Source organism: Micropterus dolomieu, linkage group LG06 (assembly GCF_021292245.1).
Source record: "Micropterus dolomieu isolate WLL.071019.BEF.003 ecotype Adirondacks linkage group LG06, ASM2129224v1, whole genome shotgun sequence".
NCBI lineage: Eukaryota > Metazoa > Chordata > Actinopteri > Centrarchiformes > Centrarchidae > Micropterus > Micropterus dolomieu.
This window is the reverse complement of record NC_060155.1, coordinates 6806790-6877083: the sequence shown is the minus strand read 5'-3', so window position 1 is coordinate 6877083 and position 70294 is coordinate 6806790. Positions and strand designations below refer to the sequence as shown.

At 40.0% G+C, this 70294-nt stretch overlaps 5 protein-coding genes and 1 long non-coding RNA gene across 8 annotated transcripts in view; 4 read left to right on the top strand and 2 right to left on the bottom strand.

Annotated features, from left to right (window-relative positions):
- Positions 1–13250, top strand: part of nfatc4 (nuclear factor of activated T cells 4) — a 14243-nt gene extending 993 nt beyond the window's left edge. Inside the window, exons 2-13 of one of the 2 annotated variants that reach the window (XM_046052434.1) lie at positions 3613–3773; positions 4729–5241; positions 5371–5546; positions 6751–6913; positions 7058–7158; positions 7738–7839; positions 8138–8325; positions 8526–8666; positions 9596–9651; positions 9750–9876; positions 10370–11074; positions 12967–13250. In XM_046052434.1, the coding sequence (XP_045908390.1) occupies positions 3613–3773; positions 4729–5241; positions 5371–5546; positions 6751–6913; positions 7058–7158; positions 7738–7839; positions 8138–8325; positions 8526–8666; positions 9596–9651; positions 9750–9876; positions 10370–11074; positions 12967–13028 (2495 nt within the window). In that variant the 3' untranslated portion in view covers positions 13029–13250. Of the gene's footprint in view, positions 1–3606; positions 3774–4728; positions 5242–5370; positions 5547–6750; positions 6914–7057; positions 7159–7737; positions 7840–8137; positions 8326–8525; positions 8667–9595; positions 9652–9749; positions 9877–10369; positions 11075–12966 lie in introns of both variants that reach the window. The other variant, XM_046052433.1, reaches the window with a different exon arrangement.
- On the bottom strand, positions 7499–8537 carry LOC123972776. The gene is made up of 2 exons (XR_006825469.1): positions 8127–8537; positions 7499–7817 (listed from the first exon to the last, which is right to left on the bottom strand). It is a non-coding gene; the product is annotated as an uncharacterized LOC123972776 (long non-coding RNA).
- An 8216-nt stretch (positions 13251–21466) lies between the features above and the next one.
- myadmb (myeloid associated differentiation marker b) lies at positions 21467–29132 on the bottom strand. Of its 2 annotated transcripts, none has more exons than XM_046051587.1 (2): positions 28999–29132; positions 21467–24148 (listed from the first exon to the last, which is right to left on the bottom strand). In XM_046051587.1, exon 2 carries the CDS (start codon positions 24027–24029, stop codon positions 23142–23144), a length of 888 nt encoding a protein of 295 aa, XP_045907543.1. In that variant the 5' UTR covers positions 24030–24148; positions 28999–29132; the 3' UTR covers positions 21467–23141. The 2 variants fall into 2 exon arrangements, with proteins under 2 accessions (XP_045907543.1, XP_045907544.1); XM_046051588.1 differs by lacking the exon at positions 28999–29132 and adding an exon at positions 28380–28467.
- Positions 29133–32562: 3430 nt separating this feature from the next.
- On the top strand, positions 32563–40478 carry pex19 (peroxisomal biogenesis factor 19). The gene is made up of 8 exons (XM_046051589.1): positions 32563–32715; positions 33960–34048; positions 35303–35465; positions 35563–35648; positions 35987–36160; positions 36248–36418; positions 36656–36700; positions 38911–40478. Exons 1-8 carry the CDS (start codon positions 32652–32654, stop codon positions 38995–38997), a joined length of 879 nt encoding a protein of 292 aa, XP_045907545.1. The 5' UTR covers positions 32563–32651; the 3' UTR covers positions 38998–40478.
- A 2854-nt stretch (positions 40479–43332) lies between these two features.
- Positions 43333–55159, top strand: copa (COPI coat complex subunit alpha). Its single transcript, XM_046052142.1, has 30 exons — positions 43333–43516; positions 43874–43987; positions 44088–44161; positions 44429–44509; positions 44652–44728; positions 44886–44995; positions 46637–46746; positions 47348–47447; positions 47724–47942; positions 48105–48255; positions 48371–48437; positions 48532–48607; positions 48792–48874; positions 48978–49203; positions 49758–49896; positions 50570–50732; positions 50927–51073; positions 51307–51496; positions 51606–51701; positions 51795–51883; positions 52089–52212; positions 52338–52427; positions 52557–52660; positions 52803–52949; positions 53098–53238; positions 53328–53510; positions 53684–53794; positions 53926–54087; positions 54316–54510; positions 54746–55159. The coding sequence occupies exons 1-30, from the start codon at positions 43477–43479 to the stop codon at positions 54803–54805; spliced, it is 3669 nt and encodes a 1222-aa protein (XP_045908098.1). The 5' UTR covers positions 43333–43476; the 3' UTR covers positions 54806–55159.
- A 338-nt stretch (positions 55160–55497) lies between these two features.
- ncstn (nicastrin) lies at positions 55498–70026 on the top strand. Its single transcript, XM_046052592.1, has 17 exons — positions 55498–55652; positions 56709–56810; positions 57191–57314; positions 58637–58758; positions 59800–59945; positions 60884–61028; positions 61129–61241; positions 61849–61998; positions 62118–62222; positions 63731–63808; positions 64439–64608; positions 64721–64823; positions 65363–65461; positions 66312–66399; positions 66738–66901; positions 67361–67573; positions 68746–70026. Exons 1-17 carry the CDS (start codon positions 55595–55597, stop codon positions 68866–68868), a joined length of 2103 nt encoding a protein of 700 aa, XP_045908548.1. The 5' UTR covers positions 55498–55594; the 3' UTR covers positions 68869–70026.
- The last annotated feature ends 268 nt before the right edge of the window (positions 70027–70294 follow it).

The following is a 70294-nucleotide window of genomic DNA, read 5'->3' as shown; positions in this document are numbered from 1 at the left end:
GTGTGAGTAGAGTTAACAGCTGCCATCTGGGAAGGAACCTCAACCTCTGTGTACTGAACACACACCACATGCACACCTCCCTCCCTCTTTCACTCAACCTCCATCTACCCCATTTTTCACTCCACACACACACATACACACCTCCTATCCTCAGATCCACTCTCTCATTTGTTTCCCGCCCACACTGGCATACAGTTGTATTACCACACCCAAGGCATGAAAGTGAACTGCAGGAGCAAACAAGAGAACAATTCTTTACTCTGGGTCATAAGTCTTTACTTTTCAGAGCATAGACCTTGCCAGAAGTGTTTCGTTAGCTCTTCTGACACTTTAGATTACTCCTGGTATTCACGTTTGTGTCCTCAGCTCTCCATGTCTATTGATAGATCATAAAACGCAGTGGGACACAACTTTTTTTATCTTGTGTCTGAGCATAAACATTTTGATTGTTAAATAATGAAGAAGTATTGTTATTCATTTACAAGAAACTCTTTTTTGCTTTCCTATCTAGTTAGTCAACTAACGGTGCCTCAGATTTATCTTGCGACCCATTCAAATTTCTTTCTAATAATGATGTGAAACATTTCACCAAAAAAAACACAAAGTAGGCCAACTAAAATTACAAAACATTATGTTAATACTACAGACTGAATGATCAAATACTGACGGTTAGGTTAGCCTAACTGGAAATTTCTCACTCACTCTTTAACACACAGATTTCTCCATGAATGCATGGGCAGTTAATTTAATATATCATCTGGCCTCCTACAAAATGAAGATTATATCACAGCGAACTGTGTAACACAATAACTTCCTGTTTACATAGTTGGTTGCTTTTGATTTGACAGCGCTACAGATGTTTCCTAGAAAACAATGTAAACATTACTAAAAACTTTTCTGTCCAGGACATTTCTTAAGTGTTACTGGTGCAACTGGATTTATACAATGACTAGTTTAAACCTAGCTAGTATCCTAAGAACTTAGGAAGGATTTTATACACAAACTAAGTGAAGCATTTATGAATAACTGGTGCAGCCCAGAACCGGGCTGTACATAAATATTATTTATAGATCTGTTAGATTTTAGATGAGGTTTCTCAAAAGAAAGTGATAAAGTGATCATGTACAATAACTGTCAGATAACTATATAGTAATAAACTCTTCAGCTGGACTATATGGACATAAATGATTGTTTCCTAAATAATTATAAGTGGCCTGAAGAGATGGAAAGAAAAAAGTAACAGTCTGAAAATAACAGTAAATATGTGTGTTCAGAGTGTTCTTTGCTGTCCTATTTAATCATCTTGGGACAGCATGTGGGGCTCCTGACCCACAGGTTGTGAACCACTTGTCGAAATATCACTTTTTGTGAGAGGTTCAACTCAGGACACAGAATAAAATATTACAGCGTATTAAACCTGTTAGAGTTGAGTTTAGCTTTATTGTGTTTGGTACGTTTCTGTGGCTCATAAACTCTGCTGGTCTGAACACAAACATCTAAATCATTGTTTCATGTGAAAAAATCCACCAGCAAAAGAGTTGCCTCAGCACTGCAGCTTTAATCACTTGGAAATATTCCTGTTGCCAGGAAACATTTGAGGAGATTTTTCAGCCTGAGTCTTAATTTGTTGGCAGTTGCTGTTTTGTGTCCGCGTTGCCCAAAAATTGCCTGTATGGCCCACCGCCACTGCGGCGCAACAATGATCAGTTGGAACCTCACTCATTACAGAGTAACTACCGTTTGGCTCCATGTGGAGGCCGACCACACCACGCTGGGGAAATGTTGCGGTGAGGACTCTGGCCTCGAGGGGTCGTGTCCTCATTTGGATGACAGGAGTTTTGAAAATGTTTTCTGAAATTTTTCATAGGGGGATGTAGAAAAGCACTAACTCATCTTCACAACTGTCATTAGCAGCATAGTTGGGTTTGTGATTCTTAGCGGTGTAAGATTTGGCCATCATCAGTGAGCCAAAAGTAAACTTCATGATTTGGTTACAATTCCCACTTCACACTTTACTGTACTGTTTGTGACTATAATACATGGAAAAATGTATTGAAATACTTCTTCACACTCAAAGTAGAGTTTAAAAAGCTGTTTAGTAAATTGTATCAATATGGGATATAAAACCAAATCCTACTATGTCACGTAGTTTTTTGTTTTTTTGTTTATGTCCAGTCTATAGTCACTTTTAATATTTCTGAGCAGATTTTAGAAATGTTATTCACCAAAGTGTCCTGTGCTACCCTGCCATGGAATAAAAATGTATCCATTCATTTGAAGGGAAATAAATAACAATATAAAAACAAAGTATTCATATCATTCAGTATAAATTTAGGAATAGTTCAACATTTTAGAAAATATATTTTTCACTTTTTGCTGTGAGTTAGATGTTCAGATCAATACCACTCTCATGTCTGTATGCTGAATATGAAGCTAACTTAGCTTAGCGTAAAGACTAGAAGAAGGGAGAAACAGCTAGCCTGGCACATAACCACGCCTAAAACCACAATGTGTCATTTTTACATCTTGGTTTTTGTACATTCAGACAGAGCCAAGCTAGCTGCTTCATATTTACCATAAATATATGAGAATAGTATCAATCTGAACCTTTCTTTCTCAGAAAGAAAGTGAACAATTGTATTTCCCAAAATGCCAAAATACTCCTTTATATTTAAAGTGACAGAAATGTTGCACTTGTCTCAAAGATATTAGCTGTGTATTGCCTGAGGAGACGTTCCAATTGCAAGCAGTTTATATGGCAACAATTACAGATCAGTAAACCAAGGAAAATTGATGTGTAATGAATGATGAAGGCATGTTGATGATAAAAAATGAATCTTTGCTTACCACAAATTGTGTTTACAGTAGTTTGATAGACATCTAATGAGTCTTTCGAATGCCAGATGTGAAAGAACAGTAAGTTTTGAGATCTAGCTGTCATTGTGCGGTTATGAAATAAAATTAATGGGAGGTCACATGACCCCAAAACCCACAACATGTGTGATAAAAGGAAAGTGTGTTTGGATCAAATAGTACATTTGTACATACACAAAAATGTACTTTTTTTTTCACTAGAAAGCAAGCAAAACACAATTTGGTACCACGTAGAAGTAAAGGTGTATATTTGGAAAATGAAAACACAGTAAACTCTTAATTAGCAGGATTTGACTATCAGTATATTTAAGCAAGCAAGACTAGCTTTTGTCAATGAGAGCTTAGTGTTATGTGCTTTTACTTGCCCACAGAGATTAAGCTTACTTTCTAGTTTGTCAAGACATGCTATTGTTGTGATGTTAGTACCCAGAGAGTTGTGAGTATTGCTGGTGTGCTGGCTCTGGGAAGCCATCTTGTCCTCTCTGCATGTTAGCTTCGCAGCAGCAACTGTAGCGTTTGTGGGTTTGCTAACCCACAACCTAGCTAACGTTAGTTAGATTGCTTGCTGTGTCGTTGTTCGCTTTATATCATGGCATTTATCATGGAATTGGATTCCTCCAGATTTGCTTAACCCACTTTTTAGTGTATTCACTCTGTGCTCTGAGCTTATGATGTTTGCTACGTCATTTTCTAAATCATGTTTACACACATTCTGTCTGACAATTCTGTCAGTTACAGATAACCACATGGCTGCCACTCATCCTGGACACTCAATCAGCATCCCCAGCCCGCCACCCTCGGTCAGTCAGCGGGCTGGGATGCATTCCCCGCCTCCACGGAGGGCCCACGTTAGAGAGTTCAGCGGGACCTATGAGAGCTTGCCGGCGCGCTCTGTACAGGTGAGGTGACCTGTTTACAAGGGCTGTTTGTTTATAATCAGAGGGTTTGAACCTAAAGTGTATGCTTCACTTAGCAGCACATTTCTATGAAGGTAAACAAAGTCTTTAAACATTTTGTGAAAGTTTCTCCTGAAACTGCGGGAACTGTCACTCTTAACACAGTTTCACTCCAAACAGCTATGCCTTGCTCTCCATAGGTTTGGTTTACTAGTACAGACCTTTTTGAAGATCATTTTGAAAGGTTCTAGGTGGATTTCTTACCTTCCTGACAGCCGGTGGTTTAATATAAACCAAACATGCTATTGCTACTGGAACATACTGTCAACACTGAATGCAATTACAAGCATTTAGCTCCCTGTGTGATGTAAAATAAAAACCTGGAAGACAACCTATAAGCAAAATTGAATCTTGATTGAGTGAATTTGTTGTTTTTTTGCATTTAAAATGTTTCAGTTCAGTGACTCACTCATGCAGAAGGGATTCATACAAGCAAAAACAGTTCCTGTTCATAACTGCATTACTTTGTGATAATACTGTAATGTTGACAAGATATAAAGGCGGCTAAATGATCACTGTATTAAGGTTTGTATATTAAGAAAGTTTCAAGTTAAATAAATGGCTGCCTTGAAGGTAGACAATCTATCCAAAAATCCAGAATGTCCGTTTTTGTTTAGATCGCTATTGATTGAATGGTAATAGGTCTGCAACTAATTATGTTTTTCAGTTGTCAATGAATGATTTTTTCCTCGAGTTTCCCAGATGCCTTGCTTGTTTTGTCAGAACAGTCCCAAATCTAAAACATATTTCAATTTCTAATGATCTAAACCAGAGAAAGGCAGCAAATACTTACAGTTGAGAAGCTGAAACTTGGAAATATTTGGCATATTTGGCAAAACTGGGAAACTGAGACAATGAAAGTTACTGTATAGTTTTCTCACTCTTATCTTCCCTCCAGGTTTCAGAGTCTCGTGTGGTCGAGTGTCCTAGCATCCAGATAACCACCATCTCCCCTGAAGACGACCCAGCACCCACCATTTCCAGTTATTGGGACATGGGCGGAGGTGGTGGGTGGGACCGAGAGCGTCTCTACCTCCCCCTGCTGGACCCATTTTCTTACCGCGACCGGTGCCCTGGCTCGCTTAGCCCCAGCCCGGCTTCCAGCCCCTCCTCCCGCGGCTGGCTCAGCCCTGCCTCCAGCTGTGACTCCCTGCTGGTGGAGGAGGAGGAGCTGAACGAGGCTACTATCAATTTCGGGCTCTCGTCATCCTCGAGGCCCACTTCCCCGGGGGGTAAAAAGCGGAGAAACTCCCCCCTGGCCTCCCCGTGTGCTTCACGGAGGGGCAGTTACTCAGAGGAACTGCAGGGATGCAACCTTGAGGGTGGAGACTCCATCACTCTATCACAAGCTCCGCCCAGCAGCTGTGAGGTTAGCATCCCACAGAAAACCAGGAAGACGTCGTTGGAACAGGTGAAGGCTTTAACTTGGTTTAATGGTGTCTCTCAAATTTAGTTGTCTCCATATAAAAGATTAAAATATTAAGAAGTAAATAAAGTTTGCAATCCATTTAAGTGGTGAACCATATTTTTTGTTTTGCAGTTGTCTCCCAGGGAGGTGGACCAGGAGCAGGCTCCAGGCCACAGCTCCCCCTGCATGCTGCCAGAGACCCAGCAGACCAGGAGAGAGCCCTCCTCGCTGGGCATGGACTACCTCTCTGTGCCCCCTGCTCTAGCCTGGGGCCGGACCCGAGCCAGCGCTCACAGCCCTCTGTTCAGGCAGGGATACACACCAACACATTTATGATATTATCGATCAAAAATCACAGTTTGAAGCTAAATATTGATGATGATACCCAAATTAGAAAATAAAGAAAGATAGACTTTACATGTTTAAAATAGATGTGTCTTTCCAGAAACACTGCCTGCATCACACAAAAAGTGATGTTTATACTGAATTTTTAAATGTAATTTTTCACCACAAACAAAATTCCGTTTACCTCAATCGTATTGGGTTGGTGGAGGAAATCACAGAAAAGGGTATGTTACTATTTTTCTGAAAGTGATACAGTTTTGAGCTGAGCTGTCACTTTTTTGTAAAGCAATAGGCCTGAAACCAAGAGCTTGGTCACACCAGCATTTATAAGTTTCACACCCAAATTAATTAATTTCATTGGAACTCCAGAGATCAGTGCGCAGCACACGGAGGCGAACTACATTTGTGCAGTGCTCGTGCGCAGTTTCATGAACTTTGACAAAACCACCCTGACAATGGCCTTTGAGGGAACAGAAAGAACATGAGATTCTTATAATGAGTTAAAATATGTCATATTTGCTGTTTCGCACCATTCAACTTTATACAACCCCGCTTGGCTCAATGAGAAGTAACAACAATAGAGATTTTCCTCTTGATATCCTTTTTGCTAAGAAATTGGTCACCACCGCTGGTTGTGCCTAATTTCTTACATCTACAAGCTTCTCTCACCATCTACTACTAAGATGTGGAAATAAATGTTGCTGTGGTATTTTTTGGTCTGAGCCCACATTAACTGGATTCTGGTTCACTTCCCAGTAAACCTCCTACTCTTATAGTATACTGTCCACCAATTTGGCTGTAAGGATGTTATTTAAATTTTAACAACCTGAGCTAAGTACTGTGTAACAATACAACAGGCACTATGCTATTTCATTAATGAAGTGAGTGTTTTTTGTTGAATTAAAATAAGAATAAAAAAATAAAAGATGTGCCTTTAAATAAAAATGTAACTGTATTAACGAACATTTATTCATCCAGATGACCAAATGTCCTACTCTTCAATAACTGTGTGCTACATGTTTACTTCTCATGGCTGCATGTGTAAATTATATGTAAATCTTATTATTTGGCCTGCAAAATATTTATTCACTGGCATCTTGGTGTGCTCCCTCCATGCCCACTGCAACTAAAACTGTCTAGTCTTTTACTGATACAATATACTTTTAGGTCTAATGCCCTGCCGCCACTCGACTGGCCGCTGCCGTCCCAGTTTGACCAGTACGAGCTGCGTATTGAGGTGCAGCCTCGTCCACACCACAGAGCCCACTATGAGACAGAGGGGAGCAGAGGAGCTGTCAAGGCCGCACCAACAGGACATCCTGTCGTCAAGGTGAAACCCAAACCTGCAGTTGCTTTTAGTTTTGTTTTAGTTTTCTTAATACTGGAACAAAGTCCTAGGACACGTGTTGTGGCTCACTGCTGTTGGGCTCGTCACAGTTTGATTTCGTCCCTCACACTGTGTCTCTCTGTGCAGCTGTGTGGATACACAGAGAGGAAGCCGCTCTCCCTTCAGGTTTACGTTGGAACAGCTGACGACCGTTCAATCAGGCCACATCCTTTCTATCAGATACACAGGTACTGAACTGGATTTCTATCTAAAATCAAGCTCATTACCAAGGATCCTTCTGTCATACATTGATATTCAAGGGACACAACATACTGTATCATTCATCTTCTGACCACTGTGGCTTTAACCATTGCGCAACATACCACCAGCTGCTTCTAGTGTTGGTCCAGGAAATTTCTTGCACCAGTTGTTCTCAATGTAGCTTGCTGTGGATGAGAACATGAGCTTAATGTAGAAAATGTAAAATCTTTGAATAGGATTGTGCAATAAAGCATCAGAAGTCCATTCATGTCAATGCTACAGTGCATCTGTGGGATATTTTGATACATTGACAGCATATGATTAGTCTGTGTTTTAGAAATCAGGACATTTTACTTCCATTCAAATTCACAATCACATAAAACAGTAAAAAAAAGTACTTAAATGATTAATCAATTATCAGAATTGATTGTTGTTAATCTGTACCAGTTGGTCCTGTTCAGGATTGTGGGGTGCTGCAAGTACGTGAAAGGAGGCACGGGTACACCTTGGACCGAGCACCAGTCTTTGATTCAGCACAAAAACTTTAAATGTTTCTCCCGTCTTAGGGTGACAGGGAAAATGGTGGGTACGACGAGTCATGAGAGCGTCCAGGCGGGGACCAAACTGCTGGACATCCCCCTGAACCCTGAGAACAACATGACTGCACTGTGAGTTGGAAAAAGTGAGAGGAAACTGTGTGCATGTTATTCAGCCTTGAATTCCAGTTTCAAGGCTAAGTTGAAGTCTGAAGCAGGCGAATCTTTAAGGTTTCTTTTACTGGACCAATGTTTAAGAATGTGACTAAACAACACTAAACAACTACTGCTGTGCCAGTGAGAAAGGCACTGAACCCCTACCAGGCTGAAGCCTGAGCTTTTTGCTCACAGGGATTACTTTTACATACGTTTACCTCATTATTTGGCCAGTATTATAGGACCCTTTTAAAAAATCTTACTTGTGTCGTAGCATCGACTGTGCTGGGATCCTGAAGCTGAGGAACTCGGACATTGAGCTGAGGAAAGGAGAAACAGACGTTGGACGGAAGAACACACGTGTACGTTTGGTGTTTCGTATTCACCTCCCTCTAGCGCCCCCTGTGGCCCCGCCTGGCCGAGTCCTGGCTCTGCAGGTTGCCTCCGTGCCCATCGAATGCTGTGAGTAGCTGGTCAAATGCAGTTTTAGAGAGAGAATCCTCCTTTACATGATTCTTACCAAAGCAGATTGTTAAAGATTTGCGGCATGCATTACCACTTGGGTTCGCCAAAGTCGGAATGTTTCTCCACACATGCTGCCTTTAAATTAGGAGCGAATGCAGTATAAAGAAGTATAATTTGCCTGACTCTCCCTGCCTCAGCCCAGCGTTCGGCTCAGGAGCTGCCCGTCATCGAGTCTGTCAGTCTCACTTCCTGCTCTGTGGAGGGAGGGGAGGAGCTTCTGCTCAGTGGCTCTAACTTCCTGCCAATCTCCAGAGTCCTTTTCATGGAGAGAGGGACAGGTAAATGTCCACAGACAAGACAAAATCCTTTCTAACGTTGTTTCTGATCTTTTGCGTCTAATATCTTGCTGAGTCCCTGACTAAACTGTGGCCAGTAAAAATGAGCTGTAATTACCAGAAAATAGTAGTGGTAGTGCGAATTATGATTTCTAATGCTGTCAGAGAAAACCTTTTCTGCTGCAGTAATACACAGACACACAAACAGTCATACAATTCAGATATAATGAAATAAACTTAATTTCAGTAATAGGGTATTTTGAATAGTGCACCACAAATTTAATTCCAGTTCCATTCTTATTTTATTTAGTTGCTCAGCGTAAATCACTACAGATCTTTCCATAAAGGCTTTTAAACAGCAGCCAGTCGTTCAGATATTGTACCATTGTACTGCACTTGAAAACTTGAAGTGAATCTGTGAGCTTCCCAGTTAACAGTTGGTCTATCTATATTTAATCTGAACATGAGTGGGTTTTTGTAAATAAGTAAGTAATGTAGGCTAATAATACCAGCAGTGTCAGTGTCATGATGGACCATCAAGTCCATCATGAGGGTTATACTGTCCCTGGCAGGATGCTGAATCAACAACAGAATGATTTCAGATCCAATTGTAGAATATTTGTTGACATGAAACTCAATCATGTTTGCAGGAACAGGGAGGTGGAGCAGGTTTTACAAATGGAACATTATTTATTCTGGGAAATAGCAGTCAAGTTGTCAATAATCAACTCTTATGTCCTTATCTTTATGGTTAAAAATGAACAGCGGCTCAGTTGAAGTTAAGATTTTAATCAGTGATCAGTGGAGGCTGCTTTTCGAGCAACAAAAGGTTTAATGCCAGGCATTATCTGTGATGCAGTGAGAGCCATACTGTGTCAGTTAATTGAATATAATTTAGTTACTTAATTGTACCTTTTGATCTTATCTATTAGATGGTAAATTACAGTGGGAGGAGGAGGCTCATGTCGACCGAGACAACAGCAATGAGGTAATGAACAGCATGAACTTTTCTTCACTGATCAAGTTGCAATGCATCTAAATGCAACTAAAACATCTTGGACTCCTCCTTTTTTTTGTTCATTGCAGTGTTTGTTGTGTGTGAGGGTCCCCGCCTACAGCGACCTGTCTGTCAATCGGCCTTTGTCGGTTAGCCTTTACGTCTCCAACGGGAAGAGGAAAAGAAGCAGCACTCATTGCTTCAAGTATCTCCCCAGTGAGTGTCTTATTCCCCTCTGTCTTTCTCCTCTCTGTTGTTTTTTCAGGTTTTATAATTGGAGATGTGCTTCACCAAATTCCCAAATACGTTAAAAAGAAATAACTACAAACAAAAATTATATGACAGACCTTACTGATATATTAGTATAGACATTAATACACACATAAATGTGCATCCATAATTTACAAGTACAAACCAATAACATAAAAAAACAGGAACAATATGATAGGTGAAGAAGAAATTCATCTTACTTTTGAAAGAAAGGGAAGAAACTAATGTAAATCATTTCTGTACATTATTTTATTCAACTTTTTAAAAATAAATATAAATGATTATAAATGAAAAGAAATATAGATTATTTCTGAGATTATTAACAGATTAAACAACTGAAAAATAAAAAATATTGCGCCATTCGAAGTCTTCATTGGGAGGAAATTGAATACAATAAATATCATCTCCACATATCAGTGAAACTGTTTTCTCCTCACAGTTATGTTCAAAGAGGACGACCTGCTGCTGTCCCGGCCCTCAGTGCTGCCTCTGGATGGGGGGACTGCGGTTCAGACCAGGATGGACAGGGGTTTTCACGTGAGAGGCGACCCCATGGCTGACGATCGAGGCCTGGGCTTCCACCTGCCCCCCTACCCCTCCACCTACTCCCCTCCCTGTCCCACTATGGGTTACCATGAAGAGTACTGCTCTAAACCTGACGCTGCAGGGGAGGAGCCTGGCGGGTCCAGGACGGCCCTGTCCGACGGTCACCCCAGCTTTGAGAACCTGGAGCTGGGCTTCACTGAGCTCCTTCCCCCCCTGTATCCTCGCGGTCCGCAGCCTCCCTCCCCCTCCCCTTCCCCGTGGCTGGACTCTCCCTACCTGTCCTCCTCGCCCTCTCCATCCCACTCCTCCTCTCTCAGCCCGTTTCCTGCCGGCAGTCCCATCTCAACCTCCCCTCTGCCTCCCATTCCCACCTCCCCCTACCCTCAGTACTCTGCTTATCCTCAGGAGGTGTGTCCTTCCCCTCCCTCCAACCCTAGCCCATATCAGGACATCTGCCCGACACCTTACTATGATGGCTGGGACACCCAGGGAAGGGTGCTGGGGACGGGACATGGGGGAGAGAGGGATGCCAAGATCCAGGAGTGCCCCCTGGAGTTCACCAACTCTGCCTCTATGCACCACATTACCTTTGAAGAAGGTGAGTTGCATGTATTTGTATTTATCTTAATTAAATTTGTAGTAATCTGTTGAAAAGATGAACTAATTGGCCACATTACAGACTTGTAAAGAGCATACAGATTTTTGAGAATTATAGAAATCTCAAATTAGTCATTTAACAATTAGTTGTTATTATTTATGTATGTATCTATAGATGAGTGGTAGGATGAATGTGTTGGATCATAAACAGATAGATGGATGAAAGATAAATAGTAAATAAATAGTTATGTGCTTAGCTGTGGATTAGTTGAATCGGGCAAAGCCAGGTTTCATTGTCACCATAGATTTAAAAATTAAACTTTGTTTTTTGTTGATATTGAATTATTATTCCATTTATTGGTGTTTTATGCCATGGTTGGTAACTCTGCTGTTGAGAAATGTTAATATGTTTGGACAAGTCATACCTGTCCTGGTGGTCAATATCATTGCCATTGATTTTTGTGTTCACATTACCTGCTTGGTTAATCACACTATTAAAAAACAACTTTACAAATTAAACGCTAGAATCCTGGGATTTGGGTTTTACTTCTCCACCAGAAACTACACATTGATGGCGAGCTGGTGAAGTCAGGGTGGAGTTGAAATGTTAGAAGCATGTGCCAGCCACCATACCTGAGAATTAAGCTTGAGACATCAAGTAGTTAATCAAAGCAGATATTTCCCCATTTTCTTAACTGATGTGGCCAATGCACAGTAACAACTAGTAAAGACATTTAATAATCTTAACTTTGTTTGAGTGATTCTTTAAGTGAGGATAACTATAATTTGTTCTTCCCTAAAGTGTAAAATGGAATACATGTAATAAGTGTCAAATCAGAATACTGTGTAGTGGTGTACAGTCTAGCCTGACTGACTGATATTGGAGTTTAAAATATTCAGATTATTAACAATATTATATTATTACAATATATCATCTGTATTAATATTAACATTAACACATAAAATAAATTTTAAAAAAATTATACAGATCCCTTAAACTTGTATTTAACAAAACCAAGATATGTACTGAGCGGGACATTTAACAGCAATGGAGACCCTCAAAACTACTTCAAACATGTCTTTTCTGTTAACATTTCTGCGCTATTTCTGTACAGTACTCAATATATGTGCTTACATATGTACATAAATACATATTTATACACACTAAAAAGGCTATGTTGGTGATAAGCTAATATCAGCCAATACTGTATACTGGCTGACACTATCTTAAATTTCCCACCTGATGGCATGTTTAGATGTTCCCATTCTGCTGAGCTTAACTTTAGAACTGCTCATCGATGCAGAACTGTGAAATGAGCCAAACGACAATGCAAAATATTTCAGCTGCAAAGTATTTTAAAAAATGTGTTTTATGGCCAAAGTAGCATCATTGTACTTTTTCCTTGTGATAGATTATCTTTCTTTGTCCTTTAATATCTGCACTTACTGATCTTTATCAGCTAAGAGCTTTATTTACAGAGAGTGGACCAAAGGTTAGAGAGATGTGCTTGTGATTGGGAGGTCGCTGGTTCAGTCCCCTGACCAGCAAGATAAAATCCAGGTGTGGATAGTTTTACCACCACTGAGGTGCCCATAACCCCAACAGCTCTAGCTGCTCAGCAGACCAGGCTGCGATTGTACTGGGCAGCTTCCAGGTGTGAATGTGATCAAATGAGAGGTTGCTCTCAGTGAAGCTTCCTGAATAAATAAGAGATGTGGAGGCAAGTTATTTAGATGCGATTCCTTTCCAAATAAATGAGTTACAGACTAATACATACAGGCTGATTACTGTTGATTCTTGCAATGCATAAGCTGTACAAACAATGAGTATATGAGGTGGATGAAGGGATGAAGTGATGAACAGAATTGTGATTTTCTCTTCTCCCTCCACAGTGACGGAGTTCATCGGGGAGGACATCCAGTCCTACCAATCAGGCTCACAGATGGACAACTAGCCAAACTGAGCAAGAGAAGCTCACCACCCCTTTTGATATTCAGCATAATTTTAAATCCACTTGAATGCACTTGGTATTAAGATGCATCACTCAGTAAAATGCTATATTGACAGGGGAATTTGATTACCAGGACACTGTTGTAATTATGACCACAGGGAACGGTTTTACAAAGGGAAACTAATGTTTTTAAACTGTTTTCAGTATAAATTATACAAGAACGTACTTGGGTTGTTGTTTTTTCTTAATCCATCCTGCAGTAAGAACACATTTCTCTGGTCAGTTCCTGGGTGTGATGGACATTTTCTGAGTAATAACGATAGGATTTAGGATCCTGTGTTGCCAAATGGCAGCAATTGTTTCTGAATTTTTCTGCAATGGCAAAATTTATACATAGTAGTTTAATGAAATAACTTAGGACCAGAGAAAATGACTGAAAGTGGCTGTTCTTAATGAAGACTTTACTCATCAGTAAGTTGACAAATGAACCTAAGACAATGTTTAAGATTCATCTAATCTCAGTAGATGTTGAGTCTGTGGCTAGTGTTGAGACAAAAGGTAGTTTGATTTCATGAAAGGATGATGTGACTCAGCTGTTACCGTTAAAAGCTGTTTGAAAGGTTTGAATGAGAAACAGTTTGTTAGATCCACTCTGAGCAGAACAAGTTTGTCTTGAAGAACAGCGCCACCTGCAGGGACTCAGGACCAGGATGCCTAGAAAGCCCTAAATCAGCAACTGTTTGAGATATTACTCAGTCTGCTGTAAAACTTCACTGGTCTTACTTTCTGCTATGTGTACTTTCGACACTAAAAGGAGTGTGGCTACAGAAAAGATAGACAAATGTGTTTAATTATTGCAAAAGAGCAAAGGCAATAAAAATGCACCAATCTAGCAAAAACACGCTAAAGTAGCATTATATATTTTCTTGACAGCTTTATGGGTCCCTGTTTGGCGTAACCATAAATGGGCATGTTAGGAGCTTGAGACCAAATAGGCCTTAATGGTAAGCATAGATATAGATGGTGTGGAGCTTTAAACGTCTTTTAAGAAGAGCTTTCTGTTGGAAACTGAAGCTATAATTTCTTCATGACTTTGACTGTTCCAGCTCCTACTTTTCTCTCTGGCTGCAGCTCAGGAAAGGCAGTTACACATGGAAAGTTTATGAGCGGTGAATGTGGAAAAAATAATGGAAGGGAAGACTCCAAGCAAGAACCACTGACCAACATTATTAATATATTTCCCTTTGCTGCAAATAATTCTTTTGTTTATTGGTAATAGTTGGGAATCAAATGTCAGTATTGTCTTTCTCCTCATTTAGGTTTTGGTGTATTTTAACACTGTTGCAAACTTTTCCTTTATTTAGATACAGTCATCTGACGTACCAATTCAGACATTAAAAAAAAAAAGGGAAAAAAGAAAACAATCCATTCTCTTAACTAAGAGGAACTTCCTTTCTCTTGCTTAGAAATATTTGTAAAGATTTGTTAAATTTTTGTTATGACCATATGTTGGTTAAAGATTTAATCAGGGTAATTGTAATTTTGAGAAACGCACAACTTTATTTGTCATCCCAGCCTATATATAGATAGGCAAGGTCACCCTGACTTAAAGTGGCTAAATGACCAAAATATATAATTTTAGTAGTCATTTTGCACCAGGGAATACAGCTTCAAATTGTTTTTCATACTTTGATTCAAGAATCAGATACAGGAAATAAAAATGTAGGCATTATTCCTGAAGGTCCGTCCACATCTTGTCACATTAAATCCCTCTGAGTGTCACCAGGGGGAGGTATAATCTCAAACATCAGACAGTGAGCTCTGAGTCAGCCTGACTGACACATACAGGTTCAAGTGGACCCTAATGGAAAGGCCTCCATTAGATCACAAGCCTCTGTGATAACAGAATGATCATTATGTCTAAACCTAGCCTCTGTAACTGGAAGGTCCCAAAAGACACGCTAACTATAGGATCACTGGGGTATGTGGGGATAGTACAGAGCAGCCAGGGTTCTGCTGCCTGCTGTTAATGTGACTTAAAGCACTAGTGTACTAGTGTCTTCCCCTTCCAGAACACGCTGGACTGAGTGGCAAAACATCTGTTACCATGGCTGCGTTTAGCACACTGGGAGTTTGTGTTTTAGCTGATTCAAGCTAACACTGCTGCTTGTCTTTCTGCCACTCAGTGAGCATAACTGCAATCTGTGACATCATATGCATACCTTCTATACTGCCCCTATAATACTGGTACTGACTCTGATGGTTACACTAATACGCTTACTACTATATTAATAGTCATGATGATGATAACACATAATACCACTAATTCTATCACTGGCAGTACTATCAGTGGTATAAACACAAATAATAATAAGTGTACCAGTTTAATGTCAGTTACTAAAAGGTCAGTTCATACAAATTACAAGTTTGCCTGTTTGCAGTACACAGGCACAGTGGTGTTTTGTGCTAAATGTGGTCAGAGATGGGCAGTATTTCATCCATCGTCAACCGCTTATCCTGCGTACAGGGTCGCGAGCAGTATTTCAATTTAATGTATTTAAAACATGTATTTAACATAGAACTCCAATACCATACAACTGGTATTGGAGTTTTTTGTCATTTGTATTTTGTGGAAAAAGATATAGTTTGTAACAACAAAATTTAAAAGCTTGTATTTATGTATTTGAAATTCTTAAAATTCTCAAATAATACACATTTTTATCCCCAGGTTTAAAATGTGGGGAGAGGAGGGAGTAAGTACAACAATTAGCCTAATCACACTAAATGCAAAGGCTCTCATTGTGAACTACCTTATTTCACTTGGGTTCCTCGTGACCAGTAGCTTGAGGAAAGAAGTTGCTTTGGTGTTTGGTGCAAATTTCCCCTAACATAAAGGTATGTGATTAAAATATGATCAGATACCGCATGCTAAGGGACTTTTACTAAGTGACACTAAAAATACAGCAATATACTTACTAGCTAGAAACCACACTGTATGCACCTGTGAGCCTCCCACCTCCAAGATATCCTGATTGGCCACTTCTCTATCTATGATGGGGGAAATTTGCAGGTACAATGTGTAAAAACTGAGACTACTCTCCACCTGTTGACATCATACTCCAAAATAATAGGGGGCAACATATCACATATTAGGTATAAAACATAGTATAACCGCTGATAATACCATTAGCTAGCTCAGTTAGCCGTGTAGCAAACTTAGCGGTCCTATTAGCTGACTGAGCCTGGAAAGGGCACCAGAACCGAGGTCCAGCAACCAGACAACGGAAGCAGGCTCAGCAGCCTCCCAGTGAACACAGCCAAACCGGGACCGAACAGTACCAAAGTGATTTACAGCAGCTCCATTAAGGGATGACGGAGGCACGGCCGGTTCAGGAGACATGACAGGAGAGGCATCAAGTGGGAGAGGAGCAGCAGAACCAGGATATTTTCACATCTAACTGTTGATTGTTGAAACAAGAGTAACCAAGACGGTTTTAATGAGTTCAGTACAATATAAAAAGGCAAGGCGAGGCAAGTGTGTCAAATCTGGCGGAGGAATAAAAGCCAATAGGGGTTTAGGGGCAATAAAATGGATGTCTCTGCTCTGATGTCTCCCATGATTAAAGGCCTCTTCTTGTGGGGACTAAAGTGGTTCTCCTTCAAGGTTTCTACCATGCTGTTGTGTCTTTGTATTGTTTTGTTTTCTCTTATCTCTTGTCCTTAGCAAAGGGAACAGATAAGTGACACAGGAAGTAAAATAGGTGAGAGTGGAACCATTTTACTCCTGACTTGTTAAGGCAAAGTTGATCTGCCTTAAAAAGCCCAGAAAAAGTTTAAATTGTCAATTAAAGTGCACTGAATGGACGGTACATGCAGTTGAGAACCATGTGCTCAGTGCCAACAATCTGCTATTATATATATATATATATATATATATACACACACACCAAGGAAATTATTCTGCAGTGCAATTTCTTTAAATTTGCGTCTGTGATAATGTAAACTGTAGCAACAAGAAAGTGATGCTAGCAATCTAAATATTTGGCTGTTGGAGGGTTATGAGAATGTATTAGTTTTTTAGGCATTTGATCATAAACCACAGTATCACCAAAGTTGGATTCATCCTCTGGGCCCAGTTGTTTAATTTTAAGTTTAATTTGGATCAGAATGATGATGTTTTTCTATCCCAGATCACGTAACCCCACTTACTTTTGTGCCAGTTTTTCAAAGCAACATTGGATTGGATCACCTTGATCCAGATACAAAAGTTTCATGATTACCAAATCTGGATTTTCAGTTCTCTATGGACTACATATTACAAAGCTGTTAATTATATACAGACCAACAGGCAGAACAGCCAGCGTGGGGTCACTTTAATTTGAAGAGACAGAAAATGCACAATAAAACAGAAACATTTCCTTCACTTTTCAATTTCTTTATGCAGTCAGAACCTGCAGAATCTGATCCACCACAAATCCAAGAAAAAACAAACAAGTGTACATTATTCACAGATACACAGTGGATATTCTGAGCATGTGTTATCCAATAGTTTAATAGTTAAGTTCATTCAGAGTTCAGAGAGCAGCTTTTAGCTTTTAGGAGGCAATCTTAGAATGAGGGACTGACTGGAAGTGTACTAAGGGACGCAATTGTTACAAACTATTGAATGGTTCATCTCTGACGAATGTGCCAGTTGAAATTAAATTCATTATTTTCCGTTTGATATTGACAGCTGTTTGGGGGATTATTTAATCTTTTTTTACTGTACTGAATGACTTAATAGGTAATGTCTGCTTTATTTACTTTATCACTGTAATGTTTAAACAAATCAAGTGCAAAATATAAATAAATGTTTATATAGGCTACTACATGATAAAAATGTTGTATTATTTGGAAAATGTCAAAAGTTTTGTGACATTTTGTTCCTGAATCCACCCTTCTGTTGGGATCAGGATAATCTGGATTTCTTCGATCAGATTACTTTTGAACAACTGGGCCCTGGGGACCATTGATGTCAGGTACAAGATGTATGGCAATCCATCCAATAGAGATATTTCAGTTTGAAAGTTGTGGACTGGCCGACAATATTGCTATCCAGCCAATCTGTAGTTGCATCACAACTACTGAAATACAAAACATTTAACAGAATATAATGCTATTTCTAATTTTATTCATAACATTATACTGGCTGACTAACGCTAATGCTAATGCTAATGTTAGAGTATATTACCTAATTCCAGTGTAATTGTAATACTTTGGCTAATGCTTGGTTGGTATTTGTGTTTGTATTCCCACAATGCTGTTTTAAATTTCAACATTGTACACATTTGTGACTAGTGTTGCTGTCCACAATTAGGCTGAGAAATATCAGCCGGTTAAAACATTTTCATTTTCTTATCTTTCTTTTTTTTTCGTATGGTGGCAATATACCTGTGTGCCACAACAGATTCAGAAACTTTCCTAACTACTGATAACTGTAAATGACCTGCGTAAACATGATGAAGGTCTTCTGTGCCTAATTGAATGTCATGAAATTTATGAATTGTGCATAATTGAATTTTTTTTGCAGTTGGAGAGATTTTACCGTTTTCACAGTCCTCAGGTGAAACACTGACTGAGGCATGGTTCCGGAACACATAATAAATTAAAAAAGAGTGTTCTGCTTGGAGAAAGGTTTAACAAATATTTTAATGGGAATGCTTCAGGAATGAGCCACCGGTGTGCGGGTATGCCCCTCTCATTATGCAAATAGTGCAAATAGATCTATGGTAATTGAATGTAATGCTGCAGATAACTTGCTTAAATGTTTAACTTCTTAACTAAACAGATGTGGTGTTAAACCACGTCTTCTTTGGAATAATGTATGAAAATGGCTCCACATAGATGAGGCCAAAAGTGACTAGCTTAGCTGTACTTCTGATTGATTTGTTCTTCAACTTCACCTGCCTGACTGCCTTTAACATTATGTCAGGGGGTGTGCTGCCATTCTCTGTCTTCTGTTGATAATTTTCTTCCTTCCTTCAAAAACACATTCCGCCTCGCAATTACAAATTAATTACAAGCTTATTTGTACTACTACCCTTGTTGCCTAACTAAATTAATAACTAGTGTGTGCGTGTTTATATCTACTAACAGACTACATGCCTACGGTATAAGACCGTATATACTCTGTGAATTCAGTCTTGTCCAGGCATATGGCTGCTGCTGTAAACTACAGTCTACAATATTGTTAGGAATGTGGTTTTGTGTTCATGTTTCCTGTTTAAGTCCGTTTTTGGTTCTGTGTTCCTCTGTGTAGTCTTGTTTAGTTAGTTCTTAGTACTGTACATTAGTTCATGTCTTAGTGTTTACTTCTGGTCTGTGTTCTTATATGTTATTGTGCCCATGTCTAATCTGAGTTCTGTTTTGTCCTTGCTTCGCCCTGCTCGTTAGTCCCTGTGTAAATGTATGCGTGCTTGTGTCTCCAGTGTTTGTCACGTCCTTGTGTGTTTAATGTTGAGTGTTCCTGTGACAAACAGTGTTCTGTTTGTATGATAAATTTGAAGCTACAGCCAGTTAGCTTAGCTTAGCATAAAGACTGAAAACAGAAGGAAATGACTGGCCTGGCTCTGTCTAAAGGTAACCTAATCCGCCTACCAGCACTTGTAGAGCTCACTAATTAACACGCTTCATCTCGGGTGATTAATCATAACCACTTGGCCAGGAGCAGTAATTTCCTTCCAACATCACAGTTAAGTTGCTAGGCAACCAGCAGAGAGGAAGTCACTGCATCCGGCAAGAAGTAGCCCCTCACATGACCCCTCTGTAAAACCTTAAGTTGTTGTTTCACAGACTTGAGTAGCACTCCCCTTGACTAATAATTTGACCTTTATGTGTACATGGTCAGGTTCCGCTTTAAAACACATGGATGACAAGATATCATGTAGTGGCAGCAGCAAATTACAACACAGTCAAGGATCAACGTAGAGTCAGAGGAAACAAATGTGTTGAAATAAAATGAGCTTTTTGAGGAACAACCCAACAAAATGACATCACTTGTTACTCATGCACTTGCACAGCTGTCTGCCATTCCAGGTTTGGAAAGGGAAGAGGTTCAAATTCAGATTCAAGCCGAGCAGGAAGCTACAAGTTGCATCTGTGAGAAGATGAGGACACAGGAGTCTATTTTAATTAGTCAACATGTCCGCCTCAAGAGTGGAAAACTTGATGCTGTGTTTGAGACAGAGTTCTTTCTACGGCCTCCTCATTCGAGATTGTATCAAGCTATTGTGGCGCTGATGTTCTTTTTATGGGTCAGAGTGGGTAGGCCAAGAATTAATTTAGTTACTTAAGGAGAGTAGGAAGGCTATTCCCCACATGACTTTTCACTGTATCAAACAACAGCAAAGCTAACTGGGAAATGGTGTAAAACAGGCAAAAGCGCAGACCAACCTTATGCCAGCAGAGATTGAATCTTGCTAAAATAAACTTCTAAGAGGCCAAAGAATGTGAGGTCAATCAATATTTTTCAAAGACTGGGACGGTTAAGAGTAAAGCTGAAATTCAGTACCGAGTTTATAGCATTGTCACTCCAGGGGTCCTGCTCATTTTACCATTTCCTTAGCGGCATGTGAATACATTTATAATCAAAGTAGAATATAAATGGTAGTGGATAACATATTTTTAGGTGACAGTCTTAATATGTTATGTAACCCAAAATGTAAACAAATTAACCACAATAGACGTTAGAAAGTAGGAAATCAGTAGGATTGTACTCAGACACAATGCCATTCTCTTTTTTTTTTTTCAGAACTATTCTGCTTGAAAAACTAAGACATAAGCTCAAACTCAAGGTACAATAGCTCATTATTGCCGTCTCCTTTCTTGGTAACTGATTTATACATTGTGTTCTACTCTGTCCCTTAGCAGCAGTAGTCACCAGTAGTCAATCCTCCTGGATTCCTGAGAATCACTCAAGCCCCTGTAGGTTGCACTAGGGTCAGCAGAGAGCTGAAGGAGAATCTGGCAGTGAAGGGAGGCGGTGGGAAAAGCAGAAAGTCTGGTGAGTGATAAAATAAACAGGGAGTATAAATACTGTGCATAGAGCAGATACTGGTTTATTCTTGGTTTACTTTAAGGTCAAACAATAAACAATCAGCATTGCTCCTTTTTCTTAAAGTGAATTAATTTATCTCACTTGTGACAGCGGTTATATGTATATAGAACAACTGAAGGCAGTTTTCAAATCACTTTTGACAGGCTCAGTAGTAGCCACAGAGGAAGTGTACGGTTGGCTTGAGTGTGCTGGGAGCCCATGAAGAACAAATAGCCGTGGATGCGGGGAGGAGCCCATAGAGACTGCTTATGTACAGGGTCCTTCCCAATTAGCATGTATAGCTAAAAACTAAAATCATGAGAATGAGTAATATAACCAAACCAAAAGATAAATAATAGTACATACACTCTGTTTACCATGTGGTTTTATTGAAACACTGGATTATGTTTTCTTACAACACTGATGTGGTATGCAAACTTGAAATACAAACAGTGGGATATAAAAAACATTTGAGGAATATAATACTAACAACATATATATATATATATATATATAGAGAGAGAGAGAGAGAGAGAGAGAGAAGCATCTATTTTAGTCTTTTTCTCTGTGTGTTAATTACAGCAGTTCAAATGGACCCAATCATAAAACAGTAAATGTGGAGTGAGTTTGGTGTTAACAGATGTTTTGATATTTGGAGACACCATTCATTTAAACACATGTAAAAATACTAATATTTAAGTGCACTTTAAACATATTTGTCTTCTTTTTTAAATCCACAATCTTGTATATGTTCTTTCCACATATATATTCTTGCCATTGATTGTAGCTTGCAGATACAAATACACATATATCATAACAGGAACAAAAAGCTAGCCTAGCACTCATGTAAGCTATTTTGCACTACTTCAAGTCTTAAAACATCAGACATCAGCTGCTCTGCATTCTATTGGGAAAACAATAGTCAATTCATTTAATGAAATCATCTTAATCTTAATCATGGCTTCTTACAGGTAATATTCATTATTTTATTACATTTCATCCTTTAGCTGTTAAAAACAGAAATACTGCTCGGCGGTCTTTTTATAACTGACATCAAATTGAAAACAAACTCAAGGCAGAGCACTGACATATACATCATGCAAAACAAATTTAACAAAAACACAATAATAAGCCACCATTTTCCTTGTTTTTTCTTCCTTTGTCATTACAGACTATGTTTACATGCACATAGTGTTTTAGGTGTTAGCTTGTATCCTTGTTGAGATTCTGTAAATAGCTTGGTCATATCCAGATCGCAGACATCTCTGTGTATACATGAACTAATATTGTATTTTGAGTTTTACAATGGGCAGTGATCTGCAATTAAAATGTATAAAAAGCTTGGTCGGGTAATATCAGCATGTTCCAGCAATCACATCAGGCCTCTCATAATCAATATAAGAGTCATCCAGGTCACGGAAGCAAGGTTTGACACTTACATGCTCCAACACATGAACAGAAAGCCTCAGTTATTTATTTCGTTGTACGTGTAAACATAGCCATTGACCTTAGCCTCTCCCTCTTTTCTCTCTATTGTCCTCAGACTGGCAGTATACTTTACACAAAATCAAATTTGGCAGGTTTGCAGAGGCAAAACTGCTTGGGGCCAAAAAAACCCCAAGATTTTGGTTTGATTACCCAGGTCGGCCAGCTGAACTTGTCAATCTCTTTTAAAAACCATGTTCGCTGCCCCCATAATATTTTCTCCAGTACATCCTGGGTCAACCATTACACAAGTACTTTGGGCCACTATTTTGTTCTGGTAGAACTATAGTGAAATCAAATCCTTTAGTTATCAGGGCAAATTTCAAACAACAAATGGAGTCACACTAGATTACAATACTACAATAAACTATACCAGTTGTGGTATAACTCGGTCAGCTCCCATCATGACCCACAACTTCCTCCAGCAAGTATGGAGTGAGTACACTCACATTTGCTCGCAGCATTGTATCTGACAGCAGTTCGACGGCCTTTGAGAACATGCCAAATTCAATTTTATTTGGAGCATACTGCTAACACCTAACACACTTTCTCTTCCCTCAAGCGCTGACAAACACCAGGCGGGTAGAGTAGATCAAGTCGGACAAGTAGAGGATGAAGTTGACAGCAGTGAGCACAGCTACCACCATGGCCTTATCCCACATACACAGTCCCAGCGTACTGCTGCAATTGTAGGGCCTTTCTTTTGTTCCACCATGCTTGGGGTCAAAGTTGAAGATGGGCCAGATAATGGTTGCTGACAGATAGAGGACCACGGCCAGCAGGGCGTATAGAGACAGGAAGCGGGCAAACGGGAAGGGGAGGAAGCCGGTGCACTCGCCTATGCACAGCAGGATGATGGCCGCCGACAGGATGAAGCAGATGCAGTAAACAGACATGCAGTACTTCAGTGCATCGTGACGGTCGTACGCCACAGGGTCGCTGATGAAGACAAAGATGATGCAGGCCACAAAGGTCTCGCAGACTTTCAGCAGGCCAGGGGCTGTGGCCATGTAGCCGGCCACCTCCCCTGGACGTGCCTTGCTGATGCTCACCTCGCTCATGTAGGTGATGGTGGCCAGGCAGGAGAAGACGGTTGTCACAATGCGGTAGTCGCGGATTTCATTTGGGCCAGAAGCTGAGGAGCCCCTGAGGTAGTAGAGGGGGAAGATGATGGAGGCAGACAAGCAGAGCAGGGCGGCGTAGCAGGCAAAGGTGATAGGGAAGTTCTTCCAGGAAACCGGGGCTCTGGCCTGAAGGCCGAACAGCTCCACCAGGATGACGAGAAGAGACCCGGCGAAACTGAAGGCCCAGCAGAAGATGCACCAATTTCCGGTGCCATGGTTGACTCTGGCCCCATGTATGGCCACGGAGAAGGCCACACAGGCGAAGACCATGGCTGCCAACCGTGTCCATAGGAGAGGGCTGGAGTGGATGACTATACCCATTCTGGAAGATGTAGTAGGTGATGAGAGAAGCTGAAAAGGTTCCTGTGAGATACGAGTCGTATTTTGGGAGTCACTTCCTCAGATTTTTACCATTAGCCACTCAGAGAAGGCAGAGAAAACTGTAAAAAAAAAAAAAAAAAAAAAAGAGATTGAAAAGAATTAGTAAGCAAGCATTTTAGAGTTACTTTCTTTGACCTCTAGATAAAGTACAAGATACGACCACATGAGGGCAACTGCTTGCAACTCTGCTCAAACAGGCTCGATACTCCTACATACCATTTTCTGAAACACAATGGCGTTATTGTATTTTTATGAATGGTTGACACAACAACTTGAACCATGAAAACACAATTTCAAAACACAAATAATGACTGCACTGTTGTCACACTAGTTACAGAACATTTACATCTGGTCAAATAATTTGTTGAACACTCTCTCTCTTTTCCTCCAGTAGTTTCTGCCTCCTATCAAACTGCAGACTGCTTTCTCAACAGCATTCCTGTGCTGAGTGCTGTTTCACTCGGACATTCCTCCACGCTCATGACCTCGGTGGTAGGTGTGGCGCCACAACCTACAGTGCCCCTACAGTGTTTCTGTCATCGTGATCTAAACATGGCCCTGTCCACTTGTTCCACTCCCACTCCCAGGGTCCTCATCTACACTGTAAACAAATCTGAAATCTTAACAAGGCTTTGCATCTAGTGCTGCTGCTTAAAGGTTCAGTGTGTAAGTTTTAGCGGTATCTAGTGGTGAGGGTTGAAAATGGCAACCAGCGGCTCACTATGCATTCACATGCTCCTCAATGATGTGGAAGAATGTGTTATTTTGCTTTTGAAAAGTAAAAGAAAAGAAGTACTTTATAATAAATGTATTAATGCTAATGGAAAAAATTCCATATTCATTAATGTAAATTCAGCAGTAAAAAACCTAACCAGTTGCCCTTGATTTTAACCTTCTTTGGCAACTATGTACTTTTTCTCAATTGTATATCAATTTAATTTCTAAATCCAATAAAAAAAAGGTTTGAAAACTGTCAACATACGGTCCTATTTTAATATCTTTATATAATATAGACTATCCCTTCAAAGTTTTTATTATTTGTCTTCTTTTATATTTGTATACTGTTCTGTACACTTCTTGATGTCCCATGTACACTTTATTTCTCTTTTTGCAGTAAAGATTTAACTAGGGGAAAATAAATTCCGATTATTCCGACTCCACATGAATGCACCATCAGTCATCGCTCACCCCTCCCTTTGAAGCGCAGAGGAGACCTTATAGTTACGCTCTGTCGGCTCTTGTTCTAAATAATACATGTGGTCAACTATTTGCCCAAATTTCATGTCTCTTCTTACTTCTAATAAACCAGACGACAACTACTACTACTACTACTACTACTACTTCTTCTTCTTCTCCTGTTCTTTGTGTTCATTCACCGTAGTGACAAAACACGCTCTGTGGCGCAGTTTGGACCGTTTGGTCCGTTTGGACTACTGTAGAAACATGGCGGTGCAACATGGCGACCTCCATGTGAGATAGAAATGGGATGAGATAGAAATAATAAAAACACAACAGTTCATTATGTAAGGTCTTTATACACCACTGAATACATAGTTATGTATATTATATTGCATTTCTGTCAATAGATCGTCCTAAATATTACACACTGAACCTTTAAATTCTTAACATTATTAAAGGAAACTGCACCTTAAACGCCCTGAAAACCTATTTTCCTAATCAGGTTATTACTATGAGAGATAGGGTTCTATAGTAGTAGCTGAATTGTTTGAGTATTAAACTCTTAATAAACAATACCTAGAGATGTTTCATTCCAAACCTTAAGTTTGATTATTCCGTATTTAGTTAGGAATATTTCTATATTTTTATATATATATATATTTCCTTTATATTACTATGGCTAGATTTGTCCGCCGACTATTTTATGATAATTTTATTGATTTTGTCTTTAAAATTTCAGAAAATAGTAAAAAAAAAAAAAATGCCATCAGAATTTTCAACAGTCAAAAGGAAAATCTTTGACTTGGTTTTGTCTAAAAACAAATAAAATGATATAAAAAGATGATATAAAACAGAGAGAAATAGTAAATCCTCACATTTGCAAAGCTGAAACCAAGCAATTTTTGCTTGATAAATTACTTTTTTACTATTTAAAAATTGCTTTTGATCAGATAATATTTGACTAATCTTTTCAGCTCTAGTTTTGGCACACGTCAATCAGGATACAACACTCACAACACTTGCTTTTTGCTAGTTTTACACCACTATCACCACCAAATTAGAATTTTATGACTCAAAAATGGCACAAAAAGGCTTTGTGACAAGCCCTACAGATATGAATCAGGTGTGAAATTATTGCATTCAGCTGTCTCCACTTCAAGGCAGTGATAGTTTTTTATTTTCAGTTGATGTAAATGACTCAAACCGCAACTGGTGTGCAGCTGCGTTGCGCTGTGATCTAATGAGGCTACTTTAATTTGTACAGCGTCCCAGATGTCCTCTTTCTATTGAACGCTGGTGCATATGGAGTCTATATGAAGAAGCTCTTGCTCTTTAATTCTGACAGGCTGGTACTGATGACAGATGATAAATATAAAATATATCTGGATGTGACAAGAACTCAACACAAATGCTGATCTGCATCGGGGGCTTGGAGACCAACAAGATTTTAAGCCACAACAAGACATTTAACAAGACAAGGTGGAAAATTTCATAGTTCAACAACCCTCTGACCACACTGTCCTCCCTCCCATCCCTCCTGACACTCATCACCCACTTGGCTCCACAAGCGCTGTCCTCCCTGTTCCCAGTTTACACAAAGAGACAGTTATAAACAAGGAGAAAAGGCCTGTTTACATTAGTCCCATTAAACACCTATAAAAAAGACGAGGCTGGGGAGGAGAAGAGCTGAACTGGCAGTGAGGTATGAATAGAAAGGAGAGGACAAAAAAAGGCAGAAATGGAAAAAGAGACCCCTAAAACTCCAGCAGGATGACTCACTTGAAGCGAAAACGAAGGGGAGGGGAGGGGAAGGGAGTAAAAAGAGGGAGGAACACGGGGGAAGCCCTGTGCCTCTCCACAGAAGGACACATAGTTTAAACACAGTGATAGAGTGGAATAACAGAGAGGTGAGTCACCACCAGGCCCCTCTCTTTCACTGCCCCCCTCTCCCTTATTTCTTGTAAGATTTTCCAACTTACTGATGTGTTCCAGATGTGCTGTAGTCTGGCTGTTGCTGAACAACTGGTAACTTTGTCAATTTTGCCAAGTTCTTTCCTTTGCTCTCTTTTCCTTTCCTTTCCTTCCCTCCTCATAGTCTCGTTTGGCGGCTACTCCCTCTCTTTCTCCCTTCCCGGCTCAATACTCCCACTACAGCTTTAAAGTCAGGGTACCAATTATGCTTCATGTAAACCGCTCAAAATAAACGTATACGGAGGGTCGTAATGGAAAAATCAATGCCGCCACTCCCGATGCCATTACTTTTGCTGCTCATAGAATCAAGTCAGGAAAGAAATGGGAGAGGTTAATGGCAGAGGGATGTAAAAAAAGAAAAGAAACGAGACTCCAGTGTGGAAAAAGTGTCTTTTCAAAGCTCAGCATGGAAAGCACAAATCACACAATGACACAAACACTTCCCCAAATGGAAGAGGTGCTGAAAATAGGTGCACACATCAGCTTGCAACAGGACAGCAAATAGGATGTGACAGTATCATGCACCCCTGTACGGTCACTTTTCATGCAAACAGTGTGCACCAAGATTTTCAGGAAACAAGTGTTCATCACAGGCAGAGAGGTCATGTGTGGTTCTTGTTTGGTTGTCATCACAAAACATCACTAACTCGATTCCACCCGTAGGCCTAATCCACTTACAGGGGATCCATGGGTCGAAGCACAAGATGAGCTCTGTCTGTGTGTGTGTGTGTGTGTGTGTGTGTGTGTGTGTGTGTGTGTGTGTGATAGCTTGATGTTAGTATGTTAGTGTTGTGTTTTCGAAGGCTGGGCAAAAATGTACCCTCACATTTGACTTTTTTTCAAGCCAAAGAAAATCCAAAGTATTCAGCATTTTTCCACAGACTGACCTTTGTTGTCTGACTGGAGGACTCTGAAACCGCATGTCAACCATCACAAGATACTAAATCTCTCAAATGAAAGGCACGCTAATTTATTGTTCAGAATTTGCACCTTTTTTTTTTTCAAGGCAGACTGACCCACCACACCTACGCAGCGAGGAGTGATTAAATGAAGAACAATGAGAATCTAAATCACTGTCTTCAGCACAAATCAGGCATGTTTACTACATGCCAAAATCCAGAAAGAGAGAGTAAAAGTCACCATAAAGCAGCGTCTGTGGTGTGACAGCTGTGTGTTAGGCTCCTGCCTCCATTCATTGACAGTGAAGGTGGGTGTGCCGCCTGCCGCACCCTGCTCTCACCACACTACAGCTTTCTAAACACAATCTGACACAAAAACACAGAAATATATGTCCAAAAAACTGCATTTTTCTTATTGGAACAGCCTATACGTTTTTTTTTAAAGAATTGTGGAATTGCTAAATATATGAAAGTCACTCACAAAAAATATACTGTAGCAGAAAATGCTAAAATATTGAAAAGTTGCTGTATACAAACTCACAAAGGAGCAACTTAGATCTATATAAATGTAGTTCTTTATAAGTGTTCCTCCTACTCTCAACATTTTAAGGCTATATACATCCACATTTCCAAACTCATGTCAAGTATGGACAAAAACATGCAATGCAAACAATAAAAGTTTTCATTGTAACTGTGAAATCTTCCTCTAACATGTAAAACATAAAACAGCTGCGGATAGAATCACATTCTTCCCATGGGGCAAGCAGGTAACAAGATGCAACAAGTAGCACAAGCTCACATGATCTCCACATGAAATCACAATCACCACATGAAGTCAGCTTTGTGTAAAAGTAGGTTACCTATTCGGGATACTTGACTGCGGAGAGTCTCGGGTCTACAGGACATCCAGCGGGAGAGAATCGTGGAGTGCAACTTCTCAGCTCCCTGAGTCAACTAGCAGCTCAGAGGAACAGCCCCCCGCCCTGCAAACCAAATTAGGCATCAAATGTCTACGCCGTTACTCACATCTGTCTGAACTCTGTTCCTCCTCCTCCTCCTGCTCGAGCCTGTTTAACACACCCAATGTAGCCAGTGGAGCAAAAATTTACATTTCTTTAATAATTTCCTACATTTTGATATGCTGGCAGCAGGGGAATAAAAGTAGGGTAACATGGGGTAAGACGGTCGGTTAAAGTTGTAAAATGCTAAATTCCCCCGCTATGTTTGGGGAAAGACCCCTCGCCCCCCCCGGTCACGGTTGATCGTGTGTAAGTTCTGGATAGCCCCTTTAGCCAACTACCAACTTCACTATGAGAAAGTCTGAGGTGAAATTCTGAGGTTATAAACTCACATTTGCTCACATATCTAGCTAGCTAGCTGGCAGGCGCAGATTTTACCTCAGCCATTCTACTAATGAAGTTCCAGCAACCTCACTTTTTAAAAGTCTGAGAAATAAATTATAAGGAAGCTAATAACATTGGGCAACGCAAGTTTACTTCTACAACATAGGTCTATAATTCCCTTTCTTTTAACCAGCTATATTATCTATAATTTGCACCTGTTAAAGTGATTTCACACCATAGAGGGGGCATCTTACCCCATGTGGAAAATGCCTTTTACCTAAAAAATACATTTGATTAAATAGAAATTAATTTGTCAACTGTAGCTATTTATTCTACTTTATAATATGTTACCCTGAGCATAGCCTTCTTAAAGATACATGTTCTTTAATGTGTCAGAAAATAGACATTGAGCTTCTGCTACATAGCAGACAATATACTTTCAGAATACAGAATCAATTATAGAAATGGTAAACAGAAATAAACTATCATCACTGGAGCGGTGCTGAGGATGAATTAGAGTTTAAGAGTCTGATAGCTTGCAGTCTGGTGGTGTGGCAGCAGGAACTTCTATATCTCTTCCCAGAAGGTATCCTTTGGGCTCTGCGTAGGCACCTCACCTCACCGATATAACTGATGCTCGGGAGATGGGTACTAATGATCCTCAATCCGCAATTTTAATCACCCGCTGCAGAGCCCTCTGGTTCTGGAGGTGCACATCCCATGCCAGTTAATGATGTTTCCAGTCAGGACAGGATGCTTTCTATAGCTCCTCTGTAAAAGTTGACAAGAGCTTGGCTTGGGAATTTGGCCTTCTTAAGATTCCTCAAGAAATCCAGTTGTTTCTGAGCTTTCTTCACCAGCGTGGAGATGTGAGACGACCATGTCAGATTCTCTGTGATGCTGATTCCCAGGAAGCTGAAACTGTTCGCCTGCTCCACCTCAGCACCACTGCTGTAGATGGGAGTGTGTGTCTTTATCTCCTTCTTCCTAAAATCACTGATCAGCTCCTTGGTTTTGCTGATGATGAGCAGTTGGTTGTTCTCTGAGCACCACTCTACATCTTACCCCAGTAGCTGGGAAAAATGCCTAGGCAATTCAAAAAGTAGCCTAGTTTTTCCACATCACTCTTATTTTAATTCAGGGATTTATGAATTCATTGTGACTGAATAAATCTGGTAAATTGAGTTTAAACAGTTTAAATCTATTTTAATAGATTTAAAATGAATCTGTTTCCAGAACTGATTCAGTTCCCAGAACTGATGCAGTTCTGGGAACCCCCTGATCAAGTATTACTGACGAAGCTGTCATGTAATTCTTCTTTTCTGCGTTACTATCGACACAGCTCGGATAACACTAAATATTTGTTAGAGTGTGAATCACAACATTTGAGATTATTTGTATGCTGTCCTTAGCAACCGAGCTGTAACCCCTGACAACCTGACAATTTAGGCCTATCGAGACACTATCGAAGCGTTTCGAAGAGTTTCCTGTCTGAAAGAAAAGGTCTGAGAGACATAAAGGGGGAAATCCGCTATCACATGCACATTCTTACATGATTGCTCTAATTTGCTTGAGTTGCTCACATTTTATTGCACAATTTAAATCTATAGGAAGACTATAATGTCACGGACTGGCACACTGTGTTTGTGTGTGTGTAGAAAAATAATAAAACTATTAAGCAGCATAGGCTACATAAAGGACCACAAGTAAAATACTTATGCAGAATGCCTCATTTCAGAATAATTATTATTAGTCACTTGAATTATTGAAAGTGATACATTATGTGTCCTAAGCATCACTTTAATGTCAATGCTGGCAAAGGTGGGCTGATTTCAGTTGATTAACCTTCTGGGTATCTTACAGAATCTATTATAATACATCATCATTTATTAGTTGATTATATTTTGTATTAATAATACGACTCTGCAAAGTAGGCCTAACTAAAGTTACCTCAGAATTGTACTTAAGTGAGGTAGTCTACTTTGCTGGTTGTCTGGTGTTTAGATATGATAACACCTGTAACAAAGAAAAATATTTCATTAATATAAGTTAATGAAGCTTTATGGTTCTTCCATTTACATGAATAAATATAATATTTATTTAATTATTTTTATTTAATTTCGATTTATGTATATTTTATATAGATTATTGTAAACCACTTTGTAAAGGCCTATTCTCATTTTTAGCTCTTGTTTTATTTCGACTTGCTGTTATACATTGATTGTAAAGTGCTTTGTTACCTGTATTGAAAAGTGCCATACAAAAAAAGCTATTGTTAATATTTACACATGATGATTACAACAAATACAGCAATACAATTTACCATGTCAGATTTTTACTCTGAGTTTAAACTAGACTTTAGAATAGACCTAAATAAAAAGATGTGTTATCAGTGGTTTTGATATTTAGCCATGATTGGAAAAACGAAAGGAAAAAGATGGCTAGTAAAAGTGTATGACAGAACAGATGTCAACCTCAAACCAAAGTCTAAGCTGTCGAAAGGTTAAGATGTCAGCAGCTTGATACATGTTCCTGCATGCTCTGTGATTTGAACCTACATGTGTTTATGGGATGTCAACAGCAGAAAAGGCAAAGAGATCAACTATACTCTGCGCTATCAGGAGTTGGAATACAGACAGTGACATTGAGAGACATTTTGAATCCTCATGAGAACCAATCGAGGATAGTGGAAGCAGTCATGGACTTTACATCTGCAACAGGATTACGTCTCTGAGAATGGTGATGCCATAAAACGATACGTAAGGCATCTAGTCTGCCGGTGTAACACCAAAATCTGTGATCTATCAGATTCTGTGACCAAAACCCAAACGACGATGTTTTCCTAACCATAAACAAGTACTTTTAGTACCTAAACCCAACCAAGTACTTTTAGTGCCTAAACCTAACCAAACTTCACATCGTCAACAAAGCCTCTGGTGCTTAAATTCATTAAATTCCGATTGGGGTCACAGGATCTGATAGGTCACACATTTTGGTGTCACACCGGAAAGCCAGAAGAAGAAGATTTGACCTACCTCCACCAGGTGGCGCCAGATTTCACATCCAGGCTGTGGGCGTGACGTAGTAGTGTCCGCGACGTTTACCACAGCAGAAACGTCAATTTTCGGAGACCTGCTCGGTGGGTGTTTGGAGAAGGTAACGTTAACGTCATGGCGTCGGGAACAGGAGAGCCGTCCACCGGTCACGATCCAGAATTGGACGAATTATTGGACAGTAAGGGTTGACATTGCCTTTTCACAGCGACTGTCTCTTCACGCCTGGTGTTAAATTGAAAGCGGCTGCAAAAACAGCACTGGCACCCCCCTCTCTCTCTGTGTGTGTCGGGGTTAGCTTATGTGCTCGGTGAACACCTCCCGTTTGGGTCCCAAATATCGACAAAGTAGCTCAAGTTATCGCGGACAGTCGGACCACCCGGTCATAACACTCGCCAAAACGGTCAATTATTCAGCGTTGTCAGTGCAAGTTATGATGTGATAACGCACTTTATGTTTGCTAATGTGTTAGCAGGCTCCGCTGTGCTCCGCATCAGTCAGGTTAATAATAACATGAACGAGATGTCTTTGCCCTTGAATTTTTATATCGAAAGACAGTTAGATAACGTTACAGTGGAAACTCGGCGACTGGACTGTCGGTGATAGTCTGCCGTCAACCTTTCTTCACCCGCCATTGTGTACCAGTGTTGAATCTCTCTTTAGTTCAGTTAATGCTGTTTTGTAACTGAACGGCATACGGCTGTACCAGACACACGTTCATTTGCCAGTTTATTAGGTACACCCAGCTGAAGCTATTGCAGTGTAACACAGCAGCCCTGCAATAAATCCGACATGTATAAAGGTTGTAATGTTTAGTATTTGATGCAACTGTTGCATATTTATTTTATTTTAAAGGCTGTAACGTTAGTTTGTGGTGCTCCCGACTTGTATTGCGTTATAATGAGAGGTCCAACCCATTTGCATCAACGGAGGATAAAGTAAATATTAGTACACTACAAACTACAGCTTTCAAAATTACTCTAAAGTTGAATCAAGACCTCTTCGTAACACAGTATAACCTTTACAAGGGTCGGAGTTATGGCAGGGCTATGGTAATTAGACTGCATCCGTTTTGGGTTTACATTTCATGAAATCCATTTGCTTTATGAAAATGTCAAATGTCATCAGTATGAACCAATCTTTCAATCGGTTAAAGTATTAAGTCAAACTCAAAATACATTATATTAAATGCGAATCCATTGCATTGCTCCAAAGAACACACATTACGCAGCATTACAGTGAGGAAATTACAAGATGTAAAGGAGTTTAGTTGAGTTTTTGCACACAGTAGAATCATTTTAATGTACATTTTATGCCTTTCCTGCAGCTGGGGGTTAAACTGATACAGGAACAAGTAGTTAATTGCTGAATTCTAACATTTGTGGTGTTGAATTATTCCTTTAAAACTCTATCCCTTTTGTACAGGTGCGCTGGATGACTTTGACAAGACACCGGCCCCTCCAGCCCCTGAGCCTGCTGCTGCCTCCTCCTCAGCCAACAGTGGTGCAGAGAAGGTCTGTTTGTGTAGTGGTGGTGCTGTTTCAGGTCATTTTCAACCTAAAGATCTATGAATTAGATAAACTAACAATTATAGGGAACTATAAAGCTTGCTTTTCCCTGTTGACTTTCCTATTACAAACTATAAAGGCGAAAAAATGGCTGTTGTGGTCTCAAGGTTTTCAGGTGACTATGAGTACTGATATAAAGACCCTAGTAGGGCTGTACATAATGATTATTTTTCAAGTCAAGTAATCTAACAACTAATTTTGTGTATTCTAAAGAAAAAAAAGTTGCCTGTTACTCGATTAACATACCAATTTATCCAAAATAAATATCAAAAACATGTCTAATCAATAAATCAACATTTGCTTCAGTCATCCTGATGAAGCACATTAGAATAATGACAATAGTAGCATTTCTTAAAATTAATCCAATTTCCACATCACTGATGTGTTGTGATAATAATGACAATAACAGACCGTAATTAGGCTACTTCAAACTTTAAATGTTTCTGACATGGATTTATTTCAACATTGAGTAATGCAGTATGATAATCAAATGTATTTCTGCATCAGTCTAACGCACGTAAGCGAGTCGACGTATTTACGTAACGGATTATGTCGACGAATCACCCCAGCCCTTCACCCTAGAACTAAATTTAGACCCTGGTCCCTTCAGTGGAAACACAGTGAGTTCCTCCACGTTCCGGGGTATAGTTCCTTTGGTCGAAACGTTTCAAGGTTAATGCCAGGTTTGGTTAAAGATGAAAAATGTATCTTAATATATTCTTTCATAATGCTTCTAATCACTGTCTCCATCTCTGGAAAAAGTGTTTTTTAGTCTGTAATTAGTCCTGCACTTCCTCTTTCTGCCGTTTTCTGAGTTTCATAACTGTTTCATTTTTATTGCTGTCTTGTTTTTGAGTCCACTGGTTGGTTGTTTGTTGTGTACATTAACATTTAATCATTTGGCAGATGCTTTTATCCGAAGCGACTTACATTTGAGTGTGTGATAGCACATCAAGACTAAGAAATTAAAGTATTACCTCACTGCTGCAAACTCTTCTGTGTTTCTCTGCTTATCTGTGTAACCTGCAAAGCTTGCAAAGTTCAGACCTCAAGTCCAGTACCCACCAAAAAGCCCTTTCATTATTACATTTGTTATTCATTTCTTTACAGTCAGTACATTTTGAAGTTGTCTGTAATGGAAAAGAGGTTATTTAGTGGTGCCTAGAAGGTGCCTCACATGTTTTCTATTTCCCTGTGTAGCCACCCCTGCTAGAAGACTGCAAACTCTTCGAGACTCTCTTCGAGGGGGACATGGCTACCCAAGCCAAGGAGGAATGGGAGAAGGCCATGACCGAGCTGGCCCAGGAGGAGCCAGAGTTACTGCAGCACTTCCATAAACTGTCAGAGGCTGCAGGCAAAGTTGGTAAGGTCTACAATGTGCATTATTTGTAGTTTTGATATGTTTCTCTGCTTACTGTTTTGTTCCTGTAGCCTAAATGTTATCTGTGTATGCTGTATAGGCACAGACACCGCCTCCCAACAAGAATTCACTTCCTGTCTTAAAGAAACCCTCCGTGGCCTGGCCAAAAATGCAGACAACCTGCAGGTAGGTAAAATCATGATTGATCGAGTGTTGGGGAACTGTTCAGAGTAGGGATGCAATGATCCGATACTGATATCAGCCCGATACTGACTCAAATAGCGGGATCTATTCAATTATAAGCTTACATAGCACGGAGGGAGATAAAAACAAGAGGTCAGCAGCTTGGAGGAATTTCATGCTTGCTGCGCCAACAAGTTCTTCAGCTACTTGAAATATCTGCAATGACAGTGTGTCGAGAGGTGGCGGTAGCACTGCAAAATATAACATACAGATGGTCGCTTCTCTAGTTTAGAGTGACGCAAACATAGAACAGTTTACTGATCGGTATTGTTCTCTAATAGACCACAGGACTAGCTGGAGACGACCTTGTCAAGGCTCTAGAAGGACTGGGATTGGAAGAGGGTGGAGAAGGAGGTGGCGATGATGGAAACATCCTGCCCATCATGCAGTCCATCATGCAGAATCTCCTCTCTAAGGAAGTGCTTTATCCATCCCTTAAAGAAATCACTGCTAAGGTTTGAATCGTTTTTTTAAATTAGAAATCACTATAGTATCTTGTTCCACTACCAAGTGTCACTCATAAATGTCACTCACGCTCACAGTACCCAGAATGGTTGGATGCTAACAAGCCAAGCCTTAGCCCAGAGGACTACCAGCGCTACGAGCAGCAGGCCAATATCATGGGAGAGATCTGTAAGCTCTTTGAGAAGGATGAACAGGGGCCAGGAGATAAAGAAGGCACGTTCGAGAGCATCATGGACCTGATGCAAAAGGTAGACACACTCTGCATTTGACTTCTTAGTTGTTTAAAAGTTAACTGTGAATGAAATTGAGAAAAAGAAATCCGAACCAATGTGTTTGTAGATTTTTCTAAAATGTCTTTTGGGTTGTGCGTCTTGAATATTTGGATTGTGAATCATCATAGCTTACAAACTGGTGTACTTTAATGTGAATACCTTGGGCTTGTTAAGAATGCAACTCATCACAAATTATAATGTGTTTACTTACAGCTGCAAGACCTAGGCCAGCCACCCAAAGAGCTAGCAGGTGATGTGGTAAGTTTTCCAGAAAACGGCATGTATTTTATAGATCTCAGTAATATGCATTAGATGGGTTTTCATGGCTGTCTTCATTGAAAGAAAATATGTTGACATCTGAGGACGTGTTTGTCTGTCATGGTGTACTTAAAAATGTTCTAAAATTAAATTTGGAACAAGAGACACTCTGCATGGTACACACTTAAACATTCTTCTTTGGGTATTTGGTTCTTGGCTTAACTTATGACAATCGGGCTCCACAATGGACAGTAAAATTGTTTTAGTCAAGTACCCAGCTGTATGACAAATTACTGAGTCTGCAATCCAAGCTACATATTTCTCCTTAGCTTTTTTCTCTCCCTTGCCTGTACTCAAAGCACTTACGCTACCTATAGTTTACACCGATACACTCAGTGGCCACTTAATTAGGTACACCACAATCGAATACAGTCCTGCCATAACATCTATCTTTACCAAGCTTCATTCGCTACATTATATTGAGTGTTTTTACATACACGGCAGAATATTAGAAGAACCTCCCAATATAAAGCTATCCAGCACAACAACACCACTAGTTATGACCTCACTGCTAAAACATATAATTTAATGAACACTATGACAGTGTCAAAAAAACCTGAATACTATAGACATCATAGAAGTAGACTTAATTGCAGGACAGTGGTCGTGGATTGCATTAGACTTCACAGATGTTACTTAATAAAATGGTGTGTATCTTTTGCTTTATATGTCGTTCATTACAGCCAGTGAGTTTTCAAATTAAAGTTTTCCTTAAAAAAAACTACTTTATCATGGAGCAGCACACACATCCTCCTTTGGAAAATGCTTTTCTAGTCTTGTAACAGTACGGAGTTGGGAGCTACTGTGTACGGGAGATATGGTACCTTAGATGGCTTACTGTGAATTCAGACCAAATGCAAATTTGTGCTCGCGGGGGTTTTATCGCTGGACTACTGCCGAGTGTTCACTCACAACGCGATAATGCTGTATGAACCCAAAATAAACACTTTGCTGTGCTTTAATTGGAATAAATGGATCAAAATGATGCCGAAGTAACTACAACATGATGCAGATTTGCTTAAATCATGCTTTGGCAGGTCTTTCAGCAAGACAGCAGGACAACAACTTTGAAAATTCGAGTCAATCAGGGCTATGCTATGCTAATTTGTTCATAGTGAAGTACAATGATAGCTGGAATCAAGTAACATACACATATTTCCTGAACTCACCAGTTGGTTCAACTTCCTCACTTTCTTTTCTCCAAGCAGTGTCCAGTTTTGTCTGTTTTTTTTTTTACATAAAAAAGAAGTAGTAGTATCACAGAGATCTGGGTGCTTACTGACGCTAACAACAACAGTGGAACTGGAAACACACGGCAGCCAGCTGCTGAGAAGCTTGAGTGAAGATAAATCAAAGCTGTAATCCTCAAAATTTTATTAAAAAGTTAATTTAATAAAGCAGCTAACTCTGAGCTCCTCCCATGGGTAAACAGCGTAGTTATCAGAGCATAACCCAGTCGCACTACAGGTTTTTAAATGTCCAAAAGCTGCAGCGCTGCTCCCGGCTCTCTCCTCCACAGCTCCCCGTCACTCAGCAGCTGTCTGTTGGCCAGCGGAGTTTGACTCCCTCGCTCTGCCTGGTCCTCTCCAAACAATGCTCTGAAGCCATCGGTGACGTCCGGACAATCTCAGCGCCGATATGCTATCGCAACACAGCGTCATGGACCTTTCTCACTCCAGTTGATATTTTTCAACTTGTGCAAATGCCTTTGCATTGCCAGCAGCGCTCCCTCCGCACCGCCCGACAGGAAATCGCATCTCTCCATGTCTTTGCATTGACTTTGTATGTAATCGCTCCGTCCTTAACACTCGCTTTGCGCTTGGTCTGAATGTACAGTTACACTGGGAGTGTGCAACGATAAAATCCTCTGATAGTAAATGTAAAAACAAGCATTAATCTCTATTTTCAAATTAAATACCATGACAAACAAAGGTACTTCATCATATAAAAATCCAATATTGCGATAAAGTCATAGACGAAGAAGAGAAAGTAGCCTTCCTCGTTGATTAACAAGGTTGCCCTTGATGGCTTAATAGAGATATTATAATGAATGCTACCACTGCGTAAACGATACAGAAACATCTATAGTCATGTTACCCAACCCTCGCTTAGACATGACGGTATACTTCCTCTTTCTTATTCCCCTCCAGCCTCCAGGCTTGAACTTTGACATGGAGTCCCTCAACCTCCCAGGAGGCCCCGGGGCCGGGGCAGCAGAGCAGTGCTCGATCATGTGACGAGGTAGCTTTGGTCCATGAGAAGAACTGGAGCCAGAGGGCCACTCTGTGTGCGTCAGCGACAGGCAAGGAAGTGAAGGAGTGTGGGCAGACCATTTCAAGTCGAAGGTGTGTGGATGCAGAAACAACAGGAGGAGGCATGAGAACCAACAGGAACCACACGCACAAAGACACACTCTCTTCTGCCTAAAATCACTGAACTCACAACTGAGAACATTTTACCGTCTCTGCAGTAGTTTGTCAGCGTTTGCCATAGCTCCTTAACGGTTTACTTTTAACAGCATTCCTCTGAAAAGAAAATACCACTGCCGTTCTCCATGTTGTTTTTATTATGCTGTTTAGCCTCATGGTAAAATCTATCAAACCACCTCACAGGTATAAACAGTGCCTTTGCAAAATGACTTTACATTATCATTTTAGGTCTGATCAGAAGGTCAAGATTTTGCTATAATTCAGCTAAGCACTTAAGATTCTAGTTTTATGGTGTCTACCAAGTGAGTGAAAATTATTTGGGACTGCATTAAACACAACTCTGTTTCATGTACAGGATTTAAACTAACGAGTTAATTATTAACATTTAAAGGAACAAAATTGGTGTATATTTGTTTATAATTTAAAGAATTCTAAAAGACTAGAGAGGATTGAACGCCTCGTGAGAAGGTCCCAGCTCCTACTGTAATTCAGCCAGCTAATTTAACAAGACTATTTCCCCGAGCGTTGTCCCCCATTCCCAGGTTTTGCTTTGAAGTGACTGAGATAATTATTCCCGGATGCCTTTGCTGTGGTTACAGTGATCATTATAGTGTAGAGCTACTGTGCAAAGTGCTTCCCTTGTGATTCCCAGATTTTATGTGGAGAGTGATTTTTACTTTATTATTGGGTCCCTGCTAGCGAAGAAAAACACTGGAGTTGTATTCAGGAGTGTTAACCACCTGATAATGTACGTATATACTGTACCCTCCATTCAAAAGTACACCATGGTCTTTCCAGAAAAACAGACGGGCAGAGTAGTAAACATCACATTCAGTAACACGAGGAGAGACACATATCTGTAATCCATGCAGATTTGCTGTTTGGTAAGGCATCAACACCTGAGGTTAGCACATTTTAGCTGTCAGTGGTGGGTTTGTTTACTCCAGCGGCCACTTTTCACCAGCTGCTATTGCAAGTGTGCAAATTTTACCGCTGTGACCATAGAGAGAGGTCTAGAAATCACACGGCCATCAGCTCATCAATAACTCTATAATAAAGGGGTACTGTGAAAAGACTCAGTCAGCCATGCACTGAAAAGAGATCAGATCTCCAGCTGACACAACTGAGGGGTGGCTGCTGTGGAGGTCCATAAAGGCCGGTTGCAATCTATTCAACTCTCAGGGCCAACGCAATCATGCCCAGAGATCCGTTAACAAACTGCAACCTGATGTTTGACACTATTTTGGTTTGTTTTGTAAACATGAAATAAAATGAGATAATGCAAATAATTACTTTTTGTTGTTGTGGATTATTATCATTGCTTTTATATTAGTAGCAGCGAGTGATAAAAGTACATTTATTCAGGTTCTGTGCTTTTTTTGAGAGACTTGAGTATCTCCATTTCATGCGTTCATCAAGACAACTATAGTGATTTGTTACATTGCAGATTAAGATTTTACATTCAAAAACGGATTAATTTATAAAATATAATATAAAATATTGCTTTGATTAAACTATCGAGCAGATTTGCCATTTCGACTTTATAAAATACAGTTTTCTGTCAGAGCAGAACATAAAACTGGCAATACAGCAAACAAAACACAAACGCATCAAGACAAAAACAAAATATCTGAAGGGTATGTGTGCATCAAAGAAATTAACTAGACAATTAAACATAGGTGTCATTTACACTGGGGACGCTGGGAACATGTCCCCACCCCTTTTTTGAAATGGCTGATTTTGTCCCCATCACTTTTTGAAAGTATTTGTTAAAATGGTTCTGGTATAAATTGCTTGCAACAAGAAATGTTAAATAACAAGTGAGAATGCTTTGAGAAAGTTTATTTTGCACAATAAGAAACACGCAATGCAACATAAATATCTAAGAAATGAATGTGCATTGTCCAAGAAAGTAGCTTAAGCTAAAAAAACAAGTTGCTGATTACTACATTATATTATATATATATATATATATATATATATATATATAGACATAGACATTTCAACCATAAATTGGTCCGGAAAATGTCTCCAGAGTGCAGGAAATTAAGTGTTTAATGCTTAAACCCCCTGGATCATAAATCACAGTAGTAAATATTTATTCTAATATCTTCTTGTTTTGTTCATATTTCGGGAGCAAGTGTGTCACCCCTAATCTTGAGCCCTTAAATGTCCCCACCACTTTTCAGCACAAAGTGACCCCCTTGCAATTAAACATAAGTATGAAAATAAGTGTGTATAGCAGAGTGAATATATAAAGGAAGATATATCTACATATAAATTTACTGTATTTATACACATAGGCAGATGGTAGCAAGTTTAGTTTTCCCATTTTGTTTACTTTTTACTGTTCACTTAAATTTACTCAACAGAGGAACTCCATCCACTGATTAAGGTCACCAGATTTTCTTTTTTTATCTTTCAAACTACGACAAACTTTCATGCGCAACATCTAAATATATATTGCCCCACTGGTAGTAACAGTGTAGGAATAACAATTACACAGTTCATTCTTGACCTCAGAAACAACAGTTGGGAAAACAATCTCACCAAAAAGTCCAATTTGTAGCTGTTGTGAAGCTTTTGATCATATCACATGATCTTCCCAGTTGTCATGGAAATGTAGATGTTGTAGTTTCTATTTCATATCTTTCATTTGAATATCATGAAATATGATTGAAAGTCCTTAAACTGCTCACAAATATGGAAATTGTAACATCTACAATTCCATGAAAACTGGGCAAACTTCATCTGCTGATGAAGATCGTAAGATTTGACCGAAAGCTCCAGAACAGCTACTAAATTGACCTTTAAATTTATATTTAAGGGTGGTTTTTATTTCAAATCTTTATTGACAAATTTACACACAAAGTGGCATAGTACAGAACAGTGCATAATTAACATGGGAACAGACAAGACTAGAAGGTGACGTACTGAAATAAATAAATCATATATAAAAAAACAATAAATCAAAAATAAAAAGTGGGGAGAAAGTAAAGGAATGTTAGCTAGGGATTTTCTGTAAGATTAAGGTCCTCAACTAACTTTGAGAGCTTCATAGCATTCTTTTTCTTCATATATTTAAGAGATGAAAATTAAAAACACAGCTACTTGTGAAAAATATAGAAATTTGGCCTTGATTTCAGAATTTTGTTTTTATGTATAAAAAAGGATGATTATTGAGTTGATAGCCAGGTCATGTAAGGGGTCATTCAAAATTTTGCCAAATATAACGTTTTCCTACAAAAATGTTAAACTTTAGGGAACATCCCAAAAAGCATTAGCAAAAATACATTCATAAAATAAATGCTCTGCAGTTTCAATGTGGTCACCACAGAATGTGCAGTTATTGTGATCCAAACCAAAACGACTTCTCAAAAATTCAGCTGAGGGGCATATTCCATTCAGAACCTTAAAATGAACCTCCTTCACTTTTGGTGCAATAGGAAATTTGAAACAAAGATTTGAACTCAGATTCTCAGCATCTTTTTCAGAGAAAATTATAAAGCATTCTGTGGAAAGAAGGAGGATATAATTCTGCCGAATAATGAAGATTGGTAATTTTATATGAATGAAATTATGATCATTCACCAAAAGTGAAGGGAGATGTTTAGAGAAATATTATATGCCATCTCAATTACAGCTTGAGGAAATGCCTTGACAACATTGGCATACGGACCTCTGTCAAAAAGCTTCAAATTGGAACCAAAGTCCTCAAATGACAGAAAGTTTTAGATTTAAGGGTCTTGTAAATTCCTTACAAAAAGGTCTCTCTGACCCCAACATGGCTGTGTAGAAATAGAAATAGACGATGTAGATTAGTCAAGCTAGAGGGTCTGGTGTCAGTTCAGTTCTGTATGCTGTATCTCTATCTGCCGCCGCCGTGGAGCTTTCTGCGTCAGCTTTTCACTGTACAACGTTTTTTTAACACCGTCTTTATTGCACACATTCAGATACAAAGATACAAACAGATACACAACAGAAAATACAAAACAAAAAAGGCAAATCTAACAATACTAAAGATTACATAAAGTAAAATAATAGTTTATATTTACATTTTACAGTGCCAGAGTTTGTGTTACACGTATCAGTGTATAACTTTATTGTTCAAAACCGGAAGACAAGAGAAGCTACGTGTCAGGAAACAGGAGAATCAGCTAAATGGGCGAAGGCGATCAGGCCGCCTGAGCTCAGTTGTCCGGAATATTTGAGTTGTTTTTATTGTTCGTAGACAGTTATACTTTACCCCAGCATTAAAATTACGACTAGTATTATTGTCAAGTGACGATGTTAACTAAATTTGAAACGAAGTCGGCCCGTGTCAAAGGTAAGAGTTTTCCAGCTGCAGGTAGCATAGGAGCTAACGTGAGCTAGCGGTCGTTCTCCGACTCTGTAATCTTCTCATTTTAAAGTTATGTCTGTAAATAAGTCAAATGCTTGTTTGAAGGTGTTTTTGTATCATACGCTTACTTTAAATGATTAATGTCAGGTCTTGTGTAGTCAAATGTATGATCAGATCAACATCAATACATGAGCGTTCAGTTAGCTATCTAGCTAACGCAAGTTAACGAACTACATGGTTTCATTGATGATGTATAATAAACTGACCTGTCATCTGTTGAAATCTAGTGGCCTGTTTTCAACTTGTATAACAAAATAAGGAATCAACTGGTTTACATTACAGGCCTGAGTTTCCATCCCAAGAGGCCATGGGTTCTTGCAAGTTTACACAACGGAGTCATCCAGCTGTGGGACTATAGGATGTGCACACTGATTGACAAGTTTGACGAGCATGATGGTATGGCAGTGATGTGGCTGATGTAGTAAATTATTATTTCAACTTGCACACTGTGTACTGTGATAGATATGTGATGTAACTGATGTGTCTTCAACCACAGGCCCCGTCAGAGGAATTGATTTCCACAAACAGCAGCCTCTGTTTGTATCTGGAGGAGATGACTACAAAATCAAGGTGAGGTTGCTTTTACGCTGTCATGTTGCCACGTAGAAATCTTGTGTAGCTGCACCAAAAAATTTGTTTGTATGAATCCTTCTTGATTGAGCAAAGGATCTACTCAAGAGTCTTTGAAGTTTTAAGTGAATGTCAGAAATGTCATGTTTGATGGTTGGTTGAATGTTAAGATGCTGTTAAAAATTTGTGGAATAAAATGTTTGTTGTAATAATATTCCATATAATGATTACATGTATATGCTAAGTTAATATTCCTGTTTTGACCAGGTGTGGAACTACAAACTGAGACGCTGCCTCTTTACTCTCCTCGGACACCTCGACTACATCAGAACCACCTTCTTCCATCATGTGAGTTGTTCTGCCACTACATACATACAATACACCGGCTTCCTATCTGTTTCATCAGTGATTTTAAGGCACAGAGTGACAAAGACTCTGTATCTTGTCGTCTGTATGAAATTAATTAATTTAACCATTTCTCTTTCTGTAGGAGTACCCCTGGATTCTGAGCGCCTCAGATGACCAGACCATTCGCATCTGGAACTGGCAGTCCAGGACCTGTGTCTGGTAAGAGACACATTGTGAATATTTTTTTTTTCAGACTGGGAAACACAATTTAAAAAGTAATTTTTTTGTTATACAAATTTAATGAAACAGTCGGCATTAACTTTGATTTATTTGTGTTTTAAAATATCTGGACATTTCCTTTCCTCTTCATCCACAGTGTGCTGACTGGCCATAATCACTATGTGATGTGCGCCCAGTTCCACCCATCTGAGGACCTGGTGGTGTCAGCCAGTCTGGACCAGACCGTGCGAGTGTGGGATATTTCCGGTGAGGGCTTGGGGATGGCGGACCAAAATACAGTGGGCTGGGTTGAGGAAGGGGTGGGAGGGCAGAGCGGTATGAAGGACGAAGAAGAAGCAGGAACTGGATGAATGTCAAGTCCTCTTCTTCCTCTCCTTCTTGTTGTGGACAAGTCTCTGTGGGATGTTTGCAGAAACACCTCTCCTATGTTTTGGCTGAACACATTTTATGGTGTAGTATTAGTTAAGGAAATACTGCTCGTTAAATAAGTCTTCTGAATGAAGAAAGAGTTGGAAGATGTAGTTAAAGAAACACAAAAAGGTGACGGGAGAGGTGTTTCTGTGCCTCTGCATGCTCTTAAAATCTTTTGTTGTTGATGATTCTTGTCTTCTCACTAACTAAACCTTTAATTTGCTCACATCTGCTATCACTTTCTTACACGTGAACATGCATCATATGTGGATCTCTAACTCCTCTCCTGGACATTTATTGGCTTTCACATTTTCTTGCATCGAGCATGATTGCATTTGTACAGGTCTAGACGGTGTAGAATTTTCATGTTAGATGCACGGCACCCATTTGCATTAAAGAACGGTCGCTTTACGCTCATAACGTCATTACAGGAAATCCATACTGCTCCCCATACTGTTATTTTGCAAGTTCTTATGCATTGTTGAAATTGCATCAAGACGGACAGCCACCACTACTAACTGGTTTGAAAGTGCATCTTTAACAAATTTTAACTTCCTATGTACTGATTTAGAAATAATTTCATATCCCCTCCCTGGCATGGCATTTGCATGGCTGACTCTACTTCTCAAGATATAACATGAAAAATACAACTGTTTTTAGATTTCTTGCTAAAGTCACTATATTGTGACCAACTTCATTCCTAACCCAAATCTCTGACTTTGTCCCGTAACTCTGCATGTGACTCAGACATCTGTGCAGAAACATGCATGAGCCTCTAAGAAACCAAAAAACTCCTCATATTCCTGACAACCAATGCCCCATCAGAGCACGTCTTTACAACACCAAGCACCACCCATCCCCTCCCCACCTCCATCAGCCAAGTCCACGCGCTCCCCATGTCCACCTTCTCCCATGCGCTCCCTGGAAACATCCACGCCTGCACACATGGGTTCCTAGTGCCATTTTCTTCACTCTGTATCATCTCTCCGTGCTGTTGAACTAGCTGTACACCACAGTGTTTTAACGGGCAGAAATCATGAATGCAATCTGTGTTTTCTGAATCATTTTTTATTTTTTTTTCCTGATCTCATCTGAGTCTGGGAGGTAATCAATCTCTTGCACTGCAACCCAATCAAATCAGAGTACTTGGGATTTGTCTCTGTGTGCCAGTGATTGATTAACCCAATCAACAGTATTGTTATAGTCATGATTGTTTCCAGACTCAAGTTGGTGGGGAATGAGAGAGCAGAGGTTGTGTTGGTGTGTTTCAACCCTGTGTGTGTTCAGTAGTCCAACAGTTCCCCCCTCCTTTTTATAATCCCTCTCTGTTGCCTCTCTTCTCCTATGATATTGATTATTTTAATAATCTGGATCTTGTTCTTCAAGTTCTTCTTCCTCCCCTGCACTGTGGTTGTGCCTTGTGTAACATGAGTATTGCTCCCTCCTTGCACGCGATGCCCTGAATGTTGGTTCCAGGTCTGAGGAAGAAGAACCTGTCTCCAGGCGCTGTGGAGACAGAGGTGCGCGGCATCTCTGGTGTTGACCTGTTCGGTGCCTCTGATGCTGTTGTGAAGCATGTCCTCGAGGTGAGCAGTGATAAGTATGATTCAGTCTTTTTTGTTTGTTTGCCGTGTCTGATATGTTGTTTGGGTGAATCAACTTTTTAACTTTGACAGGTGAGCGACTGAAAATCCTTCACCTGCCAAGGTGTTGCCCTGAAAATCTCCTCTTTTCCATCTTAACTGCAGTGCTTATATTATATTTTAAAGATTTATCTAGTAACACTAATATTATAAAATGATGCTATGTTGGTGTAAAAAGAACATTAAATGTACTTTTCCTCTGAAAAGCCAAAGAGAAACAAGCTTAGTATTGTTAAGAGAATTTCCAAATTGCTACTGATTAAGTTTAAGTCATGTTCATGGAAAATACCAACTAAATTCAATTGTATAATGTACCTGTTTCTCTGCCTTTTTTAACAACGTTTCTATGATTTTGTAAAGACAAATTGTGTCCTGGAGAACGCTGGTTTAATTTTATTTTGATATAATTTGATGCTAATTTACATTATTCCTAGAGAGGGCAATTAGTTATTTAGTGTTCAGAAAACCTTCAACCTTAGTGCTGGCACAGCTGATAGATTTTTGTTTGGATTTGTGTGACTTGAATTTGTATATCTCTGTCCAGGGTCACGACCGGGGGGTCAACTGGGCTGCCTTCCACCCCAGTATGCCTCTCATTGTGTCTGGAGCCGACGACAGGCAGGTCAAGATCTGGAGAATGAATGGTAACTAGTGACTTCTGAGTCAATTAACGTTCATCGACAATCTGCAGACATTTTCAAATTTTCTTTAAACTTCTCTATGTACTGAAAGACTTTGATCAGCAGTTAAAAACGTGCATTTCTCCCTCTTGTGACTCTGCAGTATAAATTTATATTTTTAATGTTGAATTTTGTATTCTAATTTGTCCACACATACCCAACCTCATGTTTAAAATACTCGTATCCCTCTTTCCAACCTTTTTATTATGTCTTCTATGGTCTCCTTCTCCCACTGTCCAGAATCCAAGGCATGGGAGCTGGACACATGCCGCGGCCACTACAACAACGTGTCCTGTGCCGTCTTCCACCCGCGCCAGGAGCTCATCCTGTCCAACTCTGAGGACAAGAGCATCCGGGTGTGGGATATGTCCAAAAGAACCGGAGTGCAGACCTTCCGCCGGGACCACGATCGCTTCTGGGTTCTGGGTGCTCACCCAAACCTCAACCTGTTTGCTGCTGGTAGGTGGTGACACTGGTCTAACAAAGTCAAAGGGAGTCTAATATCCTGCTTCAGAACATCCAATTTGTGATACTTTTGCTCTCCTGGGGCTTTTTAAACCCTAGGTGTGTAATTATATAAATGTGACTATTTCACTGAAAGATTGTCCGTGGCTCTTCCAGGTCATGACAGCGGCATGATCGTGTTCAAGCTGGAGCGTGAGCGTCCGGCATACGCTGTGCACGGCAACATGCTATACTACGTTAAGGACCGTTTCCTCCGTCAGCTGGACTTCAACAGCAGCAAGGACACTGCTGTCATGCAGCTGCGCAGGTAGGTCATTTCTTGTGGTTGTGACTTGCATTGCAGCCGCCCCATCCCCAGACTTCTGTTGGAGTATTTGGATACCAATGAGTGTTTTATATATATATATATTATCTTGTCCTAGTGGGTCCAAATTCCCGGTGTTCAGCATGTCTTACAACCCTGCAGAGAACGCTGTCCTGCTCTGCACTGTAAGTTTCTCTCAGTTAAAGCTCACTCACACATGTTAATCTCTTACTGGTAGTCTTTCTATATGTTTTATGTAATACTCTGTACCTCCTGCAGAGGGCGACCAACCTGGAGAATAGCACCTATGACCTGTACTCTATTCCCAAAGAAAGTGACTCTCAGAACCCTGATGGTAAAGAAACACCTCTCTAAACCTTCCTTGTCTTTCATATTGTATCTGTCTACAGTGATTATGTCTAGTGAAATGTCACGTCTCTCTGTTTAACACTGTAAGTTGTTGATTTTATGACAACACGTTGGATCGCTGTAAAAATACTGTATGCATTCACTAAACACAGAATCTGTCTTTTTCTCAGCACCGGAGGGGAAGAGGTCCTCTGGTCTGACTGCAGTCTGGGTGGCCCGGAACAGATTTGCTGTCCTGGACCGTATGCACTCTGTAAGTCCACTTGTAGATCTAGTTCATCATTATTATTATTATTATTATATGCTCTATTCTGGGTCCATTTTTTTTAAAACAACTTTTCCCTCTCCTTTGGTAGCTGCTGATTAAAAACCTGAAGAATGAAATTGTGAAGAAAGTTCAGGTGCCGAGCTGCGAGGAGATCTTCTACGCCGGGACAGGCTCGCTGCTGCTGCGCGACGCAGATGGCGTCACGCTGTTCGACGTGCAGCAGAAACGCTCTTTGGCCACCGTTAAAATCGCCAAGGTCAAGTACGTGGTGTGGAGCGCCGACACCAGCCACGTGGCTCTGCTGGCTAAACACGGTGGGTAGATAAGAATATCTGCAGGTACAGACAAGGATACTGATGTAGTCATAACATCTTTATCTTCTTCTGTCGTCTGAACATGTTTGTGCTGCCTGAGGCTGTGAAACATCACTGAGACATGAGTCCTGTTTGGACAGCATTAGTATAACCAGGGGAAGGCACTAATTTGATTTCACCCACGCTTATCATGGGGCTCATTTTCTGAGGACAATGATAATCTGTTTTACAGGAAAGCAGACATGTTTTAGTAACTCCAGATGCAAAATCTCCTGCACACATTTTATTTTTCTGCTTAAAAGTCCAAATAACTTGTGATGCTGTGGTTTAAGGATTTAGTTTGACTTGTGAATGTTGGTAAAGGAACCGTTTTTGAATGGCTTTGGGTGCATTACAGCTACATTAATTTGGCTTGCTATACTGTTATTGGTTCAAACAAGAACACTAATGTCAGTGTGCTCCTGATCACCAAAAGTTAAAAGCTGTCAATTATCTCTATAGGTTCTTAAAATAACAAACTCAAAATCTCCTTTGCTGTCTTTTTCTTCCCTCAGCCATCATGATCTGCAACCGTAAGTTGGAGAGTCTGTGCAACATTCATGAGAACATCAGGGTGAAGAGTGGAGCCTGGGATGAGAGTGGAGTCTTCATCTACACCACCTCCAATCACATCAAATACGCCCTCACCTCTGGGTATGTGCTGCTTCAAAAAGAAACAAAAAAAGCAGTGTTGACACAAGTCTGTTGTCAGGCAGGTTAACTGCCACCACTTTGTACAGGCCACAGCGCTCACCTGTATAACTTTTAACAGAAAATATCGAAGAGAATAAGATCTTGATGAGATAGCACCATAATTATTGGAAGTATAGATGTACCAGACTGGTGGCGGGGCCACGTTTCCACTCAGTGACTTCACTGACCTGACTTCAAAGATCAAAGTGCTTTTTATAGTGCAGAGCAACCAGTAGCACAGGCTACATGAATGCTTGTTTGACTAATGTTAAAAACAGATTCCCAAGAATGTTAGATACAATAGTCATTTTAAGAAGATGTTTCTTTAACTTCAGAAACTGGATGTGCAGCAGAGGTTGTTGCATCACTTTGTTAAACCTAAACACGTTTTTGAAACAGTCAGACTTGCTAACAGCACATTTGTTGTTGAACCATAATAAATTTTATTTGTCTACATATTTAACTTCATGCATGATATTATGAAAACAAAAGTTTGCTGTTTGCTTCCCCAAACAAGGAAACCTGCTACATTTGATTTTTATACTTAGAAAATCTAAAGGCCACACACATCCAACTGGTGATGGGATTATTTTCTAAAAACACCTGACATGGTACGTTCATTGTTCCCCTGTAGTGATCATGGCATCATCAGGACCCTGGACCTGCCTATCTATGTGACTCGTGTGAGAGGAAACAGTGTTTACTGTCTGGACAGGGAGTGCAGGCCACGCGTCCTCACCATCGACCCCACAGAGTACCGCTTCAAATTGGCTCTGGTCAACCGCAAATATGATGAGGTGGGTCTGTGGTGATCACTGTCTTTGCGAATTAATTATTGGAGTACACTCTACATGCTTCTTCGCGATACTGTACTTACTGTTCAACAGTTTTATAGAAATGAACGTGGATGGTGTGGGATCTTTGTGCTGGCAGTCATTTAGATCCCAAATGCTGCTTTTGAAATCAGTTCCTCTTATCGTTGTCCCTCCAGGTGCTCCACATGGTGCGTAATGCCAAGCTGGTGGGCCAGTCTATCATTGCCTACCTGCAGAAGAAGGGCTACCCTGAGGTGGCGCTGCACTTTGTCAAAGATGAGAAGACACGCTTTAGTCTGGCTCTGGAGTGTGGAAACATCGAGGTGAGCTGCTGCTGGACAAACTGTATAATTAGGAGACAGTTTCTCTGTGTTTTTTCATTTTTGCACATTGGCATACATGCATGTTGCTTTTGTCTGTTCTGATGAGCCAGAATTTGCTTTATAAGAATTTCAGCTCACAAGCGCTAGTTTTAATTCTTCCACTGGTAAATTTCTGCATGAGACCCAGGTTTAGTTACACTTTATTAAGCATTTCTCTGTCTCCACACTTCCAGGTGGCTCTGGAGGCAGCCAAGGCCCTGGATGAGCGCAGCTGCTGGGAGCGTCTGGGCGAAGCCGCACTTCTGCAGGGTCACCACCAGGTCGTGGAGATGTGCTACCAGAGGACCAAGAACTTTGACAAGCTCACCTTCCTCTACCTCATCACTGGCAACCTGGCCAAGCTGCGCAAGATGATGAAGATCGGTAAGAGATGGAGGATTTTTTTTTTTTTTTTTTTTTTTTTTATCAGGCGTTGTGGAGGTTTGTGTATCAGTGAACTTAAATCTAGTCTTTGTTTACTCTTTATTTGTAGCTGAGATCAGGAAGGACATGAGTGGTCACTACCAGGCGGCTCTCTACCTGGGAGATGTCAGTGAGAGGGTCCGTATCCTGAAGAACTGTGGACAGAGTGAGTTCAAGTGGCACCTTCATCGCGTTCACTCATACTCCCCTTCATCACATAGTCACATTGTTGTTTAAATACTTGTTTACATGTTTCTAGAGTCGCTGGCTTATCTGACTGCAGCCACTCACGGGCTGGATGAAGAGGCTGAGGCTCTAAAGGAGACCTTTGACCCAGAAAAGGAGACGGTGTGTTGAGAAAGTCTCTGTACCTTTCGCACAAGTAACATCTACAACCATAACTTGCTGCCTGAAACAGAAGTAGTAGAGCACTTATTAGGTTTTTTTCAGAATACATGTGTTTTTCCACCACAGGCTCTGACGATAAAATCATTGATGTTAGTGGATAAATACAACATCGATATAAAATAATATTGCATCTTGTGTCTTGTAGGTGCCAGAGGTTGATCCCAATGCACAACTGCTGCAGCCTTCTCCACCCATCAACCCCCTGGACACCAACTGGCCTCTGCTAACTGTATCAAAGGGCTTCTTTGAGGGAGTCATTGCAGCGAAGGGTGAGTCATCAGACTCGACGAATACTGTATGTAATCATCAATTAAATGAAATGACTTGTATGTGTCGTGAAGACTTGTGGCTGCTGACGTTTCCCAGATTGAGAACAGTTGTTTTTCTGTTATAGGGAAGGCAGGTCAGATGGCTGCCGACTTGGACATGGAAGCCCCAGGAGGCGAGGGCTGGGGAGACGATGCTGAGCTTCAGTTGGATGAAGGTAAATTTTGTGTCACTAAAGAATATTTTAAACCTGACCTTTTTTAGTGAGCGGATTTGGCCGCATCATCATCACTGCACTGTAGTAGAAGTTGATATTTATCTTTCCCCATCTGTCTCTGTCTCTCAGATGGCTTCATGGATGCCCAGGAAGGATTCGGAGAGGAAGGAGTGGTGAAAGAGGAGGGAGGAGGCTGGGAGGTGGAAGAAGACCTGGACCTTCCTCCAGAGCTGGTGAGAGGAGCTACATCTTTACATATCACACCGATTACAATAATTCACCTCTCACCCTGAAAGAAAGACTGCCAAATCTTCTCAACGCTGTAAGCTAAACTGTTTAAATTTCTTATTACAACATCTCTCTCCCAACCATCAGGACATACCGGCTGGTGCAGGTGGAGGATCAGAGGACGGCTTCTTCGTCCCACCGACCAAGGGCATTAGTCCTACACAGATGTGGTGCAACAACTCCCAGCTGCCAGTGGACCACATCCTGGCTGGCTCGTTTGAAACTGCCATGCGAGTATGTACAAAATTTGATATTGTTTTTAAATTAACTGTGTTCTTGTAACGTTGCCTGAGGTGTGGCCGAGCACCGACTGGATGACTGATGTAATGTTACTTCAGTGCCATGTTGTACTGCCATTTACTGTTTCTCTTCCGTACCGCAGCTGCTCCACGACCAGGTCGGAGTTGTGAACTTCGGCCCCTACAAGTCGCTGTTCATGCAGACGCTGTCCAGAGGCCGCACCTGTTATCTGGGGCTGCCTTCTCTGCCCTGTCTGCGTGGCCATCCCCAGAGAAACTGGAAGGTACAGCTGTTAGCTTTTGTCATCTCTTAAGAAGAATCACAGTATGTTCACCTCCTGTAGGTGTGCTTACAAATGCTTTTATTTTTCAGGACTGTGGGCCAAAGCAAGGACTTCCTGCTGTGGGCCTGCGCCTCTCCGACCTGATCGCTCGCCTGCAGCAGTGCTACCAGCTGACAACGGCCGGGCGATTTGAGGAAGCTGTCGAGCGCTTCAGAGTCATCCTGCTGTCTGTACCTCTGCTGGTGGTCGATAACAAGCAGGAGATTGCAGAGGTGAACACCACACCGGCTTTGAATTGCAATAAGTTTAAACTCTGGATTCAGTGCAAAGTGTGCTGCAAACCCATGTGGGGCTGCAGGCTGCTCATTGTGCAAATAAAGAAATGCAGGTCACACACACGTACACACCTAGATATATTTAAATAGACTTGTTATGTGTGTTTTAGGCTCAGCAGCTGATCACAATCTGCAGAGAGTACATAGTGGGTCTGACCATGGAGACAGAAAGGAAGAAGTTGCCTAAAGACACATTGGAACAGCAGAAGAGGCTGTGTGAGGTAAATATCTGTGGCTTGCAAAGCTGTTGTTGAAGACTGACCATCACCAAAACCTTCCAAAATATGTCTACAAAGTGAACATTATTCACACTTCCAAAGCCTAATTCTGTGTGTGTGCTTTTTCCTTACAGATGGCTGCTTATTTCACCCATTGTAATCTCCAGCCAGTCCACATGGTGCTGGTGCTGCGCACAGCTCTGAACCTCTTCTTCAAACTGCGTAACTTCAAGACGGCTGCCAGCTTTGCACGACGCCTGCTCGAGCTGGGGCCGAAGCCAGACGTTGCACAGCAGGTTGGTCGTGCGACATCCTTAGCTTCACTTAGTGGGAATTTCAAGTTTTCCATTTTAAATGGAATGTAAATGCTCTGTATATACTACATCGCAGTCACACACATTCATGCATTGAGCCTAATTGCTTAAACGGAAACTAACATTCCTGAGCCACAGCCACACCTATGGACAGTGCTATACTGTTTTCTCATCTCCTACCATCTTGTTAAATCTCTCCGTACCATTCAGACCCGCAAGATTTTGGCAGCCTGTGAGAAGACCCTGACAGACGCCCATCAGTTGAACTACGACCCCCACAATCCATTCGACCTGTGCGCTGCCTCCTTCGTCCCTCTGTACCGTGGACGTCCTGTTGAGAAGTGTCCTCTGTCTGGGGCCTGCTACTGCCCTACGTACAAAGGCCAGATCTGCAGGGTCACACAGGTAGGCCGGGACTCAGGACAGCCATGTACAAGTCCAGTCAACTTGAACAGCTCTTCAAAATAAAAGATTGGATTTATATTGTACTTTTTATAAAGGCAAACTTCAATATTGGTTACAAATGCACAATTTAAAAGCAGTGGTCTGGTGGTTGTTTGGATGTTTGTGTCTCTACTGTCACTATTCATCGTTTCCCCCTCATGAGCTCTAACCTTTTTAATTTCACTTCATTTTCTAGGTGACAGAGATTGGTAAGGATGTGATCGGTCTGCGTGTGAGTCCTCTTCAGTTCCGTTAAGAGGAGGTGGAGAAGATGAGAACAATCTGTTCAGACAAACACATCCACGCTTACTAGTAGAAATAACAAAGTTATTGACATAAGAAATGAAAGCAGAGATATGTTTTGCACACCGTGATGTTAAACTTCTTTATTCTTTTGAACTGTCTTATTCCATGCATCACCTGTCCTGCATCAAGCTTTTTCTTGTAAATGCTGCTGTGTCATTTCTGTGCTGTGGCTTTATTAGAGCTATAAACCTAACTGATGTCGCTTTTCTGACTTGTATGAGATGAATAATTCAAAGGTGAGCAGTGCTACTGTGTGTGTCTGGAGGGGGAAAATAAAATAAAAATGCCTGTTTATCAACCGAAATACAGTGTGTTTGTGTGGTGTTTCTTTAATGTGGTATTTGGGCAGAGCTTTGTGACCAATGGTGGAGAAGGATCATTGGTTTTTTGTGTGTGTGTGTGTGAGAGAGAGAGAGAGAGAGAGAGAGAGAGTAAATGGAGTGCACTACAGGGTTGAGTCATATAATGTAGAGTTGACTCAACCCTTGCGTTGATCCATTAATTAGAAATAAGGAAGTTGCTGGGAGAAGATAATTTAGTTTATTACATGTCCGTATGTTCAACACAAAGCTAATTATAAAACATACAGAAAAACTTGATAACTCCTGTCGCAGAGAGAAACCAGAGCTGCCATTTTGACTGAGTCCATCCCCTTTTAGGGGACCGGAACCAAAGAGCGGAACCCGGACGTTTTCCATGTCAACACTTACTGTTGTGTTCTGCCTTTCAAACCAGGAAGATGGAGTTACTCTCGTACAAATGCATTGTTGATTTGCTAGTTTGTTGGTTTTTCATCGGTAAGTTGTATTCTAACAGCGTTGTATTAGCATGTCTACGTATTTGTTCATGAGCGGAGTGTGTTTCTGTGTCAGGCTGTTAGCTTGATGTGCTGCTTTGTGCTCGGAGCTAGCCGAATGCTAGCGTCAGGCTAGTCAGCGTTAGCAAAAGCTCCCTGTTTGTCTTTGATCTCCATTGCCGGGTTATTCCTACAAGTTTTACAATGGGGTTCAGTGTGACACTAATTCTTGACCCATTTCCTGTAACTGGAAGTTCAGAAGTAATCATAACTATTTTATAAAGTCGTTTGGAAGACTTTTCTCTAAGCAAGTCACAGATTGGGTATGCCCTCTTGATAGGAACAGCTCAGCAGCATCAGCGTGACCGCTCGTGATCCCCCCGCTGCGGCCGCCCGGAGCTCGAGGGATTAACCGCTGGAAAGTCATGCCAAATTACATAAAATGTTTTTTAGTACACTGTTGATTTGGTCGTCACCAAATAGACAAAGCAGTCGAAGCACAAATTAAGTCACTTTCACATCCTTATGTTGCCCTGGTAAATTTCGGTTTACAGTTACCCCACCAAAGTAGCACTTTGTTTGAATTAAAACAGATTTTTTATTTTACCTTAACGTTACTGCTGTTACTCTGAGCGCTGTAACGTTAGTGGGTAAGGCAGTGGGACCAACAGGTGAACAAAAGCGAACATGTTTATTGAAAAACCTGCCTGTTGGATGAACATTACAATAATTTCTGTAAACAGTGTAATTAATGGGCACAGACTCATGTTTTAAATAAATTGCCACTATTTTGAAATGATCTGCCTGTGACTTCAGACAATCTAAAAGGTCAGAATTGAGACAGAATTTAAGTAATCTAACTGGCAACTGAGTGTAGGTCTTAACAGGTCTAGTACAAAATTAGTAATGTGTGTTTACTAGTGAGTTAAAAGACGTAACTTTCATTTTAGGTCCTCTAAATTATTAAAACACAGTAATTTGTGACAGAAATTCTGTTTATTATCCATTCTTGGTAAAAGATATGCCCTGATGTCATAAAGTGCTTTTTTCCTTGCAGGTGTGAGCTGTAACTCGGTGGAAAAGAAGATTTATGTGCATCTCAATTACACTATCCCATGTGTGCGACTGCTCAATGCAACACATCAAATAGGCTGCCAGTGTGAGTAAAGCAGTAGATTAAAGTGATGCTAAGTACTTGTCAAAAGTACTCATGATGACTAAAAATAGCTGTTATAGTTTTTACATCTCAAAATGTCGAGTGTGTGTCTTTCTGGCCTCGGAGTGTCTTTCATTCACTTGGCTTTTGTAGTGAAATGCTTACTACACAGTCTACTTTAAACGCTGTAGCTTTGAGGGTCAGAAATGAACTTCCAATAAAAAAAGAAAGCACGGAAATTGCAGATAAAGCATCCTAGAACCTTTCCAGTAATATAGAAGACACACATTGATAGATATGCTTTGGGGCCTTTTTTTATCTAGTACAGCTGTTGTACCTCAAATTGCAGATGCTTATTTTTCATTTTGTCTTTCGGATTTCAGCGTCTTTGTCAGGTAATGTGGGTGTTCTCCATGTACTTGAGTCAGAGGAAAACCTGGACTGGGTCCTGCGCTCTGGTCCTAATCCTCCTTATCTGGTTATCCTGGAGTCCCGGCTCTTTACCAGGTACAGTTCAAATTCAAATTAGCTTTATTGGCATGAATGTAATAACAACATTGCCAAAGCATCATATATACACAACATAAGAACAATCAGCCCCATACATTTCATTAAACAATTAAAGCGTAAAGTAATCAAAGTGTATGTGTGTTTAAAAAAAACAACAGAAAAATTAAAATAAAAGAAATAAATAAAACAGTAAGAGTGAGTGTGTGTGTGTGTGTGTGTGTGTGTGTGTGTGTGTGTGTGTTTAAAAAAAAAAAAATTAAAAATAAAATAAACAAAACAGTAAGTGTGTGTGTGTTTAAAAAAAATATATATATTAAAAATAAAATAAATAAATAAAAGCGTGCGTGTGTGTGTGTGTGTGTGTGTGTGTGTGTGTGTTTAAAAAAAAATATTAAAAATAAAATAAACAAAACAGTAAGTGTGTGTGTGTTTAAAAAAAAAATATATATTAAAAATAAAATAAATAAATAAAAGCGTGCGTGTGTGTGTGTGTGTGTGTGTGTGTGTGTGTGTGTGTGTTAAAAAATAAAAATATATTAAAAATAACTAAATAAAACCGTAAGTGTGTGTGTGTGTGTGTGTGTGTGTTAAAAAATAAAAATATATTAAAAATAAAATAAATAAAACCGTAAGCGTGTGTGTGTTTGTTAAAAAATAAAAATAAAACAGTAAGCGTGTGTGTGTTTAAAAAATATATATATATACATATATATTAAAAATTTAAATAAAATAAATAAAACCGTAAGCGTGTGTGTGTTTGTTAAAAAATAAAAATAAAACAGTAAGCGTGTATGTGTGTTTAAAAAAAAAAAATATATACATATATATTAAAAATTTAAATAAAATAAATAAATACAGTTACCATGTCTTGTCTTGTTCATAACTGGAGTAAGGGCTGGGGTATATTGTTAACAGTTGTTGTGAAGGGAAGTCACTCGGTTTTTCATGCGAAAAGTGACAGAATACTTGTCTAGAATTAAATAAAAGGAAAAAAAGAAAGGGGCTACAGAGAGAAGTTCAAACCCTGGCTCCTTTTTATCACCTCTGCACAGCTGGTCAATCACAGCTCGAATTGGATCTAAATGTTTGTTGGTTTTAACTGAAATGGTATGACATAGGAGAGAAGTTACAACATCAGGATATGGCAGTAAAACCCAATCAGTCATGAGCAGTCAATAATAGAAATGTACATTAGAGTATATCTGGCAAATCTGGTCTTACCCTCAGGAAAGAAACTTGAACCACATTTCAAACCCATGTCTGACCTGCATTTGCATCGTATCGTTTCCTCTGCCCCGTGCCGACTGTCTACTCGTCAGATCCATCATGATGAAGCTGAAGAACGGCCCCGGCAGGGTGGCTGGCGTTGCTGTTGTGGCGCCAAACACAAACCCGCCTGAGGCTTTCTCTCCACACACCACCTGTCCCAACGAGAACACAGGTGGGTGGGGGTTTGCCTGCTAAGACTTGTCCATCAGTATTACACCGGTTACAAAAATTAATTAAGGCGCAGCTCGTGAAATCACAAGCTCTAATCCAAGCTAGGTGGTTCTGATGTTCTGTGAACAGTTTCTGCAACACTGTAGTGTCACCATATAGTTATGTTTGACTTTACAGCACAGATTTAATGTCTCATCACTTATATTTTTTTGTAAAATGCCACAGAGATACTATAAATTCAGCGCTGCATGTGTGACCAGTACTTTTTTATCTGGGCAAGATTAGCTTCAGGCGCACAATGCTAAAGGTCATAGTACAACACTTAAAAAAGCTAATTCATTCATGTTTTGTTGTTTTACATGTTTTATCAGAAATCACAATCAAGAGTTGTAAAGTGAGAGAAGTTGCTGGATCTGGAAGGCTTCCCCCCCCAGTCTTCATTTCCATTTACTTTTTTCCATCAGTTTTATTTATTCCAACTTAGTTTGTGAAGAAGTAGTCAGCCACAGGTGCAAAATCAGAGCTGTAGCATATTCAAAATGCTTGGCAAAATTTACTCAGAATCCAAAAGTGAGTTGATTTAAGCTGCAGATTGTACCCTGAGTTTTCTCAACGCTGTAATCTTCAGCATTCACCTGCCGTTTGTGGCAAACGTAGCAGAATGTTAGGCTTGGTGCAAACTGCGTCTCATTTTACAACCCTGTTGTAATATGACGAATAAATTTACCTTGTACTTTGTACCTTGTTTATGGAGAAATGAGACTTTTACTTCAGGAATCACTTTTCAACTGTGTGTGCATTTTAATTGTTATACCAAAGAATAAAATATGAAAACGTCCAGGGGGTGGGGTCAGTACTAATAATGACATTTTTATGGACGCCTTCAGTCATGGCATATCAGTCATGTTGATGATTACCAACACCAGTTTTAGCTTTAATGTATTTAAATTACTTCAGAGAAATCTGCTCATGCAGAACGCACGTCATGAGTGCCTGCTTTAGTGTTACGGCTGCTGACATTCAGTCTTTGTATTTCCCTCAGGCGTGTATTCAGAGAGCTACGATCCAGCCTTGGCCCATTGTAATGCGACAGTGTGGAACCCTTTGGGAAATGGACTGTCCTTTGAGGAGTTTGACTTCCCCATCTTCTCTCTGAAAGACGACAATGACACTCAGGTCATACGACAGGTAATATGACGGGATCCAAGTGAAGTTTGCCACAGAAGCTGATATTTTGTCTGTTAATGCCGTTTTATATGATCACTTTGTACTTGCAGTTACTGCGTTGTTCAGCTTTTCTGTCACGGCACAAAAGGGCTAAATTTTTCTGGTTTTGAAAAATAGGAACCCTTTACAAAACGGTACAGTTGCAATTAAAGCTGATCTGAGCTTGTCCCAATCATGGGTGAGATTGGTAATGATGCCTGTAATGCTGTTTCCGCAGCACATGAGATCATCTTCTTTCTAAAGCCAATTATGTGAGAAATACAAACAGGTCACATTACAGAGGTTTAAAATACCCCCTTCTGATGCAGTAAAAGTGTGCATATGGTTCTCCTTCTCAGCAGGCTTCATGCTTTGACAGAATAGAGCTAACATTGCTTCTTTGGACTTTCGGTTCTGTTTTATCTCAGCTTTCAGTTTGAGCTCACTGATGTTGATGGACTTTAGATTTAAAGTGGCCTAAAACTCTTTATACTGCTCTGTGAAGGACTGTATTTGTGACTTTATGTGGTTACTGAAACATTTTAATGACCAGAGGCTGTATTCATTTTACAGTTTACTTTTTTAAGTTGAAATCTTTGTGGTTGCTCCCTGTCTCAGATAAGAAGACAGGGGAGACGTGGGAAACTGTTGTGTATACAGAGAGTTTCAGGTTTGATGCCCAGCACAGCTACTGTGTCAAAGTGATATTTGTAGCGCCAGACATGGTAGTTAGAGTATTTGCCAATGTGCCCCTGAGCAAAAGCACCAGACCCAATTGTATATGTTCGTACTTGTTCTAAGGATTGAAAACAATTTGAGATTCATTAAAATACTGTTAATATTTTTGTGGTTTCTGTGTCTGTAAAAACAAACCCACACACAAAGACATTTCACATGTGTACGCTTTTCTTCATTGGCAGTGTTACTTAGACCACAACCGTGCTGTGAACGGCAGCAGCCCTCAGTACCCGCTGTGCGCCATGCAGCTCTACTCCCACATGTCAGCCGTCACGAACACAGCCACCTGCATGAGGAGAAACGACATCAACTTCAGCATCACCCCGGGTATTTATACAAACCAATAAATATCAATACACAAAATGTTTTTTTTTTTTCAATGATTGTTTTCTGACCAGTGTTTTATTGGGTCTGTATCTCCCTTTAGAGTATGTTTGTGACCCGCTGGGTGACCAAAATGTCTGGGCCTCCACCAAACCTCTCAACATAACAGACAAGGGCCACAAGCCGTTGGAGAGTGTGGTCATAGCAGCAGCCAAGGTGAGTTACAGGAAAGAGTTCTTCTTTGTCTAAGCAAAAGTGATAAAATAGGCCTGTTCTAGTATTTCTTCCAGTACAACATTTGTTAGTCATTAACGTGCCCTTGTGAGTTCAGGAAAACCGGATCTGCAGTGATCTCACTCACAGCTTTCCTGTATAAAAGCCAAGTTCAAGATAATTCCTGCTTTGTAATACATGTCATATGATGTTACACTTACAGTCTTCTGAACTTTGCTTCCCGTGTAAATATATTTTATGTTATTGAGAACAAGAGCTATGAGAAGAAAACGCATAAATGAAAGTGATGATAAGGCGGCCGTGAGCTAATCACACTTCCAATAGTAACACTTAAAGACAACAGATTGCTTTTGATGTTTTTATTGGAAGCAATTATGAAACTGTGAGAACCGTATTGGAGAACATATTCAATTATAGTGATTAGAAATCAGAAACTGGATTCACAGAAGACTTGTTGAGAGATTAGTTACACAGTCCCTCGTGATTTATGGTATGATTTAAAAATAGGTCATGGCAGATTGAACTAACCTACTTACCTAGGTAAGATATCTGCTTGATGGATCTCTCTCCCTCTCCCTCCTCTCTGCAGCTGGACAGCAAGTCTTTTTTCTTTGACATTACTCCAGGGGCAGAGAGTGGAGTCTCTGGCTTTGTCACTCTGCTGGCGGCCGCTCACGCTCTGCGAAATGCCCAGTTGGCCGAACTGAAACACAACATCTTCTACACCTTCTTTCAAGGGGTCAGTTGCTTCCGCACCATTGTATGCCCCACTGTGCTCAACACACTTGCCAGATTTGATGTTGTACTGCCAGTCCTACTCATGTTGTCTGTACATTTGTTCTGACTCTTTGACTTCAGGAAACCTTTGACTACATTGGCAGCTCGAGGATGGTGTACGATATGAAGAACAATCAGTTTGTTGTGGACTTGGACAATGTTCACTCAGTACTGGAGATTGGACAGGTGTGCGTTGTAGATCTTTCCAGTAACACATCTGCGTTCTATATGTATCAACCTACACAGACGACCAGATTTTAAGGGAATACTTAGAGTTTTAAAAATGACTTAAATGCAAGACAAAGTATTGTTTAGTGACAGCACAGGTACCAAAAGTGTGTAGTCTAAAATTGGAAACTATGATTTTAAAGGATGATCTAACTGACCAAAGAAGAAGTAAATAACACTACTAATCTGACCAGCCAACTTTTGTTTCTTGATGCTAAGTAGACACAATTTGGCTGGTTCAAAAATGTATTACGGTCGGATCCCCAAATAGGGCTGGGTGGTATATCCCTATAATGAGGTATACAGATATATACATTTACATTTACTCATTTGGCAGACGCTTTTATCCAAAGCGACTTACATTTGAGGAACAACATACAAGCATCAACAGAGCATCAAATACAGATCTACAACTGACAATACATACTAGTAAGAGCAGCAATAAATACTAGTAAGAGCTCACAGTACGTATCACATCAATGGGGTAAATACCTAGGGACGGAAGTAAGAGTTAACAAAAAGTGCAATCAAAACAAAAAGTGCAATCAATACAAGATCATTGTAGGGGACAGAAGAAGAAGAGCACAGGAAGTGCATGTTAGATGTTAGGAGTTAGAGGTGTTATAAGAGGAAGTGTTCTCAGAAGAGATGAGTTTTCAAGAGCTTCTTGAAGTTAGAGAGGGACACCCCTGCTCTGTCTACAATTAGACAATACTGTTTATACAGATATAGTTTGATGTTGAGTTAATTAATGTTTGTGCCCCTATGTACAAGCTTCAGATAGCTTAAAAAAGGGTGTCCCTTTTCACAAATATTTCTGATTCTACTTGTATTTTAATGTTTTGTGAAAAAACTAAACTGAACTGAGCTTGGCATCCTGCAGCGACAAAGACTAAAATTAACACTAAAACTAATAAAAAATTAAGTAAAACTAAGCATTTTCCAAAAAAATAATAAACTAGGAAACCCACATTAAATAATAATTAAAACTTAACTGAAATTGAAAACAAAAAGTCAAAACGAAATCCAAATAAAAACTAATGAAAAATCCAAAACTATAATAACCTTGCGCCAGGCGAGAATTATGACACGTGTTTCGCTGTGACTTCACAGCAAAGCGGAAGTAAAGGCTGGACTACAAACGAGCTGTTTTCAGACAGTGCAGAGCAGTGTTTTCTGTTGGTGATGGGAACTCCCTTTGAGGTGGACTTTGGGCTTTTTCTCTTACATGCACAAAAAAGATAGATAAATCAATAAAGGAGAGGGGAAAAAGCCAAAAAGCAAATGACCTTTTTAAACATAAGACAACAAAACAAATACAACATACAATTAAACAAAATAATTGTAGCTGTACCTTTTTACAAAATCAGTAAAGAAGATGTGCTAGACCTCTTGTTGTGTATGTACTATGTACATTATGTTTATGTGTGTGTAGTATATCATTATGTTGAATCTGTTCACCATAGGTGGGACTCAGTTCGGACTCCAAGCTGTGGCTTCACTCTGATCCTGTGTCTAGGAAGAACAGCAGTGTCAATGATGAGGTTTGTATCCGTGTATTCAGGAGCTTCTTCTCTTACACAACTCTGCTCCACCACCAGCAGCAGTTTGATAGCTTACTGTATCTAAATATACCTTTTTAAAAAGTTGTAGTGCTTAAGTTTGCAATAATTCATAAGATGAGTTTATTGATCTCACACAGGGACATTGAATAGTCAGAATAGGATGTCCAAACAGAAGTATAGAATAGGTTAACTCAAACTAGAGGTACTGCATTCGCAGTATAGAAACAGAGAACACAAAAGCGTATTGTTGAATTAAAAATTCAGTAACCTAATGAGAGGATGATTAAGTTAAAATATACTGTTACAACATTGAAATTGTATTTCTTATGATATCCTTAAAAAAAGAAATGGCTTTGAACAAATATCAGAACTAAAATGGGGACAGATGGAAATGATCCTTAAGCAGTATTGCTATGTTAAATACTATGAATATAACATCTGCAACATAAAATGGTATTTTCAGATTTCAGATTATTAACTGTAAAACCCACCACAAATTTAAATATTAGATGACCGTTTAAGAGCAAATTCGGATAAAAGATGAAACAAGTGTGCTATTTGTATGTATAACCTTTTTTAGTTGTCATTCCCTCCAATGTTTTGTTTCAGGTGACGAATCTCATTGGAAAGCTGCGTGTGGCTGCTACAAATGCAAATGTCTCAGTGGACGAACCAAATTTCTCTCAGCCACTCCCGCCCTCATCCTTCCAGCGTTTCCTGCGAGATCGGCCAATCCCTGGTGTTGTTATTGAGGATCACCAGTCTGCTTTCACTAATAGGTGATTTGAGGGTTTCTTTGAAACACACCATTACATTTCATTGTAGTCATGGGACCTGTTGTCTCAAGGAGTTGAAATGTTCTCTTCATTTATTTTCCTCTCCCGTGTGCAGGTTCTATGGGAGTATGTATGATAATGCAGAATACCTGAACATATCGTACCCTCCAAACATGACACCAGAGGAGCAGCTCGACCACGTCACTGACACCGCTAAGGTATTGCTGTTAATCACCAATATCCACCATTTTCACGTGCTCTTAAAAAGCCGGCACACAGCCTCTGCTGCACTGTGGTCAGTCAGACTGATAGCAACATGAAATCTCCTGTATCCGATAAGATGGATCAGATTTGACTTTCAGCCTGACAAGTAATAGAGAAATGGGATGTTTCCCAGTTTTAAAATAAAGTTAATTGGATGTAAGTAAGTACTAGGCCATGTTGTTGCAGAGTCATTCTACATTCTCAAAAATTGTATTTTATCTATAACACCTGCTTCAAATAGTTGTTCTCGATGTTTGTTTGGGAGTTGTCAGGCACTTGTGTCATTATCTAAACCACTTTTCATTATTTGCTGACTTTCTTGTTTTACATTTTCTATATTTAAAATCTTGAAAGTGAAAACCTGTAAAAAACCGGCAATGTTTAAGTTGTCTTCATAATGCCACCGTTTGATTTACTGTTGTGAATTTCATACAGATGTTGCTGTGAAACAGCTAATTCATATATTCTTCATTTCTCATCATGCATCTTTCAGGCTCTGACCAAGGTGGCCACGATGGTGGCCCAGGCTCTGTACTTGCATGCAGGAGGAGAAGAAGCCCAGATGAAGAATATTAGCGCGGACTCTCAAATAGTAAGAATAGTTGGATTTCACGTGGGGTTTTATTGAATGTTTCAAGCTTGTCCGGCGGCTACTTTATCTACAAGTTCACTATTCCTATATATCTGTGCCTTGTCAATTCCAACTTTTCATCAGAATCAGGTTTATTGGTTTTCACATACAGGGTATTTACCTTGGTATATTGATGCATAACAATAAATATGTTAAATAGAAAATACAAAGTAAGTACTGCAAGTCACAGAAACACAATTAACAAACGAGTCGAAGAAAAGTCTTTTTGTTCTCTAAAGTCAAAGTCTGGAATACAGTCAAAGTATCTGAATTTAAATTGTAGAGGTCTTTCTGTTATTTCTGTTTCTTCATTCACTTGTGGTGAGAATCTATGCAAGTAATGCAGATTATCCCCTGACGCACAGTATCAAAAGTTGCTTTCATTTTCTTGCAATGACATTGGTATTCATTTTCCATTTTAATTGCCCTCAAATTTTGTATTAACAGTAGGAGTTGATTAACTTGCAGACACGCTGTTTTTACTGTTGAGATTTTCCAAGCCCTCACCTTCCCACACGTTATATTCACATGACCCTTTTTAGATCCTTTTATTACCCTAATGTATGTTTTTTTGTTTTCTTCCTCTGCATATTGCTTTATTTAATTGCAGCTTGTTTAGTCTCTTTCCATTACTTGTGCTTTTTAAATAATTTGTATCATCATTAATTCAAAGACAGACAAAGGTTTTTCTTGTTGCCTGTCTGGATAGATTTCTTACCAATGACTCACTTTTCTTGCTGTGTCTTATTGTGTCTTATTTTGTAACTGAGCAGAGATGACTGCCTCTGTCTAACTGTCTTCTCTTCCTCAGGTGACACGAATGCTGTACGGTTTCCTTGTTCGGTCAAATAACTCCTGGTTCCAGCAAATAGTCACCTCTAACGTAGTTGGCCAACTGAGTAAGTTGGTATACAAGCTAATCCTATTTTATTTACTAGACTCATACAAAGGTGGACAATAATTGCTTTTAATGGACTGTTAATTATAAACACTGCTTATCTAATATGTATTGATTTTGTAGCTGCTGGGGAAATGATGAATGTCACTACTGTACTTTGGTATTTGCTTTTAATAAAACAGCCAGATGGGCAGTCAGCTACCCTTTTTTATGGGAACAGAGAAGTGGAGATATGTAAAAATGTTCTGGTGGATCCTCTGGGGGTTATGCGTGTCCAGTGGTGACATTTATATTATTTCCAGAGACAAAACTTGATTTCTTGTATCTTCTGCTTGTCAGATAACAGGCCCGTAAACCTATATGTCAGCGTGAATGCGCAAACCAACACACTGACCCATCTGGTGCAGTGCTTGCTGGCTAACCTGACTGGTATCACCATCAACACCACCCAGGAAAACTGCCAGAACCAGAGAGAGGATGAGAAGGACACAAAGAACAAACAAGTAATACTTAGAACTGCCTTGCTTTCATTGATTTACTTGGATTTAGTTTGTTCATGTAATCTAAGACAAATTATGCCACAAAGAAAAGAACCGATCTCAGATCTCTATTATTTCATCTCTTTATAAACCAGCTTAAAAAAGGAAATTAAAGGGAAAAACTGAAAAAATGTATAGTTATGACAGGGAAACGTTTACGACAGCAACGTATGATTATGTTTCATTGTTGATCTTATATCATTAGTCTTAAATGACATACACTACAAAAAGCCAATGATATTCAGTCTGCTGTCATTTAAAACAAAGAGAAGGAGCATGTTTAATATTTCTGCTTGAGAATTATATAATAGGTATTAAGTAGGGAAATGTGAATGCCATTGTTCCACTCATTTAAAACAGAAATAATGTACTTCCCACACCCCCACCCTGTGACACCCTCCCTCCCCTTGTGTCCTCCCACAGAATTACCAATACATGTGGGTTCAAGGTGCGGCTCCTCCCAACAGTACACAGAGGGAGGGTTACTGCGTACGCTCCACAGTACAATTCTCCAAAGCAGAGTCTCCAGCTTTCCTGCTGGGCGAGTACACCTCCAAAAATTATTCAACATGGACCGAGTCCAGGTGGAAGATCATCAAAGGACGATTATTCCTGGTGGCCAGTCATGAACTGGAGGTAAACTTGCCCTTCGCTCCTCAGAGTCAAACACATGTAACACGGTTACACACGCTTACACATTGGGAACATCCTGTGGTTAATGACGAGGCTTGTGTTTCTCCTGAAACAACAGAGTAGGCGATCAGTTTGTGAATGTTTAAATGTTGCTGAAAATTATAGATCAGTCCCTGCAGGATTTCACGGGCCTTTTTTGTGATTGTTGCAGCCTAAAATACTTAATTCTGCGACAGCTTTTTATAAAAAACTGCGATCAAAGTTGCAATGATTTTGAAATTATTTTACGATGAAATTGTGGGAATAAGTGAAAACTGCAAAAGTAGATTTTATTTATTTACAGTTAAATGCCAAAGTCAGATATGTTCAAATTGCACATGTAAGGTGCGTTTGACTTCATGTGGCGCTGTGCAGCGCTGACTTAACGTGATGCATGCTGGACTAAAAATAAGGGACGCTGGTTAGAAATTGTGTCTGACTTTCACCGGCGATGCAAAACTCCTCGCAGGAGCAAGGCAGCTGCAGGCTCTGAGCCCAGCGGCCGCAGTTGCTTTTCTCTGGCTGCACCAAGTTGGAACCACACTATTGCCTGCTCTCACGGCATTTGCAAAGAAAAATGCCATGAGACCATCCATTGATCTCAGCTCACAGCAAGCTGATGCAGGTAGAGTGTGTCCGACATGACGGCGCTGTTTTTATACCCCGCCCCTTCAGTCACCTGCAGCTCACGTTAGACCATCAAGTCGGCAAAAGTCAGCCACAGTCATCTCAAACGCACCTATTGTGACTTTAAGGCTGCACTAACCTAATGTTTTCATACTAACAGTGTATCATATTACTATGTGTAATGTGACAGGTGTTACATGCAGTGGCAATTTGCAGCTAATGAGCCACGTTTTCCCTCAGGTGTTGGTCGAGACCAAAATAGAGCTAAAAGGAGAGTAAATATTTGACTTAAATTCAACAGTTGCACAAAAACAACGCTCCAGATAAATGCTAATGTTGCTCCGTGTCTGCTAGATGTATAAATAGGCAACTATTTGCTAACAAATAAGGTGATAATATATGTAAAGTGATATTTACATCTTGTTCAGCTGCCCCCAGAATGGCCACAAAAATCAATTAATACTGCCTTAATGTGTGTTGTTTGGTAACTTCTTTTTTCCTCCTCCCAGATGTTGACGCTGGGTGTGGGTGTCGGCGTGCTGATAACATCCCTGCTGCTAACCTACATCATCAGCTCAAAGGCCGACATGCTGTTCAGCTCGGGGAGGGAGCCCACCAGCGCCACCTACTGATCCTACGCGGCAGGCCGACGACCACCACTACTACTACTATTACTACTTCAACTACTCTTCCCAACCAGACATGGACCAGTTCTTTTCTTTAAAACACAACACGAGTAGGTACACAAGACAGGTTAGACACAGCAGCAGAGGGGGGGTGGATTGTTTTTTTGTTGTTTTTTTTTTAGACGATGACTCCATATGTATGGACTCACTCAGGCGAGGTGCGACATGAGGACTGGACCGGACTGGATTGGCCTAGATGGATCTGGACTCATCAGGGTCAGACAACACTGGTCAGGCCCCTGCAGGCCCTGCCAGTGGAAAAGATGTTTATTTTATTTTTTTGTTTGTTTATTTTCAGGCTTTTGTTTTCCCTTTTTTATTGTCAAAGAATGTTTTGTTTACTGTGTCACGGGGTAGGCACTAAACATTGAGCATTATTTTGAGTCTGTATGATTGTGAATATGTAAATGTAACGTGGGTGTGTGAGCAGTGGACTGTGTGATTCAGTGTGTACGAACACTTAGGATTGTGTGTGTGTGTGTTTGAACTTTGTATGAGGATTGCAATTGTATGTGCAATACCGTGGCTGTCTTCTCCGTCAATGTACTTAACTTATCGATTAGTTGTAATGATAAGAAACCACTTTTTGAGTCAATGAACAAGTAGTAAAAATTAAAATTTAAGGTTTTGCAAAATTTGGAAATGTGCGGTGAAGTATTTTGATAAGTTCTAGTTCCTGGGAAGTTGACAACAATGCTAAGTATTTATATTGTTCAGTCCCAGTACACATATAACTACATGTGTTTTGTAGTTGTAGACCCACTGCAGTTTCACACATTGTGATATTTGTATGGAGAAGAAGAATTTCCCAAGGAGTCTGGCGTGGCTGACAACACTTTACATATCGATCAGCTGCCAAAAATCATCACATCCATTTAAAAATAATCTGGTGATTTGACACTGAAAATACGCTGTGCACTCTTTTTTTTTTTTTCTTTTTTGGGGGGTTCGTACCTTTTTCACAAGGTTTCTTTTAATGATAACTTCAGAAAATTGTGACAACAAGAAGGTTTTAATTTTTTGTTGATGGATGTTCATTTAATAGCTGGAATCAATTACCAATTGTGATGCCTTGATGAAAAAATAAACATTGCTTCTTTTCCAGTATTTCTTTTATTGTCAACAGAATGAAGAAATGTAGTTGATGTTTTATCCTAAAGAGCTTACTGTTATCATTGTATGGACTGTACGGACTGGGGTAACAATACACAGTAATACTGTGACCTCAGTTTACCGTTTTATTTCTATGCTGACACATTTTGTTTAAACCAGCCTTTATCAGAGCGCCACAAGAGTGACATCCTCCTATTAGAGAGAACAATAGATCACAGGTGGGGGTGGGGGGGTACTAACATCTGTTTTTAAAAAATTG

What these genes read in the sequence shown, in the direction of transcription:
- myadmb (XM_046051587.1), bottom strand. Translation starts at nt 24,029, where the DNA reads ATGGGTATAGTCATCCACTCCAGCCCTCTCCTATGGACACGGTTGGCA.
- ncstn (XM_046052592.1), top strand. Translation starts at nt 55,595, where the DNA reads ATGGAGTTACTCTCGTACAAATGCATTGTTGATTTGCTAGTTTGTTGG. An exon ending in ACAGCAGTGTCAATGATGAG is followed by an intron (nt 63,809 to 64,438) that starts GTTTGTATCCGT and finishes GTTTTGTTTCAG; the next exon opens with GTGACGAATCTCATTGGAAA. An exon ending in ACGTCACTGACACCGCTAAG is followed by an intron (nt 64,824 to 65,362) that starts GTATTGCTGTTA and finishes TGCATCTTTCAG; the next exon opens with GCTCTGACCAAGGTGGCCAC.
- pex19 (XM_046051589.1), top strand. Translation starts at nt 32,652, where the DNA reads ATGGCGTCGGGAACAGGAGAGCCGTCCACCGGTCACGATCCAGAATTG. An exon ending in TTAAAGAAATCACTGCTAAG is followed by an intron (nt 36,161 to 36,247) that starts GTTTGAATCGTT and finishes TCACGCTCACAG; the next exon opens with TACCCAGAATGGTTGGATGC. An exon ending in AAGAGCTAGCAGGTGATGTG is followed by an intron (nt 36,701 to 38,910) that starts GTAAGTTTTCCA and finishes ATTCCCCTCCAG; the next exon opens with CCTCCAGGCTTGAACTTTGA.
- copa (XM_046052142.1), top strand. Translation starts at nt 43,477, where the DNA reads ATGTTAACTAAATTTGAAACGAAGTCGGCCCGTGTCAAAG. An exon ending in ACGCTGTCCTGCTCTGCACT is followed by an intron (nt 48,438 to 48,531) that starts GTAAGTTTCTCT and finishes TACCTCCTGCAG; the next exon opens with AGGGCGACCAACCTGGAGAA. An exon ending in AGATCTGCAGGGTCACACAG is followed by an intron (nt 54,511 to 54,745) that starts GTAGGCCGGGAC and finishes TTCATTTTCTAG; the next exon opens with GTGACAGAGATTGGTAAGGA.